This window comes from Nymphaea colorata, chromosome 7 (genome assembly GCF_008831285.2).
Source record: "Nymphaea colorata isolate Beijing-Zhang1983 chromosome 7, ASM883128v2, whole genome shotgun sequence".
Lineage (NCBI taxonomy): Eukaryota > Viridiplantae > Streptophyta > Magnoliopsida > Nymphaeales > Nymphaeaceae > Nymphaea > Nymphaea colorata.
The window spans coordinates 18,435,818-18,507,906 of record NC_045144.1 but is presented as its reverse complement, the minus strand read 5'-3'; the positions used below and the strand labels follow the sequence as shown (position 1 = coordinate 18,507,906).

The 72,089-nt window shown below is 38.0% G+C and overlaps 5 protein-coding genes across 5 annotated transcripts in view; all 5 read left to right on the top strand.

The window, feature by feature from the left end:
* The first annotated feature begins 21,897 nt into the window (after positions 1-21,897).
* On the top strand, positions 21,898-23,225 carry LOC126410206 (pentatricopeptide repeat-containing protein At1g22830-like). Its single transcript, XM_050078640.1, has 2 exons — positions 21,898-22,728; positions 22,831-23,225. Exons 1-2 carry the CDS (start codon positions 22,302-22,304, stop codon positions 22,947-22,949), a joined length of 546 nt encoding a protein of 181 aa, XP_049934597.1. The 5' UTR covers positions 21,898-22,301; the 3' UTR covers positions 22,950-23,225.
* On the top strand, positions 23,019-25,362 carry LOC116257855 (uncharacterized). The gene is made up of 3 exons (XM_031634856.2): positions 23,019-23,140; positions 23,455-23,616; positions 24,960-25,362. The coding sequence occupies exons 2-3, from the start codon at positions 23,530-23,532 to the stop codon at positions 25,332-25,334; spliced, it is 462 nt and encodes a 153-aa protein (XP_031490716.1). The 5' UTR covers positions 23,019-23,140; positions 23,455-23,529; the 3' UTR covers positions 25,335-25,362.
* Positions 25,363-26,920: 1,558 nt separating this feature from the next.
* LOC116257184 (uncharacterized) lies at positions 26,921-30,711 on the top strand. Its single transcript, XM_031633797.1, has 6 exons — positions 26,921-26,974; positions 28,002-28,349; positions 28,517-28,678; positions 28,806-28,859; positions 29,356-29,517; positions 30,331-30,711. Exons 1-6 carry the CDS (start codon positions 26,921-26,923, stop codon positions 30,709-30,711), a joined length of 1,161 nt encoding a protein of 386 aa, XP_031489657.1.
* Positions 30,712-56,896: 26,185 nt separating this feature from the next.
* Positions 56,897-58,764, top strand: LOC116258189 (uncharacterized). The gene is made up of 2 exons (XM_031635341.2): positions 56,897-56,960; positions 58,336-58,764. The coding sequence occupies exons 1-2, from the start codon at positions 56,919-56,921 to the stop codon at positions 58,708-58,710; spliced, it is 417 nt and encodes a 138-aa protein (XP_031491201.1). The 5' UTR covers positions 56,897-56,918; the 3' UTR covers positions 58,711-58,764.
* Positions 58,765-67,183: 8,419 nt separating this feature from the next.
* LOC116257183 (uncharacterized) overlaps positions 67,184-72,089 on the top strand; it is a 13,238-nt gene continuing 8,332 nt past the window's right edge. The window contains exon 1 of the mRNA XM_031633796.1: positions 67,184-67,332. Within this exon, the coding sequence (XP_031489656.1) occupies positions 67,184-67,332 (149 nt within the window). The remainder of the gene's footprint in view (positions 67,333-72,089) is intronic.

Below are 72,089 nucleotides of genomic sequence, written 5' to 3'. Positions count from 1 at the left end.
ATTTTTCGACCTTAGCTGCTCCACCCGCTCCTCTCACTGCAGCCATATAAGTAATGCCCAAGGGTTCTATTAGTGTCGAAACGTGAACCATGCCAAGGTGTCGTGTGGTCCAACTCACTCGCGTGCACTTGGCCCTACGCACATAGGTGCTAGTGCCCAACCCTGCAAGTCGCTTCTTGGGTTTGCGCCGATCCTCGGCCGTGCGCAATGCTGCGGCCTGCTGCTCTTGGCATTCCCCGCCGAGACTAACCTCACAAGGCAACGAAGACATAAGCCTGTCAGGTGGTAATCGGCGTGCCCAGCTGCTACTAACGCCGCTGGTCGACTCCGCTCTTGCACCCTCGTCTAGGCCTTCGACCGTCCTCGATGGTGTCAAAATAAGGCACGTATCAGATCCACCTTCCTTAGACCGAGCTTGACCCCAAGCTCGTATGAGGTTATCTTCTTGGATGATAGACTATACCCTTTCTGTGATCCCATGCTGTTATGTTTTGGCCCTCCCTTCCAAGGCGTTGGAACAAGTTTCTTCTTTGTGCATCCTGGAATCTCTTCGACATGCTCTCCTTGGTCACTTATCGAACTAGTGGCTATCTCCTGCATTGATGTCCTTTGTAGACTGTTCAACAAGCTCTCCGAAATATCATTACCACCCTCATTAGGCTTGACCATACACTGAAGATTGAAGGACCGTGGTAACAATGACTCTTTCATGGCTGTGGTGTCATACTCAACCGTCGAACTTGTGGTGATTTTATCTTGTTTCCATTTGGCTTGCAGTTCGTTGATGACCTCAATAATTTTCTCACAAAGCTGCTGCGTTGCTTGTGGCACCGAACTGTCAACATACGGCTCTTGGTACTTGCTGTCATAACTCGCTTCTTTTTGGCCAGAGACCGAAGGAATCATTTTTAGCTTAAAACTCCGGCTGGAGTCTCCTACCTTGAGGATCTCGCCTGGGTAGCACAGCTCGGTGCATTGGGGTCTTATCACAATCTCTGCTACACTTAATTTCCCCGTAAGCGTCATGTTTGTCACCCAAACTCGCCGGCTCACCTTGTCGACCTCGAGTTCAAAGTGGAACCCGTGGATGCTAGGGTGTTGGAACACCAAGTCGCAATTAAGGTTTCTTACTGTCGTCCAGATCTCCATCCTCGGTTCTTGGTTGATTTCTGAATCCGAAATCAACACTATATCTTGTAGGTGTTTGTCTCTCGCGTAGACGCCAAAAACTAAGTCCATTGCACTCATATTCTCTGTTAGCTGTTCCAGAAACCTTTGCTTTTTCAAAAATCGATATCTTCTCGCAGGGTGGTCCAAAATTCGTGAAAGTTGGACTGAAAAATTCTAGACATCTGAGGCTTTCCAATGCATCAAGCTCGTTATCAGATTCAGTACCTACTAGCAGGTCGTTGAGCCCAAAGTGACGCCTCAACGCTGGTCGCAGACAAGTTTCAGTCCACCGGAAACGCCTCAGACCAGTGTCTGTTCAAAAATCCATATCTCCCTGCACAGTTGTCCAAAATTGTTGAAACTTAGACTGACAAATAGTAGACATCTGGGGCTTTCCAAGGATCTAGACTCGTCAAATTCTGAGATCTGAGCAATCAGCATCGGTTTCCAAAAGTTGATGATGATTCTGGATTTCTGGCGGACTGAGAAGGCTTCTGAGTGTATTCGGGTGGTGTCCAGGCCCAGGCCCCTGACACGTGCAATAAATCTCTGGACACGGGGACACGTAGTCGCCTGCGTTGTAGAAGGGCCGACACGTGTTGTGCAGGACACGGTGACAGCTCAAAATGCGGTGGAGTAGGACTCGTGGCAGGATTCGACGAGAAAACAGGACACGGTGATGGTAGATTCTACGGGACACGCGAATCCTGGTGATCCGTTGCGCTTTGAGACACTGATACACAGGGCACTGCCGGGGACTGAAGAACACGGCGGCCGAAAACGTCGATTTCGTCGGGAAATGCCCGCCTCGCCAGAAAAACGGCAGAACTCACCTGGAAACTTCAAACCGCTATTCCAGACTCATTTCTGAGCCAAATTTAGCGTTCTTGGGCTCGTTTTGCTCGAAAATTTGTCGGGAATCTCCTGTATCGTCATCAAGACGTTTTGATTCCGCTGGTGGTCGGAATCATCGCCGGAGTGCTCGGTGGTCACCGAAATTGGGGAAAACACCGCCTGAGAAACCGTGCCTCTTCAAAAATCGATTTCTTGCCAACCACAGCCTCAAAAATTTGGAAAATTTGCTGGAAGAAGCTTGATAGGCGAATCCAATGGTCTACTACTCGACAGACGAATCTTTTCAGAGAATCAGCGCCAATGATTTTTATCTCTGGGTTTTCTGTCTCACTTGGGAAAGCCAATGTATGTCGTCTGCAACTTCGATTCACCGCCGTGAGCGTCGGCTCTGATACCAAATTGATAGAACCTCGCTGCCGAGGTGCTATCTCTACCCAAGATCACGCTCAGCAAGGCAAATCGATTTCAACTTTCTGATCTGCCGCTGAACAGGGAGGTAGATGTTCCTTCGGCCGATTGGGGAGAAGAAGAAAAGAGTATTGAGGACAGGAGGAGGATTAACGCCGTCGGATCAAAGAAAGACACCAGCCGTCGCTGGTCCAGGGGTGAGAAGAAATCAATCCGGCCACCGCCGGGAAGACGAGTCGACTTGGTTGAGGAGAAGATGGGAAGAGAGAGAGAGTGACGCCCAAAACGAAAATCAATTCATTCTTCATTCAAGCGTAATCCAAAAAGCCCTAATTTCAAAGCTTATATACATGAGAGGCGTCTCAGTTTACTTAGCTCCTAACCCGAGACGTCTCAAACCGAGACAGTACAAAAGAGTAAATAAACCTAAACAAAAGGGCGCCTGGATTGGATCTGGTTACGCCCACTCTCTCTACGGATCCGGACCCTGTCTCACTTTTTTCGACCTTAGCTGCTCCACCCGCTCCTCCCACTGCAGCCATATAAGTAATGCCCAAGGGTTCTATTAGTGTCGAACCGTGAACCATGCCAAGGTGTCGTGTGGTCCAACTCACTCGCATGCACTTGGCCCTACGTACATAGGTGCTAGTGCCCAACCCTGCAAGTCGCTTCTTGGGCTTGCGCCCATCCTCGGCCGTGCGCAATGCTGTGGCCTGCTGGTCTCGGCACTCCCCGCCGAGACTAACCTCACAAGGCAACGAAGACATAAGCCTGTCAGGTGGTAATCGGCGTGCCCAGCTGCTACTAGCGCCGCTGGTTGGCTCTGCTCTTGCACCCTCGTCCAGCCCTTCGACCGTCCTCGATGGTGTCAAAATAAGGCACGTATCAGCTTCCTTGGGATTTGTTGTTCATGTTGAGGGGAAGAGTTTATTAACTTTATTTCTCTAAATTTTTAAGTTGGCATAAATTTTTAAGTTGGCAAAATGTTTAAGAGGTGTACCTAAAATTATTTGTTGCTTATCTAGCCATTTTCCAATGTTTTTTTTATTTCTCATTTATTTTATTTTTATATAATTGTTAGGATTTATTTATTTATTTTTTAAAAATTTACCGTCTTTTTCCCGTTTTATTCCCGAGATTTTTTTCTTCGCCGTATTATACCCGTTTTTTTCCTCGCCGTATTATACTCGTAACAATGCTCTCTACCCACAAGGTAATGTAACCTGAAAATAAATTTTACAGGAATACAAAAATGAGAAGCAATAAAAGGAAAAAAAGAAATAGTATAACTCACAATAAGTAGTAGCATCTATAGCTGTTGTGACCTCTGACGTCATTTTTGCAGCATAAACTGAGAGGAAGAGGAAAATATAAAAGAACGTTCAAATGAAACACACAAAGAGAGAACAAATGAAAATGTGCATTCAAGTGCAGGTTGGTATGTACAATTGGTGCTTAGTCTACACTGTATTTCATCGAAAGCATCTTTTTAAAGTACTTCCTCACAAAAGACACATCAAACCAAATGCTTAAACAGTAACCATCAATGGAAAACTTGAAGAAGAAGAAGAACAAGAAGACTAAGAAGAAGAAGAACTGATTTTCTGATCATTCACAAGATACGTCTAAATTTTTTGACATTTCCCTTCACTTACCCGCCTTTTTCTTTCATACAAGCACGCAAGAGTTTTTTGGTTGACCAAAGTCCATATTAAAATATTTTTAAGAAAACAGTTTTTAAGTTTTAGCTTCTGATATGATTAAGAATCAATTATGACATTGAATTAATGGCACTTATATATGAAAGATTTACCAACCAAAAGTAAAAAAACATGATGTCCAAAATAACCAAAAATGAGGGAAGTTACACAATAAGGGGTTCACAAAAAGAGGCCATTTTCTTTATTTGAAGAAAGAAAGGATTTGTTTTTATGCTCTTTTGATTCTTATTTGTGGCCTTACCAAGTTTTCTTTCCCAAAAAATATCACTTTTTATTTACTATAAGATGGCAATTGCTTCACTTTGAGGACCACCCAACGCTAGATTTTGGATTTTACCGTGCAGTCTAGAATGCTCAAAGCCGTTGATATACATATGAGTTCCAAAACTTTGTGCTTTCCTCTCCTTGTGATCATCTTGTTTAATTATGCGCTGTTGAGCAAAGCCAGCAGGCACTTGCCCGAGGGAGGAAAATATTATCGAAAGGGGGTCCCGATTAAGACCATCACGGTACATGCCCCCTTTTTATTTCTCATTTTCTTATTGTCATCGCCCGTTGGCCGCACCGGCTACAAAATTGCCTTCTTTATAGATAGCTACCTTCTTCATTTTTGTTTATTTATATATGAACGCAAATTGAATTTTAAAATTTAAACTATTAGTGCCGCTTAGCAAGAAATTTCTAACAGGTCGGCCACCACACCTGCTTGTTTTTGTTTTCACTAATATCGTTTTCACATGGTTCAGAAACCTAAAAGGCTAAAACATGTTTATTTATTTTTAGTGTATATAACTTAAAATAACCTTTAATTGTTAAAAAGTGAACAACATGGCCTAATGAATATTGATCAATTAAATCTAATTCGTCTTATTAGTAGTAACAAAGCCACCATTTCCCTCCTATCATGGTCAACATGGTTGTCGTCGTCTTCAGCCTTGTTGTCAACAGCTAATTGCCTATGCCAACTTTATGATGAGTCTTATATTTCATAACATTTAAAAATCTCTTTTTTTTTTTGGTTTTTACATTTAGCAAGTATTGATGTTGCCATTACTATATTGCATGAACTAATATGCATCCATTTCACCAGTCATAAAGTGTTGCTGGTCCCACTATAAATTAAACAATATTATTTATCTATAATTTTTATAATGAGATTATAATTATTATTTCATACAAACAGCAAGAGGTTGATGTAATACTTACAGGAAAGATCCATATTAATTTGGTGGAACACTGTCTTGAAGATTATCAGAGACTAATATTGTCAACACTGATAAGTACACCATAAAAATCCACAGGGTAAACAGATCTGATGCAAGATTATACAAGGATGCACAAACTAATGTTAAGCCATAGATAGTAACTTTTCAATATATGATCATTCTTTCTAAGTAATATTGTCCAAACTTGGAACCAAGTTCCTTTGAGTTCTATTTGGATCCCATGGCCACAAAACCAAGGGCAGCAACTGAAAGACAATTGCTTAGAAATTACGAAATTTGCAAATTTAAGCAAGGCTAAAACACTCAAACTCCTTGCTTCCCTAACTTCAACTGTCCCTAATAGCTTCTGCTGATTTTCAGCTAGACAATGGAGACATCTATGATTGCATGGAACTTGATAGCCAGCCTACAAAGAGGAACCCTTCGATTATACGAAAGATACAGTCGAGGGAAAAGCCTTCACTACATGGAACAAGAACAACAGCTAACAATTCTGATCATGAATGGACAAGGAACAAGCTGAGAAAGGCCGGAGCATTCGAAAAAGGAAGCTGCCCACCTGGAAGTTTTCCGGTTCTCAAGGCTACCAAGGCAGGGCCGCTAAATTTCAGTGCCATCGAAGATTTTGCAAGTTTACGTGCCAAATCGTTTCTCAAATCAAGAACCACAAAACCGCTGGTTGATGACCATCCCTTATCATTACGTGAGGTCTGATATCTATTATATACCCTTTTCCGATTACTTCTTCTTTTGCTTCTTCTTCTTCTTCTTCTTAGCATTTACTGATCTTTCATGCACTCATTTTATCTTGTGTGTTGTGCTTGATCAACAAAGGCCTTACAATGTATTGCATTCGTTAACATATACATGGATTACGTATAGTATGCAACAGCTTCGGTAAGAGGAAGGTATGGAGGAGCAGAAGGAACTTTAAATGTTTGGCAACCTACGCTTGAGGACGATAGTGAGATGAGCTTATCACAAATATGGGTTTTAAATAGAACGCCGAATGACTTTTCTATGTCACTGGAAGCAGGTTGGATGGTATGTGTGATTCCTTTGTTCACATCAAGAAACGAGATGATCCCTTCTTTTTAATAATTCAAGTTAGCTTTATTTGTTTGCTTTCTTTCCACTTTTATTTAACCTTTTGTCTTTGTTGTTATGAAGGTCAATCCTAGCTTATATGGAGATACAAAAACGCGGTTTTTTATCTTCACCACGGTAATTGTCTGTGCTTACAAATTCCAATTCATAGTGCAACTAGTGCGAAAGGTATATGTGTAAATTGGAAAGAAGTATGTCGGGCAAGCAATTGGGAGAATTTGTGCTGGTAGAGTCGACTACTGAGCACTTAATTTCTCTCTCTCTCTCTCTCTTGTGGGACGTGACAAAAATGTGCTCCATTGGTGTTGATTTTATGGACACCCGTAACACATGATCTCCAACAGCAAATGCAAATACTTGTTTCACTCATTGACTTTAATGGTGAAATTATTCTTAAGACGGCTTTTAGCTTCAAAATCATATATTAACATTTAGTAGTTTATAACATAGACCAACTATACATATATAGGAAGATTCAAATTTACCAGATTTAACATAGTTGTTGGATTGTTAAAAATTAAAATCTGTCGCTTCCATAAAGTGAAAGTGATGCTAAGGGTACCATATACCTTTGCGGTACTACAGGCCATCACTGATGCCCCAGTGGCTACTGTTTCTTACCATATATTGTTCATTTTTAACCATCCTACAATATATATATATATATATATATATATATATATCTTTGTGTGTGTGTGTGCATTAGAATTTTCTTATTACTCTAAAGAATACCCTTGATGCTCTCCTTTCTCTTATCCTATTCACAATTCTTGTAAAACCCACTCTAGTACTTTGCTTCAGAGATCAGACCCTAGAAAGTTATAAAGATATCATGCTCAAAAGAGATTCAGCGATGTTTTCATGTCACTCCTCTAAAATCCCTCTCTGTAAACTATCTCCACTTATATGTGGAGCAACAAATAGTTTGTTTTTTCTCTGTTAAATAAATGGTCATCTTGACAAAGCAGAAACAGCATAAATTAGGAGAAATGTGTTGTGAATGCTGAGATTTGTTATCTTTCCTTGGTTTCAACAGAATGATGGCTACACCACATGGCTCTATAATGATGACAACAAATCACAACAAGAAAACAATGATCTGGAATTCACAATACAAGATGATTATATGCCATTCGGTATGGAACTTGAATGTTCAACTATCGATGTGGAAAACATTGAAATTGAAATCGCCATCCTACAGGTGCGTACCCAATTTCTTTTCAAAACCATCCAGTTCTAAGATAACAAGTCATTAATTTGTCCTTATATTTTTGTGTATATGTGGGAGTTTGTGTTTGTATGTGTGTTTATATAGGTTGAACAAAAGAAGTTCTCAGCTGAACTAAAATGAACCCAATTTTGGTTCCAAAGCCAAAATATTTTTCAAACAATACAACTTATAAACCAATATCGGTTGAACCATTAGCTCATATATATGTATATATAAATGTTTGTTTACATATAAGGGGCTGCTTGGTTGGCAACCCCAAATCCAAGCTTTTTGGATCGCAACGCAACAAGGGTTTTCAATCAAAACTCAGTTTTGGTCAGTGAACTAATAGTAAATGGTAAGAGTTACCCAATTAGGTCTGGGCATCAGGCTGTCTCAGCCGGATAAGGAGTCGGGCTTGGGCCAGCCCACAGCTTGTAAACGCACCCTGGTTAAAATTTAAAAATATATTTTTAATTTAAAATAATATAATCATAATAAATATTATAATTATATATAAAAATCAATAAAAATAATATTAAAAATACATGCTCGGGCTGAATCGAGCTAGGGGCTGGTCCGGTACCTTTTTTTTCAGGTCGGAGCGCGTGACCAAGACGGGCCAATGCCCATGCTTATACTTAATACGTTCATACATGGCCAAATGCTCTGTTGTTGTGGGGAGGAGAATCTGCCACGTTCTACAATCATGGCCGTAGGTCAAAAACTTTACCAGCAGGCCTGAAGGATTCAAATATGGATGGACAAATTAAGTTAAGGTGGACTAGTCGACTTTCTTTTTGAACAAATGAAGTCATAGTATAAATAGCTGTGTGATGCCCTTTGAGTGGATTATCTGCATGCTTATGTGTCAACAGCGGACTCATGTGTGGCCTTATGCTTGTAAAACACAACGTACAATATGTTTAACCAACAGGCGCTCATGAGAACTCACTAAATGATATTGCGGATGTGTACAAGTGAACTTTCAGCATGACATAGTGTAAAGGTGCCCAATTTGTTAAGACTGTACGTAAAGAAATTTATATAGCAATCTAACGAAGATCATTTATCTAAAACATATGGATGTTTCAAATTAAAATAATGAGAAAAATGTGTAAATTGCTATTAGATGACAAAAATGTGCATCACCATTTTCTACTTATTTTTCTCTTAACTGCCCATCATGTTAAATCTGTGCATATCAGATGGAAGGGTGACTTTAAAAAGCTAGAGTCACCATTTAATTATTATATATATATATCAATGGACGTGGTAATGACCTTGCATCAGCTACATCATAGCCCAAATTAACGTCTAAGCTGCCTTGCAAGTGAAAAAATTGAACGTGGAGTTAATAGTTCCCAAAGAAGTTTCAAATCCCCAGGGCGAAGGCTAGTAGGTGGCCTGTGCTCGTTTCAAATCCTCGGTCATCAACTATCTATGCTGCAAAAACAGGGGCCACTGACATGGAAGTTGAAGCACAACCAATCTCATAAGGGGATTAGGAGTTGGGTGGAGGTTTCAGCTCCCTTCTTAGATGGTAGGATGAAATATATCTCCTGCTCACCCAAAAACATGAAGTTAATACTTTGGTTTGTTAGTTGCACTAAAAGATAGTTCAAATTCGAAGTTCCAATTACATCACACTCAGAAATCTTGCAAACAAATAACAACTTAACTAGGCTGATCAGATCAGAGAAAAGGTACGTCTTATTGATTAATTGATTACTAAGGTATGTTCATGTTTAGCAGGATGAGGATCAAAACTGGGCACTTTGGGTGGATGAAACCAGGATCGGCTATTGGCCAAAATCAAATTACAGAGCACGCAATGCAAACAAAGTTGCCTGGGGAGGGGAGATAGTGAATAGGCGGACACAGGGAAGGCACACGTCCACCCAAATGGGCAACGGCCATTTCCCGAGCGAACCGATAGGGAAGGTTGCATACATCAGTAACATGGCCTTATACGACCTCCACATGAATCTTTATGATGTTCCCACACAGATCAGTGTATACGTCAACAATCCTAACTGCTATGATATCAGATATTGGCGATCTGACGGTCCGTATGGCCGGCATATAACATTTGGTGGGCCTGGTCATGATAGTGTACAGTGTCCGTGATCATCGTCTAAGACTGTTATCGTTGCTAGTCTGCACTATTAACTACTTCCATGTTTTTTTTTTATGACATTTTGTCTCGTGGTGTTGCTTGAATCTGGTTTCTTTTGAGACATGATAAAAATCATTGCACAACACCATCTTCATGTCATGCATGGGATTCTGGGTGAGCAGGAGGTTACAACTCAAGTGAAGGTTTGAAGTCTTCTCTTTTCTCCTCAAGGTCCAAGTCTGTTTTACGTGTCTTAAGGTGAGGCCTCTATTGTGCTTCAATTTGTATATTGGAACAGCAGTTCCAAAGAAAGACAGACCCAATTACCAGCCTTAGCTATGTTTATTTCACCAAACCCGTTGAGGATGTCATCATAAATATGATTTCATTTGCGACCAGGAGAGGCCTATCATGGCAGCCATGTTCATGGGGAGTCACTACAAGAAATTCACCGTTCAGTAACATTGAAAACACGTAACCGAGGCTATTCATTAACATGTCATCCACGTTACCAGGTGCAATACCAAATGTTACCAAGTGCAAGTACCAAACCTTACGTGGTTGATTCCTTCGGTGACGTCAAGCAGCAACCTTACTGTTGATCATTCCTTAACGTACCTTCCAATGTTACAGATTATTTTTCCAACTGATCCGTGATAAAGAATGTTACGCCATGTTCTCCAACAATTATATGGCCACACACAGTTTAATCTTTACTAACACGATCAACGTGTTACGAAGTGAGTTATTTTTTTTGAAAAAATTACACAATAGTTGTTACAATTTTGCCTAATACGTTAAAGTACCCAACATAATTGTCAGCAATTCACCTATGCCAACAAAATAAATTGTTTTATGAAGAAAAAGGAAGAAATGAGAAATCTAGTGATCGCACGAATGTGGGTTTTAGATATAACTTAGATCCAAACCCATATTTATGCAAAGAAAAACTGGCAGAGTCTCGGCGTCCAAAATAATTCTCAATAATAAACTTAACAAAATATACTTAATAGGAACTTAATAACAACACCAACAAAGTTCACAAAATGAACTTGACTAAGCAATGATATAACATGTGCATCAACACTTAAACCATGAATAACTATTTTTAACAAAAAACTATTACAAACATCAAGAGTCTAAGAAAGACTCACCTTACTAGCTCATGTAATGAGCTACCCCACTTACAAAAGAAGACACTCCTTGCTGTACTTGTATCACCCAAGCAGCTCACGAAGTGAGCACACCCACTCAACACACTTTTTTTTCACACACTCCTCAATGTGCCCATCATCCTTATTTATAGGGATGAAGAAGTTGGTGGATGATGCTTCCACCGATCTCTACACTTCATATTTTTATTTATTTTATTTTTCTTTAATGATTACATCCATCAACCTACAAAAAGGGAAGAGGATTGTAGCCTCTTGAGTTCTCTCAACTCTTCCCAAGAGTAGGTGATGACTCTTTACAATCTCCCTCTCATTACCGACTCTCTACTCATAACTCCTAGTATTCTTTTAAACTTAGCGAATGTTTGTACTGGCAATCCTTTAGTAAGGATGTTAGCAACTTGTTCTTCTGAAGCAATTGGTTGCAATTGAATCTCTCCTTTGAGTACCTTCTATCTGATAAAATGATTTCCACCTCTATGTGTTTTGTTCGAGCGTGAAAGATAGGATTCCCTGCAAGTCTAATTGTACTTTGATTATCGCAGTTGAGTCTCACTGCATAATCCACATTTTGTTTAATGTCTTTCAACAGTCGCATCAACCACAAACATGCTTGTGCTGCTTGAGATGCTGCTCTATACTCTGCTTCTGTTATAAATAGTGAAATTGTCGGCTATCTCTTCCTACACAATGAAATTACACCACTTCCAAGACTGAATGTATATCCAGTGGTCGATCTTCGAGTTGATAAGTCTCCAGCATAATCTGCATCACAATGACCAACAACTTGACAAGTTGTCCATTTTTTATAAAGTGTACCAAAGTCAAGAGTTTCTTTGATATACCTTAATATTTTTTTTACTGTTTCTAAATGTGGTTTCATTGCATGAACCTGCCCATGACACCAATTGCATAGACAATGTCTGGTCTTGACAGTGTTAAGTAGATTAGGCGTCCAACCAGTTGTCGATACATAGTGACATTTTCTAGCTTGTCTCCTTCATCAATTCTAAGCTTCACATTTATCTCAATTGGTGTTGATATAGGTTTGCAACCGAGCATACCATACTTACGTAGTAACGTAATGAATATACTTCTTTTGGCTTAAAAATAATCCTTTAGATTCGTAATCAATTTCCAATCCAAGGAAGTGTTGCAACTCTCCCAACTCTTTCATTTCAAATCTCACCGTGAGATGTTCACGGATGAGATTAATTTCTTCATTATCATCTTGTAATAATTAAATCATCAACATAAATTAACAAAATAGTAAGTTTTGTACCTCTTGTCTTGATGAAGGGACTTGAATCTGCTGAGGCGACTTGAAATCCAATAAACGCCCAAAATTCAGCTATTTTTCTGTACCATGTTCTGGGTGCTTGTTTCAATCTATAGAGTGCTTTTCTTAGCTTGCAGACGTAGTCTGACTTGTTTGGAGAATTGAATCATTCAGGTTGCTCCATATAGATTTCGTGATCAAGATCTTCATATAAAAAAGTATTTTTTACATCCATTTGCCAGAGGTCTCAGGATTTGCGTGCAGCAATGGTTATTAGAATATGTACAGATGTGATCTTCACAACAAGACTAAAAGTTTCTTTAAAGTCAATATTATACTATTGAGAAAATCCTCTCGCGACTAGTCGAGCCTTATATCTATCGACTGAGCTATCTGCCTTTCTTGATGTGATATTCACAACAGAACTAAAAGTTTCTTTAAAGTCAATATTATACCGCTGAGAAAATCTTCTCATGACTAGTGAAGCCATATATCTATCGACTGAGCCATCTGCCTTTCTTTTTATTTTGTAAACCCACTTACAAGTAATGGGGTTTACTTCTACATGCTTTGGTACGAGCTCCAAAGTCTCGTTATGCTCCAATGCCTTCATTTCATCTTTCATTGCTGCTTGCTATTTTTCAACATCTTTAGCTTCTTCAAAAGAAGCTGGCTCGATCTCCTCCATGATGGCACAATCTGTGTCTGCATACTTGGGATTTGGTTTTGGTATTGTCGTTGATCTTCTTAGTGTTATGGGTGCTTCTTCTAGCTCATCAAGTTGTGATGGTCTTTCTTCTTCTATATTTCGTTGTTGAAGAGGGCTGACTCATGTTCTCCATGGATCTGCTTGTTCTTCTTGTCTTGGGCTGTGAACTTGTTTATTTGGTCGTCTTGCTTCTATGACTTTTGGATCAGGCTCTCCTTGATTCATCTCAAATTGTATTTTGTTTCAAACATCTCTTTCAAAAACTGGAGAGTCTGGAAACGTCTTCTTTTTTTCTGACCACTAAGATGATGCTTCATTGAAGATGACATCGCGAGAAACATGAACTTGTCATGTGCTTGAATTATCACATCGCCATCCCTTTCGATATGGATCACATCGGACAAAGACACATGTCTGTGTCTTCTTGTCAAACTTAGTCCTGTGCTGCTCAAATAGAAAGACATAACATACACAACCAAATACTCTAAAATAAGTCACAAACGACTTCTTTTTATGGAGCATTTCATAGGGAGACTTAAAATTAAATCTTGACAACTGTAGTCGATTAATGATGTGTACAACAGTGCTGACAAACTCGACCCAAAATCTCGGTGGCATGTTCTTTGCATGCATCATGCTTCGACATGTTTCTGCTATATGACGATTCTTACATTCTGCCACTCCATTTTGTTGTGGCGTATAGGCACATGTAAATTGCATTCGAATACTATGTTGCCTCATGTATGCCATAAACATGACAAATGTATATTCACCACCATTATCAGTGCGTAGACACCGAATTCTATACCCAAGTTCTTTTCGCACCATCTGGTAAAACTCCTTAAAATTTTCAAGTGCTTCAGACTTTTCTTTCATAAAATAAACTCAAGTATATCTTGAAAAGTCATCAATAAATGTGATAAAATACCATTTACCTCCAACTAGGGCTGGGCATCGGGCCGGACCAACCCTGCCCGGCCCGATAAGAATGTCAAAATCGAAGCTCGGAAACCGTATCGGGTCAGCCCGAGGTCCGACCCATTTATAAACGGGACAAGCCGGGCCAATGTAATTTCCGGCCTCGGGGTTCGGTTAATGCCCGAAGCCCGGCCCGACCCGACCCGACTGATAATGGGCCGGGCGGGCTTAGTTGGGCCGGGCCTGTTTCTCACAATAGTTACCAACATTTCATAGAGCAAAGCAAGCTGCAGATGGAAGCTTCCAAGGTAGGGGGCTGTAGATGAGAACTTCAAAGGGTTCCAACGTAGACAAGAATTTCCTCGCTCGAATGAGATGGCAAAGGTTGATCCTGATTATTTCTTCTTTCTTTTCCTCATTCTCGATCGAGTGGTTGTGGTGGACAGTCAATTGGAATGCAAAATCTGGCGATGAAATGAAAAAATGATCAACTGGTTGCGATGAAAACGAGAAGCGAGGGAGAGTGTGATGAAGAGGCAGTAGTGAGGGAGAGGAGCGCGATGGAAGAAGCCCTAACTGGCAGACAAAAATCGTCGAAAAAAAGTCGGACCTTCACTGCGACGGCGAAGGGTAGGACCAAAGGCTGACGGAGAGGACCGACGGCTGTGCGGCGGCGGCAACGACGATGATGGGAAGGACCGAAGGAGGCAGCCGAGGGCCGATGAGGAGGATGAGAGGAGGCAGTCTCGATGATGGGGATGAAGCTTTTTACAAAAAAAAGTCCAAAATCCTAAGTTACCTAAGTTCAATTTTGTAAAAAAAATGAAATAATACTATAATAATAATGTCGGGCTTCTTGGGCCGCCACCGATCACAGCGGCAAGCCCAAGCCCGATCCTTTATTTACCGGGCCGGGCCAAGCCCGAGAAAAAAAGCCCGAAACTCAATTTTTCAAGGTCGGGCCTGGGCCCGTGGCGGGCCGGGTACCAGGTACCCCACGGAGGTCTGACCTGGTGCCCAGGCTTACCTCCAACTGATGGGTCTGGTACTTTGCCGAAGACATCTGAATGCACAAGCTCGAATGGTGCTTTAGCTCTGTACTTGGATTCTTTGAATGGCCTTCTGTGTGTCTTTTCATATTGACATCCAGGGCATACTTTGTCTATTCATACTTCAAGCTTTGGCAGACCAATCAACAGACCTTTATTAGACATCTCCTGAAGTTTGTTATATCCAATATGAACAAGTCTCTCATGCTAAATATCTGAAGTATCATGTTTCCTTATTTTGTCAATATATGCTGTTTCTGCTGATATGACATATATTGACTCAACTTTTCTTCCTTCAAATATGGGAGTTCCTTGAACATCTGCGTATTTATAAACTTTCACATTATTAAGACCGAACACAACATAGTGGCCTAAAGCTGTAAGTTGTCACACAAATAATATGCTCTTTGTCATTCCTAGAACATGATAAATGTTTCGTAAAATCCGGCCTTTGCCTAGGTTAGCTATAACCTTTGCTTCTCCATCGTGTGCCACTGGGAGCTTTGTGTAATTAGCAGTAACAACAACTTGATTTTCGTCATATTCTTTCATACTTAAAAACTTGCTCTCATCACCAGTTATATGATTTGAACATTCAGAATCAATTATCTAAGCAGTTGATAATTGAACTTCTCTTCTTTTTCTTTTACAGGTTTTATATGAACAGAATTGCATCTTTCTTGTGTAATATCCTCTTTAATCTCCATTGTGTATAAAAATGAACTTTTCTATACAGTCTCATTAGCTTCCCCACGTTGTTTACTTGTCGTGGCTGTATTTCCTTCATATATTTTACATCTAAAACACTTCTTCTTTGGTCTCCACTGCTCTGTAGTTTCTCTTGTTCTCTTTTCTATATTTTTCTTTTTCTTTTTATCAATATTTCTACTTGGAGACCTAATGACTGACTTAGCTGGCCAACGTGACCTTTGACCCTTACTAAACAAAGTTTCCTCATTATTTATTTTGAGTGAAAGCCCAGCCATTTGCTTCACTAATGTTTCTTGATTAATCAAAAGATTCTCTAACTCCAACAATGTTGGTTGAACTGGCCAGCCTTGAACATCAATTATAAAACTGCTAAATTCTGAACGAAGTCCACGAATAAGAATTCTCTGCATACGGGCCTCAATAATCTTAGACTCAAGGTCAATTTGAGAAATCTCCTTACAAATGTTTTTAACTTTCATAAAATATTCTGCTATCGACATGTTTCCTTAAGTTAATGTAGGTAACTCATTTTCTAGTAGTTGTAGGTGAACATCATTAGCACGAGAAAATAATGTTGCAAAAGTATCCCATGTTTCTTTAGGAGTCGGAGCATCACGTATATGCTCTAATAAATCCTTTTTAATTGATACTTTAATTGCGAATAGAGTTTTTTCTGCCTTGATCACCCATTTCTTCTTAGCTTCCTCGTCGATATGAATATTACAGTCTGATCACAAAACTATCTCTCATAATTTCTGTCTTAGAAAATGCGACTCCATGCAAGATTTCCAATAGCTATAATTGTTATTGTTAAACTTCTCAATATTATTTAATGCAACTGTTAATGCCGCCATAATTTTTGAATATAATTGGCCCAATTAATCTCACTAGTAAATCGGCCCTTAGACGTAACCTCACTCTGATACCACTTGTAGGAAAAACGAATGTGGGCCCTATATATAACTTAGATCCAAACCCATATTTATGCGAAGAAAAAAACTGACAGAGTCTCGACGTCCAAAATAATTCTCAATAATAAACTTAACAAAGTATACTTAGGAGGAACTTAATAACAACACCAATAAAGTTCACAAAATGAACTTGACCAAACAACAATATAACATGTGCATCAACACTTAAACCATGAATAACTATTTTTAACAATAAACTATTATATGAACACCAAGAGTCTAAGAAAGACTCACCTCACTAGGTCATGTAATGAGCTACCCCACTTACAAAAGAAGACACCCACACCCCTTGCTGTACTCATATCACCCAAGCAGCTCATGAAGTGAGCACACCCACTCAACACTCTTCTTTTTCACACGCTCCTCAATATGCCCATCATCCCTGTTTATAGGGATGAAGAAGTCGGTGGATGATGCTTCCACCAATTTCTACACTTTATATTTTTATTTATTTTATTTTTCTTTAATGATTACATCCACCCACCTACAAAAAAAGGAAGAGGCTTGTAGCCTCTTGACTTCTCTCGACTCTTCTCAAGAGTCGGTGATCACTCTTTACAATCGCAACACCTACTACCAAAAAGGGATAGATATTGTGTTGCCTCCAACCAAAATTTTCATAATCTCATAACTTGCAACATGCATCTACCAAGCTGCTGTGGGACTATTGAGGGATGATATCTGCACGTAAAATATAAAACTACATGCTTACTAAGGTGAAGTGAATACCTTCAGAAATATGGCTATCTTTCAATCATCATTTAAACTTTTTTCTGTTTTGATATATTGCTGGATCTCGAATAAAAATAATGCCACTGTCAGACCTTGGAACCTGCAAACCAAATGAAACAGACACTACTGATAAGCAAGGTCATACATAAGTAAGGTCATACCAAGCAGAATGACTCCTCACAGAAGATTATAATTGAGGCTAGAAAACAAAAAATGCTAGAAATAAAAAAACGTGATTATATGAGTTTTATTTGTTTTTCGTTTTTTTTATTTTTTTGTAATTTTTAGGATTTATTAAATGTTTTAAAATTTTAAAAAATTTACCGAGATTTTCTAAAGATATACCTGAGATATACAACTTTGCCATATTATACCCGAGAAATTCATCGTTCTATAATACCCCCATATCAGTGACTGAAAAGGTTAAAATGTAAAGCTCAAAAGGGGAAATGAAGGTTGGGCTAGAATTTAAAAATGAACCCTTACTCAAGAAAATGTCGGGTCACACAGCTAAGTTTCTGAAATCCAAAAAAAAGGGAGCGTAGGACATCAAACGTTGAACTTTTACTGACACTTCTCAGAAAAACATAGTTGAAGCCCACGACGTTAGACTAAAAAACGTCACTGAGGAACCCAAAGGACTTTTACTAATGATTTATGAGAAATGACAGTAAATGTCCAAAGACTGCAGAACCTTTAGTTAGTTTTTTTCAGAGAAATGTCATTGAAAATTAATACTTTGAGAACTTTTACAAAGAAAACCGAGAGTGGGATTTATACTAGTGAAAATGTCGACTACTTCAGTCCCTCGATAAAAGAAAGAAAGAAAAAAGAACTTCTCAATGACGTTTCGTTAGATATGTCAGTATATAATCGACCCCTTTACTGATGGTTTAATATATATATATATATATATATATCCAAAAAAGGGTGAATGTTTGCTAACATCTTTTGGCGAAGCGAAGAGGGGAGAACCTTTACTGTCGTTACTAAAGAAAAACAAGATTACGTCCCTACTCTTGTCCACATTGCTAGGTATTCCTCGATTTGGGCAGCCTAGTTCCCACCCTCCCTCTCTCTTGGGCTCCCTTCTCTTCTCTTTCATCCTCTCATTCATTCGCAATAGCATTTCGTCCAGGTTTATTGGTGTTGCGTTTCAATTAATTACGTTCACTGTCATTTGCATTTCATTTAATTTAGATTTCATTAGAGTGCATTTAATAGGCGCGCTATTTCATCTCGTTTAGTTCAAATTGCATTTACGTGATTGCATGGGTCCCTCTAGGAGGTGTATTTAGGCCCACTTTTTCATTGGTGCCTCTAGCCAATACTTGGAGTTTTCTTTCGTGTTTGATCTTGTGGATTTGGTTCATGTTTTAGGTTAGCTTAATTATTTTACGATTGCGCTCTGTTTTAAATATATATGGTTTTTATTCAATAATTTTTTGGCTGGGAATACTTCATAGAGTAAACGAAATAAGTCCTTATAGACGACTATTGAAGATTATATACTGAAAATTTCCAATCATCTTTAGCATACTCCATTTCATGTGGATTTTGGATGAATTTTTATTCCAAATTTTTACGTAATCCATGTGTCAACTAAGTGCAGACGAAATTTCATCTAATTTGTAGTTGATTTTGTTGGGTTTTTAAAGATATTCTCCAAACTGGTTTTCTGCACCGCTAATTTTTTTGACCTGTTCGGGTCAAGGACATTAAGTATTTGGAAAATTGATTTCTTGGATGTTCTGATATGAATAAGGGTCCTCGTGCATTCAAGTGCAGGTTGGTATATGCAATTCGTGCTTCGTCTACACTGTATTTCATGGAAGCATCTTTTTTGAAGTACTTCCTCTCAAAAAGACACATCAAACTCATTGCTTAAACAGTAATTACGGATGGAAAACTTAAAGAAGAAGTAGAAGACGAAGAAGAAGAAGAAGAAATGATTTTCTCATTCACAAGATGCATCTGAATTTAAGGCCTTTGCTTCACTTGCCCTCCTTTTTCTTTTACACAAGCACGCAAGATTTCTTTTTCTTTTTTAAATTTGGTGGACTAAAATCATTATTGAAATATTTTTAGGAAAACACTTTCTAAGTTTTACCTTCTGATATGATTAAGAATCAATTAAGATACTGAATCAATGCCACTTATATACGAAAGATTTGCCAACCATATGCAAAAAAAGGCATAGAATCCAACATAACCAAAAAGTGAGTGAAGTTACACAATAAGGGGTTCACAAAACGACGCCACTTTCTCTATTTGAAGAAAGAAAGGATTTGATTTTATGGTCTTTTGATTATTATTGGCGGCCTTACCAAGTGATTATCTTTCCAAAAAATTATCACTTTTTATTTACTATAAATTAGCAATTGCTTCACTTTGAGGACCAACCAATGCTAGATTCTGTGCAGTGTAGAATGCTCAATATGCATTTGAGTTGCAAAACTTTGTGCTTTCCTCTCCTTGTGATCTTCTTCATCAATCATGCCCTGTTGAGTAAAGGCAGCAGGCACATTCTCGAGGGAGGAAAATATTATCGAAATGAGGTCCCCATCAAGACCATAACGGTATATACCTTTTTAGCTGCAATGGCAAGTGTGTCCAGCTACGAAAATTGCCTTCTTCATATATATACCTACCTTCTGAATGCAATTTGAATTTTAAAATTTTTAAACTGCTGCCCCTTAGCCAGAAGGTCAACCACTACACCTGATTGTTTTTTGTTTCACCAATATCCGTTTCACATGGTCCAGAAACCTAAAACATGTTTGATTTTTCATTTAGTGTATATAACTTAAAATAGCTTTTAATTGTTATAAAGTGAAAGAACATGGCCTAATGAATATTGATCAATTAGAGCTGACTCGTCTTATATTTCATAAAGTGTTGTTGATCCCACTCTAAATTAAACATTATTATTTATTTATATTTTTATAATGAGCATACAATTATTTTTTAATAAAACAGCAAGGGGTTCATGTGGCACCTACTGGACAGATGCATATTAATTTGGTGGAACACTGTCTTGAAGGTCATTAGAGATTAATATTGACAACATTGATTGGTAAACCATAAAAGTCCACAAGGTAACCAAATCTGATGCAAGATTATACTTGGATGCACCAACTAAACTTAAGCCATAGATGATTACTTTTCAATCTACGATCATTCTTTCTAAGTAATACAGTCCAAACTTCGAAGCAATATCCTTTGATTCTATTTGGATCCGATGGCCGCTAAAGGAAGTGCAGTAACTGTTTTATCAAATTGTTCAAACAAGCTGAAAGATAATTGCTTAGAAAATATGACATTTGCAAATCTAAGCAAGGCTAAAACTCCTTGCTCTCCTAACTTCAATTGTCCCTAATTGTTTTTGCTGATTTTCAGGTAGATGATGGAGACATCTATGATTGCATGAAACTTGATAGTCAGCCTCGAAAGAAGAGCCATTCGATTGTAAGAAAGATACAGTCTAGGGCAAAGCCTTCGCTACATGGAACAAGAACAACAGCTAACAATTCTGATCATGAATGGACAAGGAACAAGCTGAGAAAGGCCGAAGCATTAGAAAAAGAAAGCTGCCCACCTGGAAGTTTTCCTGTTCTCAAGGCCACCAAGGCAGGACCGTTAAATTTCAGTGCCATAGAAAGTTTTGCAAGTTCACGTGCCAGATCGTATCTCAAATCAAAAACCACAAAACCGCTGGTTAATGACCATCCATCAGAACATGAGGTCTGATATCTATTATATACCCTTTTCCGATCACTCTTCTTCTTTTGCTTCTTCTTCTTCTTAGCATTTATTGATCTTTCATGTACTCATTTTATCTTGTGTGTAATGCTTGATCAACAAAGGCCTTAGAATGCATTGGTTTCGTTAACATATACATGGATTATGTATAGTATGCAACTGCTTCGGCAACCGGAAGTTATAGAGGCGGATATGGAACTTTGAGTATTTGGCGACCTAGGCTTGAGGACGATAGTGAGATGAGCTTATCACAAATATGGGTTTTAATTAGACCGTCGAATGATATTTTGATGACACTGGAAGCAGGTTGGATGGTATGTTTGATTCCTTTGTTCACATCAAGAAAAGAGATGATCCCTTCTTCTTAATAATTCAAGTTAGCTTTATTTGTTTGCCTTCTTTCCACTTTTATTTAACCTTGTGTCTTTGTTGTGGTGAAGGTCAATCCTAGCTTATATGGGGATCGAAGAACCCGGTTTTTTATCTTCACCACGGTAATTGACTGAGCCTAACTCCATTGGTGTTGATTTTAAGAGCATCTATGACACACTAGCAAATGCAAATGCTTGTTTCGTTCATTGACTTTAATGACGAAACTATTTTGAAGACGCTTCAAAATCACATAATAACATTTAGTACTTTATAACATGGACCAAGTATACATATATAGGAATATTCAAATATACCAGATTTAACATGGTTGCTGAATGGTTAAAAAAGTAATGTGTGCGCGCATTGGAATTTTCTTACGCTCTGAAGGATACCCATGGTGCTGCCCTTTCTCTTATCCTATTGACAATTATTGTAAAACCCACTCTCATACTTTAGTTGGTTCGTTGGGGCCGTTTGATTCTCGGGAGAGGTGAAAAGATTTTTCCGGGTCTTTTTTTTTGCCCGTCAGGGCTTCGTCCTCACGCTCACGCCTTCGTCCTCACAAAACAATCCAAACCATGTATCGATCCTTGTTTTCCGATTCTCAGCAGTAAACCTCTGCAGATGCCGGTTCCTCCGATTGATGATCACGGAGCGAGCCGTCGATGGGTTGAGGATGAGATTAGGTAAATTCCCCCAATTCTGCCATTGAAGACGATCGAGCCACCTGCGAGGAGCCGCTTCAATCCCCTGCCCTCCGATGTTCCACGTCCGTCATCTTTGTCTCCCCTCTGTGTTCGTTTGTTGAAGATGGAAAAAAAGGAACAGCAGATGAGTTCTACCATTCTGAGATCTTTAGTCTCACAACCACCCAACAGTAACGTCAGCAGATGCGTCTTTCTTCTCCAATCGTGTGCGTCCAACGGAGCTGTCAACCGTGGACAGCAGGCTCACTCATGGATTATCATCAGCGGCTTACAGCAGATCCCTTTCTTGGTCACCAGCCTTATCAATATGTATACTCGAAGTGCCACCAGCCATGGGAAGCTGTCAAGGTTTTCCGTCACACAATTGAACCGAATGTGCTCGTGGAACGCCCTCATTGCTGGCCTGGTTCACGATCATTACTTCTCAGTTGGGTTCTATCACGAGATCAATGCCAGCCATGTCCGTGGAGACAAGTTCACCTACCCATGCGTGCTCAAGGCTTGGACCAATCTGCAGGACCCTTGGGAAGGCAAGAAAGTCCATGCTCGCCTGTTTAAGGGGGTGGGGTTGCGTTTGGATGCTTTCATTTCTGCTTCCTTGATCAATTTCTACTTGAAATTTGATGCTCCAGATTACGCACGCCAACTGTTTGATAAAATGATTGAGCGAGACGTTGTATTGTGGAACTCGATGAATAGCGGGTATGCGCAAAGATGTAGATTGTTGAAGCTTTGGAGGTGTTTCGGCTGATGGCAGAAGGAATCGAACTCAGCAACTATACCACAACCGGGATTCTGTCAGTGTTAGCAGCAAAGGGGGACGTTGAAAGAGGCAGAAAGATTCGTAGTTATGTTAGGGACCATAGTTTACAGGACGATGTTGTGGTATGCAACTCCTTGGATAGATATATATGGGAAATGCAAGAGCTTCAAAGAGGCTAGGCAAGTATTTGATGAAATGACGCAGAGATAGGATTTTCGTGGAACTCCATTATTTTAAACAAATTTATGGAATTTTATTTCTCAATCATCATATACACATCAAAATGAGAATATTTTTCTCAATCCTAAAAATATTTTTTCAATTACATATTTCCATATTTTTCTCAATCCTAAAAATATTTTTTCAATTACATATTTCCAATTCATCAAACGACCCCTAAAAGATTCATCAAACGACCCCTAAAAGATCAGACTCTAGAAAGTTATATAGGGATTGTGCTATAATACTTATTATATTTCCATTGTTTCAACAGAATGACTGCTACAATACATGGCTCTATAATGATGACCGCAGAAAACCACTAATCAATAGTCTGCAGTTCATAAGAATGGATAATTATATGCCCTTCGGTAAGCAACTTGATTGTTCAACTATGGGTGGGGATAACACTGAACTTGAAATCATCATCAAACAGGTGAGTATCCAATTTCTTTGTGTGTATGTGTGCGTTTTTGTGTTTGTATGTGTGTTTATATGGGCTGAACAAAAGAAGTTCTCAATTGTACTAAAATGAACCCAATTTTAGGTCCAAACCCAAAATATTTTTCAAACAATACATACAACTTATACTCTAGTATCGGCTGGACCATTAGCATATATATATATGTTTACATAAATTTTTGGCTGACAATCCCAAAACCAGGTTTTTGATGTTGAGATGAATACCTAATGCGTCCAAGCAAGACTAAATGCTCTGTTGTCGGGAGTAGAATTTACCATAGTCTAGTAGGCGTGGAGGATTGAAATATGAACGACTTAAGTTATGGCAGACTAATCGACTTTCTTTCACAAAGTTCAAATAGCCACATTCTGCATCAATTCATGCCTTTTGAGTGGATTATGTGCATGCTTAAGGGTGTCCAATTTGTTAGGACTATACGTAAATGAAAATTTATATTTGAGAATAATATTTTTCTTATATATATATATATATATATATATATATATATATATATATATATATATATATATATTACAAGTATCCTGAAAAACTCAGTTTTTGTCATACAAACAAGAACCAGGTTTTCAAAGTGAAAACCTATTTTTGCCTTTTTCTTCAAACAGGCAAACCAAATTTTTAAAACTCATTAAAAAACCAGGTTTTAACTGAATCCGGTTTTGCGAAAATCAGTCTTTCAGACGATATTCCAAACACCCCTAATACAATATGATGCCAAATCAACTAATGTCTGTTATTTATCAACTGACTTGGTAAAGACCTTGCGTCGGCCTCATCATACACCAAATTAATATCTAAGCTTGCCTTGCAAGTAAAAGAATTAAACATGGAGTTAATAGTTCTCGAAGAAGTTAGTACAACAGTCGGGGGGACGAGTGCTAGTAGGCATCAACTCTCTATGCTGAAAAAACAACTCTCTGTGCTGAAAAAAATGATGGCCACTGACATGCAAGTTGAGGAGTGGCGGTCGTGGCTTTTTAAGGCACCAACGCATGCCTGCCCTATATTGTAAGAGGACAAGGGGTTAGGTGGTTAAGTGGATGCTTCGGCTCTCTTCTTGGTTAGTAGAGGGTTATATTCCTCTTGCTCAACAAAAAATATGGACTTAATACTTTGGTCTGTTATTTATCTGCCCTAAAATGTATCTTAAATTCGAAGTTCGAAAATCTTCCAAACCAAAAAACTAAAGAAACTCAAAGCAAAACTGCAAACAAATAACAACTTAGCTAGGCTGAGATCAGAGAAAAGGTATGTCTTATTGATTAGTGGATTGCTAATGTATTTTTCATGTTTGGCAGGACGAACATGAAGACTGGGAGCTTTGGGTGGATGAAACTATGATCGGCTTTTGGCCAAAATCAAATTACAGAAGACACTATGCAAACAAAATTTCATGGGGAGGTGAGGTAGTGAATAAGCGGACAAGGGGAAGGCACACATCAACCGAGATGGGGAACGGCCATTTCTCGAGCGAACCAATAGGGAGCGTTGCATACATCAGTAACATGGGCATATACGACCTCGACATGGATCGTTATCATGCTCCCGAAGCGATCAATGTATACCTTCCCCGGCCGGACTGCTATGATCTCAAATATTTCCCATCTGACGATGAATATGGCCGGCATATAACATTCGGTGGGCCTGGTTATGATAGAACAAAATGTCCTTGATCTTCTTATTAGACTGTTATCGATGCTAATCTGCACTGCTAAGTAATTCTTTTTTTTTTTTTTTTTTTTTACGTTTTGTTTTGTGGTGTTCCTTGAATGAATGAGGTTACTTTTGAGACACGAGAAAAATCATTGCATGAAATCCTTAATTACCAAGACGTACTAAAACCATATTCATTCAAAAAGGAGGGTAAGTGCTTTGTTTGCACTGTTAAGTAATTATCAAGAATTAAAGTCTTGATTAATTAGCTTAAATTATACATGAAAACCATATAGCGATTATAGGTTATTAGTCTTAATACCCCAAGGGATTTTTTACTGCCCTGTCTGGTTATCCTGCTCAGAACAGATTTTCTGATCATTCACAAGATACGTCTGATTTTTATTGCCTTTCCCTTCACTTACCCTCCTTTGGTATCGTCAAGCAGCAACGTTACTGTTGATCATTCCTTAACGTACTTTCCAACGTTACATTAGAGTGCATTTAATACGTGCAATATTTCATCTCGATTAGCTTAAATATATATGGTTTTTATTCAATAATCTTTTGGCGGGGAATACTTTATATAGTAAACGAAATAAGTCCTTATAAAAGACTATTGAAGATTACATACTGAAAATTTCCAATCATCTTTACCATACTCCATTTCATGTGGATTTTGGATGAATTTTAATTCTAAATTTTTACGTAATCCACGTGTCAAGTAAGTGCAGACCAAATTTCATATAATTTGTAGTTGATTTGGTTGGCTCTTCAAAGATATTCTCCAAACTGGTTTTCTGCACTGCAAATTTTTTTGACCTGTTCGGGTCAAGGACATTAAGTATTAGCAAAATTGATTTCCTGGATGTTCTGATATGAATCAGGGTACTCGTGCATTCAAGTGCAGGTTGGTATACGCAATTGGTGCTTCGTCTACACTGTATTTCATGGAAAGCATCTTTTTTGAAGTACTTCCTCTTAAAAAGACACATCAAACTCATTGCTTAAACAGTAATTACGAATGGAAAACTTAAAGAAGAAAAAAAAGAAGTTACGCAATAAGGCCTTTCCTTCACTTGCCCTCCTTTTTCTTCTACACAAGCACGCAAGATTTCTTTTTCTTTTTTAAATTTGGTGGACTAAAATCATTATTGAAATATTTTTAGGAAAACACTTTCTAAGTTTTACCTTCTGATATGATTAAGAATCAATTAAGATACTGAATCAATGCCACTTATATACGAAAGATTTGCCAACCATATGCAAAAAAAGGCATAGAATCCAACATAACCAAAAAGTGAGTGAAGTTACACAATAAGGGGTTCACAAAACGACGCCACTTTCTCTATTTGAAGAAAGAAAGGATTTGATTTTATGGTCTTTTGATTATTATTGGCGGCCTTACCAAGTGATTATCTTTCCAAAAAATTATCACTTTTTATTTACTATAAATTAGCAATTGCTTCACTTTGAGGACCAACCAATGCTAGATTCTGTGCAGCGTAGAATGCTCAATATGCATTTGAGTTCCAAAACTTTGTGCTTTCCTCTCCTTGTGATCTTCTTCATCAATCATGCCCTGTTGAGTAAAGGCAGCAGGCACATGCTCGAGGGAGGAAAATATTATCGTAATGAGGTCCCCATCAAGACCATCACGGTATGTGCACCCCTTTTATTTCCCATTTTCCTATTGTCATTATACCTTTTTAGAAGTGCGACAAGCTACAAAAATTGCCCTTCTTTATATATATAGCTGCCTTCTTCATTTTTCTTTATTTATATCTGAATGCAATTTGATTTTTAAAATTTAAAATATCGGTGCCCCTTAGCCAGAAATTTCTAACAGGTCGGCCACCACGACTGTTTGTTTTTGTTTCACTAATATCGGTTTCACATGGTCCAGAAACATAAAACATGTTTGATTTTGTTTTTTCTAGTGTACATAATTTAAAATAGCTTTTAATTGTTAAAAAGTCAAAGAACATGGCCTGATAAATATTGATCAATTAGAGCTGATTCGTCTTATTAGTACTAACAAGGTCGCCATTACCCTAAAATAGCTTTTATGATGAGTCTTATATTTTATAACATTTAAAATCTTTTATTTTTTTGTTTTCTACATTTAGCAAGTATTGGTGTAGCCATTACTATATTCCATTAACTAATATGCATCCATTTGACCTCTCATAAAGTGTTGTTGATCCCACTCTAAATTAAACATTATTATTTGTTTATAACTTTTATAATGAGCTCATAATTATTTTATACAAACAGCCAGAGGTTGATGTAGCCCTTACTGGACAGATGCATATTAATTTGGTGGAACACTGTCTTGAAGATCATTGGAGATTAATATTGACAACATTGATAGGTAAAAAGTCCACAAGGTAACCAGATCTGATGCAAGATTATACGTGGATGCACCAACTCAACTTAATCCATAGATAGTTACTTTTCTATCTATGATCATTCTTTTTGAGTAATACAGTCCAAACTTGGAAATCGTTTGACTTTTATTTGGATCCGATGGCCACTAAAGGAAGTGCAGTAACTGTTTTATCAAATTGTTCAAACAAACTGAAAGATAATTGCTCAGAAAATATGTCATCCGTAAATTTAAGCTAGGATAAAGCTCCTTGCTCTCCTAACTTCAATTGTCCCTAATAGTTTTTTCTAATTTTCAGGTAGATGATGGAGACATCTATGATTGCATGAAACTTGATAGTCATCCTCGAAAGCGGAACCCTTCGATTTTAAGAAAGATACAGTCGAGGGGAAAGCCTTCGCTACCTGGAACAGTAACAACAGCTAACGATTCTGTTAATGAATTGACGAGGATCAGGCGGAGAAAGGCGGGAGCATTCACAAAAGTAAGCTGCCCACCAGGAAGTTTTCCGGTTCTCAAGGCCACCAAAGCAGGGCCGCTAAATTTCAGTGCCATAGAAAGTTTTGCAAGTTTACGTGCCAGATCGTTTCTCAAATCAAAAACCACAAAGCCGCTCGTTGATGACGTTTCTCAGCCAAGACGTGAGGTCTGATATCTATTGTATGTCCTTTTCCGATCACTCTTCTTTTGCTTCTTCTTCTTCTTAGCATTTATTGGTCTTTCATGCACTCATTTTATCTTGTGTGTTGTGCTTGATCAACAAAGGCCTCAGAATTTATTGGTTTCTTTAACACATACATGGATTATGTATAGTATGCAACAGCTTCGGTAACCGGAAGTTATAGAGGCGGCGAAGGAACTTTGAGTATTTGGCGACCTAGGCTTGAGGACGATAGTGAGATGAGCATATCACAAATATGGGTTTTAAATAGTACGCCGAATGACTTTTCGATGTCACTGGAAGCAGGTTGGATGGTATGTTTGATTCCTTTGTTCACATCAAGAAAAGAGATGATCCCTTCTTTTTAATAATTCAAGCTAGCCTTTTTTGTTTTGCCTTCCTTCCACTTTTATTTAACCTTTTGTCTTTGTTGTGGTGAAGGTCAATCCTATGTTATATGGAGATAGAAGAACGCGGTTTTTTGCCTTCACCACGGTAAACGACTGTGCCTAACTCCATTGGTGTTGATTTTTAGAGCACCTATAACACACTAGCAAATGCAAATGCACGTTTCACTCATTGATTTTTCCTCCCTTCCATTCTGAAGACGGCTTTTAGCTTCAAATCACATGACCAAGTATACATATATAGGAATATTCAAACAAACCAGATTTAACATGGTTGCTGAGTAGTTAAAAATTAAAAATCTGCCGATTAAAGCACCATATAAAGTGAAAGTGATGCTAAGGGTACCATATACCTTTGCTGCACCTATATGCCATCACTAATGCCCTGTTACCTTTTTTTAACATATATTGTTTAAAATAAAATCCCTCTCTGCGAAACTATCTCCATTTATATGTGAAATAACAAATATGCTGCTTTTTCTGTGCTAATTAAATGGTCATCATGACAAAGTAAAAAACGCATAAATTAGGAGAAATGTAGTGTGAATGCTATAAGACTTATTATATTTCCTTTGTTTCAACAGAATGACGATTACAACACAGTTCTCTATAATGACGACTATAGAGCACCACCAAACAATCGTCTGGAGTTCACAAGAACGGATGATTATATGCCCTTCGGTAAGCAACTTGATTGTTCAACTATCGATGGGGATAACACTGAACTTGAAATCATCATCAAACAGGTGTGTATCCAATTTCTATGTGCGTATCTGTGCGTTTTTGTGTTTGTATGTGTGTTTATATGGGCTGAACAAAAGAAGTTCTCAAATGTACTAAAATGATCCCAATTTTGAGTCCAAAGCCTAAATATTTATCAAACAACACATACAACTTATAGTCCAGTATGGGCTGGACCATTAGCATGTATACATGTCTATATAAATTTTTGGCTGACAATCCCAAAACCAAGTTTTTGGTGGTGTTTGGATCGCACGAATAAACCATGTTTTCACGAAGCAGTGTTTTGATGTGGGGATGAATACCTAATACGTCCAAGCAAGGCCGAATGCTCGGTTGTCGGGAGTAGAACCTACCATAGTCTAGCAGGAGTGGAGGATTAAAAAATGAACGACTTAAGTTAAGGTGGACTAATCGACTTTCTTTCCAATAAGTGAATTAAAAGTTCAAATAGCCACATTCTGCATCAATTCATGCCTTTTGAGTGGATTGTGTGCATGCTTAGGCATATTATATGTTTAACCAACAGGAACAAGTACACTCACTAAATGATATTGGGGAAGTGTACAAATGAACTTTCATCATGGCATAGTGTAAGGAAGGCAAGAACATGGACTTAATACTTTGGTCTATTATTTGGATAAAAATGTAGCTCAGAATCGAAGTTCCAATTACATCGCACTCGAAAATCTTCCAAACCAAAACACTAAAGAAAATAAAAGAAAAAATTACAAACAAATAACTTAGCTAGGCAGAGATCAGAGAAAAGGTATGTCCTATTGATTAGTGGATTACTAATGTATTTTCAAGTTCGGCAGGACGAAGATCAAGACTGGGAGCTTTGGGTGGATGATACCATGATCGGCTTTTGGCCAAAATCAAATTACAGAAAACGCTATGCAAACAAAATTGTATGGGGAGGTGAGATAGTGAATGAGCGGACAAGGGGAAGGCACACGTCAACCCAGATGGGGAACGGCCATTTCTCGAGCGAACCGATAGGGAGGGTTGCATACACAAGTAACATGGCCATATACGACCTCGACCTGGATTGTTATGATGCTCCCGAAGAGATTGATGTATACGTCCCCCAGCCTGACTGCTATGATCTCGAATATTACCAATCTGACGATGATGATGACTATGGCCAGCATATAACATTCGGTGGGCCCGGTTATGATAGAATAAAATGTCCTTGACCTTCTCATTAGACTGTTATCGATGCTAATCTGCACTGTTAAGTAATTCCTTTTTTTTTTTTTTTTTGCATTTTGCTTTGTGGTGTTCTTTGAATGAATGAGGTTACTTTAAAGACATGAGAAAAATGATTGCACAACACCAATATTAATCTCCTATTGGTGTCATCCATGTGATTCCAAGTGACTGCTAAGCCACCTTCTCCTTATCATCTGTTCTTTGTGTTTCCGGAACCAACCACTTATATTGCAACTTGCACATCGATGTCCTTTTTTTGTTTGTTTTTTTTTTAAGTATATTGGCTGTTTCTATGAGAATTAGAAATAGAGATTGACTGTTTACCAATAACGACTCTATTTGTTGCACCACCCCCCTCAGAAATGTCATGCATGTGATTTCAATAGCCACTAAGGAACACTTATCATGGCAGATATGTTCATCATCAGCTGGGTCAAGTACCTCATAGAGAATAGATTATATGTCGATTTTATTTTCCATCAAGTCGATTATCATTTCTCCTGAGTAAATCAAAACAAATAATTTGCATGTTTAGCAATTTCTAAAAGATGTCGATGTTTCCACTCTACTACTCCATTGTGTTGTGGAGTAGCGATACAATTGTGTTGTTGTAAAGTACCTTGCATTTGAAAGAAAGATTTTATCTCATATAAAAAAAGTTCAGACCCATTATCTGAGCGCCCATTATTAATACAGACTCCAAACTGATTTTTAATCATGACAAAAATTTTTTCATACAATGAAATGTTTTATGTTTATGTCTCATTAGAAAAACTCATGTAGATCTTGTATAGTCATCAACTATACTTAAAAAATAATGTGCTCCAATAAGAGTGAACTGATTATACCACCCACAAATATGACAGTGTATCAATTCAAAAGGCTTTGATGTTTCAACACTACTTAAATCAAATTTCAAGCGAGTTTGCTTTGCGCGATGACAAACATCACAACAAATTTCTTTATTCAAATCACAATTCAAACCTATATAAGAATCAACAAGTTTAAGATGAGAAAGAAAAAGATGACCGAACCGCCTATGCCAGAGATATTGGGAAGAGGACACAGTAAAGCAGCTTGTAGATGAAGTCACTAGATTGAATTCATATATGCATTCTCTTTCTTTTCTTTGACCAATCGTCGTCCTCAACGCTAGGTTCTACAAGACACAATGGGTAAGAAAGAAAGTTACGGAACAATTTAATGCTTTGGTCAATGGACTTACAAAGAGTAGGTTCACTTTGAAAAAAGAAATATGCAAGAAATTTTCAAGAGTGAAAGGTGGTAGTTTAACATCACTAGATTGATTAACAGTTATTATATGTCAATTAGGTAAGATTATAGGTACTTGACAAATTGTTGGTTTTTGAAGTAGAGAGCTCTTGCTCCAGAATCGATAATCCAAAGAAGATGGGATGAACATAATTGCCTGCGAAATTGATAGAAGCAGATGGAGTTTTAACAAGTGATAAGAGTTTATGATGCCCATCCATAGTGAATGAAGGTACAACTTCCTTAGATGATTGTCTAATATTGTAAAAAAAAACTAGTACCATCGCTTGCTTGGAGATCCACCGGCCTTTGATTATGAATGGTCGCCGCAATTAGTAGTGACGAAAATTCATTTTTGAACCACCACCTTGTGTGCCTTCACTCGAGTTACAACGGTGCGTGACAACAGTCGGTTCTGGTTACGTCTCCGGTCGAGCAAGAGTTGCCGCCATGCGAAGAAAAAAAGGGGCAAAAAAAACTTGAAACGCAAAGAGGGGCGACTCCTTCTAGGCTGCACACGGCCTGCAGCAACTGAAACAGAATTATATATATATATATATATATATATATATATATATATATACGCCTGGCCTTCTCTCTTCTCTTTCTGCAGATATGAAACCTGTTCTCCAGAAATCAATTAAGCCCCAGTCTGTGACTGAGATAGGGATGCAGGAAGCAATTGCCGGTAAGCACCGGCGGACGCAAAAATCTCCTCTCGGCAGCTCCTGTTCTCAGCTTACAGATTCAGTTCGACAACAGGTTCTCAGTCGCAAACGTAGGCAGTCGTATTTGCTTGTGTCCTAAGCACCCATCTGGTCCCCTCTGTTAGCCCTGCTACTCTACTTCAGGAATCAGAAGGGAGGAGGCAGAATACAGAGGGAGGGCGATTTCTGCAGCGATGGCCCTCAGGTTTCTGAAACAAGAAGGAATGGCACACAGGCAGCCGGCGGACGCAGAGGCTTCCCACATTCGGTTCCTACCTGTTGTGCCTAACTTCTTCTTGCTCGCAGACTTCAGAGATAGGTCAAAACCCAATCTTTTGAATAGAATTGTGGAAACTGTCGAGGATTGTCCTCGCTGTAATTTTCAGGCTCTCCCTGGTTCACCAGCAGCAGAGGCTTGACTGTTCTTCCGCTCCATCAAGAGGGTTTGTAAAAATCCCAAATCTAAAAATAGAATTGAGGGGGCGGTGGTGATTCTCCGTTGGTAGCCGCAGGCAGCTTCCTGGCTGAGCTTTGGAAAATCGATTGCTCCACAGACGACTAAAAAATTCTGATATTGCGCAACAATTCCCAACCGACTGGAAATTGGGCAAGCAGGAGCAGCAATGACCAGGACTCTTCAATCGCAGGGAATAGAAGAGAAGACGCTAGTGTAAGTCATTACTGTCCAACAATGAAGACACCAGAGAAGATCTTGCTGGTGGAAGGTCCGCATCAGCCAGACTGAACCAGCGAACTGAAGCACGGTGAGGCCATCATGCCTTGCCTTACATCGACCATGAGTTGCTCTGACACATGAGACGAGCGCTGAACGAGATGAGGAGAGAAAGAAACGAGTTGGGCGCAGAGAGAGGGATATAGGGAGACTTATATACAAAAAATTTGTACAAGATTTCAACAACATGTGGCTAATTTTATCCCACAACTTTCGAGTTTCTCTATTTGGATAGTGTTGTGATACGGGTTCATATCCGTTTCGAACCCTTAAGTATAAATACTTTGTCTTGTGATGGTGTGAGACACATTCAGTTTTTTACCGTCTGGGTAATCGGCCCCCTTAGTTATACGTGAATTGTCTGTTCCCATCATTGAGCTGCTATGGCTTAGAAGAGAAACCCATTGCCGCCGCCGCCAATGTCGCTGGGGAACGACTCTATGGGGACTGTAGCCGTTCTTCCTACAGCTGTCGACATTCAGTCGGCAGTCGCCTCTACAGATTCTTCTTTCGCCTTATATGAAACACATGAATCATGAATGTCTCTTTCGATTTCTGCATTTTCGTTTATGCGCTATCTAGATTCTTCGCAAAGTTCCAACACTCTCTTCACGCGAGTTCATCCAAATGAAATGTTTATCATTAAGATAAGCAGCAAATAAGGAGGAGATGAGATAAAGAAAAATATTTTTAACAAGAGATGATTTCCTAACGCAAATATGCCAATGCGTTGCTAAAACACGCATTGTCAAGACTCTGAGCTGAGCAGAATAAATTTAGTAGCGCACTTGAAATGCTCGTTGAAGAAAACGAACACTAATAACAGCGTTTTCATTTATTGCGTTGCCGTATATTAGAATTCTTGTAGTAGTGAAAGTTAGGCAAGGGGAATCGATTGCCAGGTTTTGGGTAACAATACGAATACGTTGAAATCCAAGGTCAGCAGGACTTCTCCTCGGTCCTCTGCCTCCTCTTAGCTGGTCGTTGTTTGCTGCAGGGCCCTAATTGAAGACCCTCCCCGCATGTCACCATGCGCTGCACAGCCCCTGGAACACCCGTTTCGCTCGTCGCAGCCATCTTTGCTCAGCCGGTTGCGGTTGAAGACCAGCGCCACTCGTGAGGGTTTTGGTGGCTGTTCAAGAATTCCAGCCGCAGCAATCGACATCCCCTTCCACTCGTGAGGGTTTTGGTGGCTGTTCAAGGCTTCCCGCGAAAGCAATCGACATCCCATTCCACTCGTGAGGGTTTTGGTGGCTGTTCAAGGCTTCCAGCGAAAGCAATCGGCATCCCATTCATAGCTTGGTGTACATTTTGAAGCTATATGACATTCTGCACACGTTTATGCTTAATTTTGGATTTGATTCATTTAACCAGTTGTTTAGTATGTTGATCTTCTTAAATTAACATAGCAGGTCTGTGCTCAATCGCTAATAGCTTGTTTGGCATACTTTTTGAAGCTTACTGCAAATTCACTTCATCTTGATGATTGTGGGGATGGCATGTAGAGATCTAAAGTTGTTATTTAACATTACAACTTTTCCAACTTTCTAATTTTTTTTTCTTCCCCCCATGGACCAACGTTCTTCTTTAACCTAACTATTGACGTTTTCCCCTAGCGTCAGTAAAGAGAAGATTTACAGACGCAATGAATGTCCCAAGCAATTACTTATAAGTATATGATAAGTTCATATGTAGGAGATTGTATTATGTCGGATGTTATTGACATGATATGTGCGCGTGTGTGAGTGAGTGTGTGTCAGAGAGAGAGAGAGAGAGAGAGAGAGAGTAAAACTTTGGGACATTATGTTGCAATCGAAAGCACTCGCATAGAAATTAAATAAGGTGTTAGGAGCGGTCCATGGAGGCACATGGATGACGCTTTTCTTTAAACATCAGTAAAGGTGAATAACTGTTGACTTTTGTACCTAGCTTCAGTAAAGATAAGATTTACAGACACAATGAATGTCACTACTTATATGTATATGACTAGTTCATTATATGTAGGAGATTATATTGTGGCATGTTATTGAGATGATATATGTGTGTGTGTGTCATAGAGAGAGAGAGAGAGAGAGAGAGAGAGTACAACTTTGGCACATTATGTTCCACTACAAAGTACAACATAATTAGAACATAACCAAGGTGTTTAGAGTGGTCCCTTGAGGCATAACTACAAAGTATTTTTGTGCATTGATACAAAGGTGATCATTATTTTGTATTTTTTGGTATTTTGATGTAAGCGATCACCTTGATAATAATCACTTAGCGAAAATTAACGTAACACTTTCATTAATTATGATAACTACTAATATTAATCTTAAATCAATAGGATGGCATTTTGTTAGATTAGAGTCCCATGGATCCCACACATTTGATCAAATCCTTCTAGAGATCACTTTTAAAAAGTTAATTGGGGTGCAATTAGTTTGCACTTGCATATTTTGGATTAATTTTGTTTCATTTGCAGTTGAGCTTGTATGAATACGCTCACATGGATTACATCTTGGAGTTTAACTTCTCCCGGGTCCCAGTCTTAATTAGCCATCCAAACACACTTTACCTTTTTTTTTTTTTTCCATTATTTCCCTCCCTCTCCACACACGCTTTGTAACGAGAGATTTTGTAGGACCCACATTGCTCGAACCTGGTTATGCACGCCATACTAGTGTATGATTTTTTCCTGCGCGAATAGGGCTAATGACGAAAATACTACCAGATAACTAAAAAAGAAAACTTTTTGTGAGGACAAAAAAGGAAATCACAAAAGGTGAAAAGATTAAAAAGGAGACTCTTTTTTCAAATAATTACCAAAACCTTACCTCTTTTCTTTTTGGTGTAGATGGGTTGCGTGCACCCAACAACTTACTCACCACGTTGCCCACCCTCTCTCTCTCTTGGGCTCCCTTCTCTTCTCTCTCATCCAGGTTTATTGTTGTTGCATTTCAATTAATTGCATTCAATGTCATTTGCATTTCATTTAATTTAGATTTCATTAGAGTGCATTTAATACGTGCGCTATTTCATCTCATTTAGTTGAAATTGCATTTACGTGATTGCATGGGTCCCTCTAGGAGGTGTATTTAGGCTCACTTTTTCATAGGTGCCTCTAGTCAATTATTATAGGGTTTCCTTTCGTGTTTGAACTTGTGGATTCGGTTCATGTTTTAGGTTAGCTTAATTATTTTACGATTGCTCTCTGTTTTAAATATATATGGTTTTTATTCAATAATTTTTTGGCCGGGAATACTTTATATAGTAAACGAAATAAGTCCTTATAAAAGACTACTGAAGATTATATACTGAAAATTTCCAATCATCTTTAGCAAACTCTATTTCATGTGGATTTTGGATGAATTTTAATTCTAATTTTTTACGTAATCCATGTGTCAGCTAAGTGCAGACCAAATTTCATATAATTTGTAGTTGATTTGGTTGGGTTTTTAAAGATATTCTCCAAACTGGTTTTCGGCACTGCAATTTTTTTTGACCTGTTCGGGTCAAGGAAATTAAGTATTAGCAAAATTGATTTTTTGGATGTTCTGACATGAATAAGGGTACTCGTGCATTCAAGTGCAGGTTGGTATATGCATTTGGTGCTTCGTCTACACTGTATTTCACGGAAAACATCTTTTTTGAAGTACTTCCTCTCAAAAAGACACATCAAACTCATTGCTTAAACAGTAATTACGAATGGAAAACTTAAAGAAGAAGAAAAAGAAGTCACGCAATAAGGCCTTTCCTTCACTTGCCCTCCGTTTTCTTCTACGCAAGCACGCAAGATTTCTTTTTCTTTTTTAAATTTGGTGGACTAAAATCATTATTGAAATATTTTTAGGAAAACTCTTTGAGTTTTACCTTCAGATATGATTAAGAATCAACTATGATACTGAATTAATGCCACTTATATACGAAGGATTTGCCAACCATATGCAAAAAAAAAAGAGCATAGAATCCAACATAACCAGAAAGTGAGTGAAGTTACACAATAAAGGGTTCACAAAACGAGGCCACTTTCTCTATTTGAAGAAAGAAAGGATTTGATTTTATGGTCTTTTGATTCTTATTTGCAGCCTTACCAAGTGATTTTCTTTCCAAAAAATTATCACTTTTTATTGACTATAAGATGGCAATTGCTTCACTTTGAGGACAACGAATACTAGATTTTGGATTTTACCATGTAGAGTAGAACGCTCAATATGCATTTTAGTTCCAAAAGTTTGTGCCTTCCTCTCCTTGTGATCATCTTCTTCAATCATGCCCTGTTGAGCAAAGGCAGCAGGCACATGATCGAGGGAGGAAAATATTATCGTAATGAGGTCCCCATCAAGACCATCACGGTATATGCCCCCCTTCTATTTCCCATTTTCCTATTATCATCATACCTTTTTAGTTGCAATGGCAAGTGTGACCAGCTACAAAAAATTGCCTTGTTTATATATATGGCTACCTTCTTCTTTTTGTTTATTTATATATGAATGCAATTTGAATTTTAAAATTACTGCTATTAGTACCCCTTAATTGTTAAAAAGTGAAAGAACATGCCCTAATAAATATTGATCAATTATATTAATTTGGTGGAACACTGTCTTCAAGATCATTAGAGATTAATATTGACAACATTGATAGGTAAAATATAAAAGTCCACAAGGTAACAATCTATGATCTGATGCAAGATTATACATGGATGCACCAACTCAACTTAAGCCATAGATAGTTACTTTTCAATCTATGATCACTCTTTCTAAGTAATGCAGTCGAAACTTGGAAGCAAGATCCTTTGAGTTCTATTTGGATCCGATGGCCTCTAAAGGAAGCGCAGTAACCATTTTATCAAATTGTTCAAACAAAGTGAAAGATAATTGCTTAGAAAATATGAAATTTGCAAATTTAAACAAGGATAAAGCTCCTTGCTCTCCTAATTTCAATTGTCCCTAATAGTTTTTGCTGATTTTCAGGTAGATGATGGAGACATCTATGATTGCATGAAACTTGATAGTCATCCTCGAAAGCGGAACCCTTCGATTTTAAGAAAGTTACAGTCGAGGGAAAAGCCTTCGCTACATGGAACAATAACAACAGCTAACAATTCTAATCATGAATCGACGAGGAACAGGCGGAGAAAGGCTGGAGCATTAAAAAAAGTAAGCTGCCCACCGGGAAGTTATCCGGTTCTCAAGGCCACCAAAGCAGGGCCGCTAAATTTCAGTGCCATCGAAAGTTTTGCAAGTTTACGTGCCAGATCGTTTCTCGAATCAAAAACCACAAAACCGCTGTCTTCTGATGAAGATGAAGACGATCCTCCATCAGCACATGAGGTCTGATATTTATTGTATACCCTTTTCCGATCACTCTTCTTTTGCTTCTTCTTCTTCTTCTTAGCATTTTTTGATCTTTCATGCACTCATTTTATCTTGTGTGTTGTGCTTGACCAACAAAGGCCTTAGAATGTATTGGTTTGTAACATATACATGGATTATGTATAGTATGCAACAGCTTCGGTAATTGGAAGTTATGGAGGCGGAGAAGGAACTTTGAGTATTTGGCAACCTAGGCTTGAGGACGATAGTGAAATGAGCTTATCACAAGTATGGGTTTTAAATAGAACGCCGAATGACGTTTCTATGTCGCTGGAAGCTGGTTGGATGGTATGTTTGATTCCTTTGTTCACATCAAGAAAAGAGATGATCCCTTTTTTTTAATAATTCAAGTTAGCTTTATTTGTTTTGCCTTCCTTCCACTTTTATTTAACCTTTTGTCTTTGTTGTGGTGAAGGTCAATCCTATGTTATATGGAGATAGAAGAACGCGGTTTTTTGCCTTCACCACGGTAAACGACTGTGCCTAACTCCATTGGTGTTGATTTTTAGAAGTAATGTGTGTGCGCATTAGAATTTTCTTATGCTCTGAAGGACACCCATGATGCTGCCCTTTCTCTTATCCTATTCACAATTCTTGTCAAACCCACTCTCATACTTAAGAAATCAGACTCTAGAAAGTTATATAGGTATTGTGCTAAAAGGGGATCCAACTGGCGATGTTTTCGTGTCATTCCTATATGTGAAGCAACAAATAGGCGGCTTTTTCTCTGTTGTAAGACTTATTATATTTCCATTGTTTCAACAGAATGACAACTTTAACACATTTCTCTATAATGACAACTTCAAATTACCACGAACCAATCACCTGGAATTCTCAAGAGTGGATGATTATATGCCCTTCGGTATGCAACTTGATTGTTCAACTATCGATGGGGATAACACTGAACTTGTAATCGTCATCAAGAAGGTGCGTACCCAATTTCTTTGTGTGTACATGTGTGTTTTTGTGTTTGTATGTGTGTTTTTGTGTTTGTATGTGTGTTTAAACGAGATCAACAAAAGAATCAGTTGTACTAAAATGTGCCCAATTTTGGGTCCAAAGCCAAAATATTTTCAAACAATGGATACAACTTATACTCCAGTGTCGGCTGGACCATTAGCACATATATATGTTTATATAAATTTTTGGCTGACAACAGCAAAACCAAGTTTTTGGTGGTGTTTGGATCACACGATGTTTTCACAAAACAGTGTTTTGATTTGGGAATAAATACCTCCTAATACGTCCAAGCAAGGCTAAATGCTCTTTTCGTCGGGAGTAGAATCTACCATGTTCTGGCACGCGTGGAGGATTCAAATATGAACGACTTAAGGTGGACTAATCGACTTTCATTCCAATAAGTGAATTCAAAGTTCAAACAGCCACATTCTGCATCAATTCATGACTTTTGAGTGGATTATGTGCATGATTATACATATTATATGTTTTAACGAACAGGCACGTATAAACTCACTAAATGATATTGGGGATGTGTACAAGTGAACTTTCAGCATGACATAGTGTAAGGGTGTCCAATTTGTTAAGAATACATAAATGAAAATTTATATTTTAGAATAATATTTTTCTTATATATATATATATTACAAGTATCTTCAAAAGTTCAGGTTTTGAAAGTGAAAACCTGTTTTAGCCTTTTCATCCAAGCAGGCAAACCAAATTTTAAAAGCTCTTTAAAAAACCAGGTTTTAACCTAACCAGGTTCTGCGAAAATCAGGACTTTGAGACAATATTCCAAACACCCCCTAAGACAATATGATGCCAAATCAACTAATATCTGTCATTTATCAACCAGACTTGGTAAAGACCTTGCATGAGCCACATCATAGCCCAAATTAACATCTAAGCTGCTTTACAAGTAAAAGAATTGAACAGGGAGTTAATAGTCCTTGAAGAAGTTAGAACAACTGTCGGTGCGACGTGTGCTAGTAGGCATCAACTCTCTATGCTAAAAAGACAAGGCCCACTAACATGCAAGTTGAGGTGTGGTGGTGGCGGCTTTTTGAGACAACAATGCATGACAGCCCTATATCCTTAAGGGGACAAGGGGTTAGGTGGATGCTTCGGCTCTCTTCTTGAACCAAGAACATGGACTTAATACTCTGGTCTGTTATTTACACTAAAATTTAACTCAAATTCGAAGTTCCAATTACATCGCACTAGAAAATCTTCCAAACCAAAAAACTAAAGAAAATAAAAGAAGAATTGCAAACAAACAACAACTTAGCTAGGCAGAGATTAGAGAAAAGTTATGTCATATTTATTAGTGGATTACTAATGTATTTTCATGTAGGGCAGGATGAAGAAAAAGATTGGGGACTTTGGGTGGATGATACCATGATCGGCTTTTGGCCAAAATCAAATTACAGGGCACGCAATGCAAACAAAGTTTCATGGGGTGGTGAGATAGTGAATAAGCGGACAAGGGGAAGGCACACATCCACCCAGATGGGGAACGGCCATTTCTCGAGCGAACCGATTGGGAGGGTTGCATACACCCGTAACATGGCATTATACAACCTCGACCTGGATCGTTATGAAGCCCCTCAAGCGATCAGTATAAACATCAACAACCCTGACTGCTATGATGTTAGATATTTCCAATTTGAGATTGACGACGACGACGACGACGACGATGACGATGACGATGGCTTTCGCCAGCATATAACATTCGGTGGGCCTGGTTATGATAGAATAAAATGTCCTTGACCTTCTGATTAGACTGTGATCCATGCTAATCTGCACTGTTAAGTAATTCCTTTTTTTTTTTTGTGTGTTTTGTTTTGTGGTGTTCCTTGAATGAATGAGGTTACTTTTGAGACATGAGAAAAATGATTGCACAACACCATCTTCATCTCCTATTGGTGTCATCCATGTGATTCCAAGTGACTGCTAAGCCAGTCCCCACGCCCCATTGAAGGTAGAAACTTTTCACCTTCTCCTTATTTGGGAACTGACCACTTATATTTCAATTTGCATATGGATGTCCTTTTTTTGCTTTTTTTTTTTTTAAAGTATAGTGATTGTCTCCATGGCAATTCAAAATAGAGATTGACTATTTACCAACACTGACCCTATTTGTTGCACCACCCCCCCCTCAGAAATGTCATGCATGTGATTTCAATAGCCACTTAGGAACACTTATCGTGGCAGATATGTTGATCATCAGCTGGGTCAAGTACCTCATAGGGAATAGATCGTATTGCAATCTTATTTTCCATCAAGTCGATTATCATTTCTCCTGTGTAAATCAAAACAAATAATTTGCATGTTTAAATCTTTTAAAATATTTAATTATGGCATAGATTGGAAATTAATTAATTGTACCACTACAGTGAAGCAAATTATGAATCGAATCCAACCCGATAATTGATGGTTTAGACTAGAGCGCCTGACAAGATGAATGCGAAACGGGAAAGTCATTGTTACTGGCTTTTTTTCTACAACATAAAAAGGAAAAAAATTGATATTTAATTCAGGACTCTTCTCTCTCTCTCTCTCTCTCTCTCTCTCACTACACACAATTTAATGTGCATAACCTGAAAATATATAGTAATTACCAAGATTTAAAGTCTTAATTAATTCGATTAAATTATACATGAATGTCATATAGCAATTATAGGTTGTTAATCTTAATTTCCCAAGGCCTTTTTGACAGCCCTGTCTGGTTATCCTGCCCGGTGTGAACATCCATTCTGCTTGAAGCAGCCGAAGTTTTCCAGGAAGTTCATTCATTTTCATCAGCATCAGACTTTCAAGCCATCCCAGATTCATGGGAAGTTATGTGCACTGGGATGCAACATGCACAGCTCCTGGTGCATGACATGTGTCTTTTTGTGCCAATGTCAAGAGGTATATGTCATGCACATGAACTTGTGCAAGGTACATAGGTGCATACAGGCTTATGCGTATGACCACTTTGGGGTCATATGTGTTTGAAAAGGTCCACCGTGCAGTTCTTACAGCCATTTTGACCGTCCGCTGCATCAGTGTTGCATATGTAAAATTTCACTGATTTCAGAAAATGGGGTCGGAAGGACCAAAAAAATTGCTAACAACAACAACAACAATAAATAGGAAATGTGGTTTCGATCTCATTCACAACATATATCTGAATGTTATGGCCTTTCCCTTCACTTACCGTCGTTTTCCTTCGTGCAAGTTTGAAGATTTTATTAACTGGGTGAACTAAAACAATACTTGATTTTTTTTTTTAAGAAAAGACTTGCCAAGTTTTACCTTACCTAATATCACAAAGAATCAATCTTGACATTGAATTAATGTCACCTATGTACGAAAGATTTACAACTAGATGTACAAAGGACGGTATCGATAAGAAAGGGTTTTGGTTTTATTATCTTTTCTTGTAATTCCTATTTGCCACCTCACTAAATAAATTTCCTTCTCTAAAAAAAAATCATTTCTCTTTTGCTACAAAATGTAAACTGCTTCACTTTGGGGATTACCAAAAGCTAGAATTTGGATTTCACCATGCAGTCTAGATTGTGGGGATGGCATGTAGAGCTCTAAAGTTGTTATTTAACATTACAACTTTTCCAACTTTCTAATTTTTTTTTCTTCCCCCCATGGACCAACGTTCTTCTTTAACGTAACTATTGACGTTTTTTCCCTAGCGTCAGTAAAGAGAAGATTTACAGACGCAATGAATGTCACAAGTAATTATTTATAAGTAGAGATTTGGTAGGACCCCCATTACTCGAACCTGGTTATGTACGGTGTACTAGTGTACAAATTCTTCATGCGCAAATACGGATAATGACGAAGTACTATCCAGCAATTTTTCATGCGCCAATACGGCTATTGGAAAAAGAAAACTTTTTGTAAAGAGAAAAGGAAAATCGTAAAAAAGTGAAAAGATTAAAAAGGACATTCATTTTTTAAATAATTACCAAAACCTCTCTTTTTTCCTTTTGGCATATATGGGTTGTGTGCACCCAACGAAACACAGAACTCACTCTCCACATTGCTAGGTATTCATCGAATTGGGCAGCCTAGTTCCCACCCTCCATCTTTCTTGGGCTCCCTTCTCTTCTCTCTCATCCTCTCATTCATTCGGGTTAGCTTTTCATCCAGGTATACTGGTGTTGCATTTCAATTAATTGCATTCAATGTCATTTGCATTTCATTTAATTTAGATTTCATTAGAGTGCATTTAATACGTGCGCTATTTCATCTTGTTTAGTTGAGATTGCATTTACGTGATTTCATCTCATTTAATTTAGGCTCACTTTTTCATAGGTGCCTCTAGTCAATACTTAGAGTTTTCTTCTGTGTTTGAATCTTTGATCTTGTGGATTTGGTTCATGTTTTAGTCTAACGTAATGATTTTACGATTGCGCTCTGTTTTAAATATATGTGGTTTTTATCCAATATTTTTTTTTGGCCGGGAATACTTTACATAGTAAACAAAAAAAGTCCTTACAGAAGACTATTGAAGATTATAGACTGAAAATTTTACAATCATCTTTGGCATACTCCATTTCATGTGGAGTTTGGATGAATTTTAATTCTAAATTTTTAAGTAATCCACGTATCAACTAAGTGCAGACGAAATTTCATCTAATTTCTATTTGACTTTGTTGGGTTTTTAAAGGTATTCTCCAAACTTGGATGTTCTGATATAATTCACGTTCCTTGTGCATTCGAGTGCAGGTAGGTATATGCAATTGGTGCTTCGTGTACACTGTATTTCATGGAAAGCATCCTTTTTAAGTACCTCCTCTCAAAAAGACACATCAAACTCATTGCTTAAACCGTAACTACCAATGCAAAACTTAAAGAACAGCAAGAAGAGGAAGAAGAATAAAAGATTTTCTCATTCACAAGATACATCTGAATTTAAGGCCATTCCTTCACTTTTCCACCTTTTTTTTTAACACAAGCACGCAAGGTTTTCATCTTTTTTTTAAAAAAAAAAAAATTGGTGTGACTAAAATCATTATTGAAATAGTTTAAGAAAATGCTTTTTAAGTTTCATCTGATGTGATTAAGAATCAATTATGATACTGAATTAATGCCACTTATATATGAAAGATTTGACAACCACATGTAAAAAAAAAAGCATGGAATCCAACATAACCAAAAATTGAGTGAAGTTACACAACAAGTAGTTCACAAAACGAGGCCACTTTCTCTATTTGAAGAAAGAAAGGATTTGATTTTATGGTCTTTTGATTCTTATTTGCAGCCTTACCAAGTGATTTTCTTTCCAAAAAATTATCACTTTTTATTGACTATAAGATGGCAATTGCTTCACTTTGAGGACAACGAATACTAGATTTTGGATTTTACCATGTAGAGTAGAACGCTCAATATGCATTTTAGTTCCAAAAGTTTGTGCCTTCCTCTCCTTGTGATCATCTTCTTCAATCATGCCCTGTTGAGCAAAGGCAGCAGGCACATGATCGAGGGAGGAAAATATTATCGTAATGAGGTCCCCATCAAGACCATCACGGTATATGCCCCCCTTCTATTTCCCATTTTCCTATTATCATCATACCTTTTTAGTTGCAATGGCAAGTGTGACCAGCTACAAAAAATTGCCTTGTTTATATATATGGCTACCTTCTTCTTTTTGTTTATTTATATATGAATGCAATTTGAATTTTAAAATTACTGCTATTAGTACCCCTTAATTGTTAAAAAGTGAAAGAACATGCCCTAATAAATATTGATCAATTATATTAATTTGGTGGAACACTGTCTTCAAGATCATTAGAGATTAATATTGACAACATTGATAGGTAAAATATAAAAGTCCACAAGGTAACAATCTATGATCTGATGCAAGATTATACATGGATGCACCAACTCAACTTAAGCCATAGATAGTTACTTTTCAATCTATGATCACTCTTTCTAAGTAATGCAGTCGAAACTTGGAAGCAAGATCCTTTGAGTTCTATTTGGATCCGATGGCCTCTAAAGGAAGCGCAGTAACCATTTTATCAAATTGTTCAAACAAAGTGAAAGATAATTGCTTAGAAAATATGAAATTTGCAAATTTAAACAAGGATAAAGCTCCTTGCTCTCCTAATTTCAATTGTCCCTAATAGTTTTTTCTGATTTTCAGGTAGATGATGGAGACATCTATGATTGCATGAAACTTGGTAGTCATCCTCGAAAGCGGAACCCTTCGATTTTAAGAAAGAGACAGTCGAGGGAAAAGCCTTCGCTACATGGAACAATAACAACAGCTAACAATTCTGATCATGAATCGACGAGGAACAGGCGGAGAAAGGCCGGAGCATTCAAAAAAGTAAGCTGCCCACCGGGAAGTTTTCCGTTACTGAAGGCCACCAAAGCAGGGCCGCTAAATTTCAGCGCCATCGAAAGTTTTGCAAGTTTACGTGCCAGATCGTATCTCAAATCAAAAACCACAAAACCGCTGATTGATTTCGACCCTACAATACATGAGGTCTGATATCTATTATATACCCTTTTCCGATCACTCTTCTTCTTCTTCTTAGCATTTATTGATCTTTCATGCACTCATTTTATCTTGTGTGTTGTGCTTGATCAACAAAGGCCTTGCAATGTATTGGTTTGTAACATATACATGGATTATGTATAGCATGCAACAGCTTCGGTATTTGGAATTTATGGAGGCGGAGAAGGAACTTTGAGTATTTGGCAACCTAGGCTTGAGGACGATATTGAGATGAGCTTATCACAAATGTGGGTTGTAAACAGAATGCCGTTTGACTTTTCTATGTCACTGGAAGCTGGTTGGATGGTATGTTCGATTCATCAAGCAAAGAGATGATCCTTTCTTTTTAATTTTCCCTTTTTCCCACTTTTATTTAACCTTTTGTTTGTTGTGGTGAAGGTCTATCCTATGTTATTTGGAGATAGAAGAACGCGGTTTTTTGGGTTCACCACGGTAAATGACTGTGCTTAACTCCATTGGTGTTGATTTTTAGAGGGCCTATAATACACTAGCAAATGCAAATGCACGTTTCACTCATTGGCCAAGTATACATATGTAAGAATATTAAAATATACCAGCTTTAACATAGTTGTTGGATGGTTAAAATTAAAAATCTGTCGATTAAAGCACCATATAAAGTGAAAGTGATGCTAAGGTTATATACCTTTGCTGCACCTATAAGCCATCACTAGTGCCTCGGTATGGTTACTTCTTTTTTTTAACATGTATTGTTTATTTTTAACCATCCTTACAACAATATACATATATATATATATATATATACATATATATATATATATATATATATATATATATATATATTCAGGATGGTCAAAAGTAATGTGTGTGCGCATTAGAATTTTCTTAGGGTCAGAAGGATACGCATGATGCTGTCCTTTCTCCTATTCAATTAACAATTCTTATAAAACCCACTCTCATACTTTACTTAAGAAAACAGACTCTGGAAAGTTATATACATATTGTGCTAAATGGGGATTCTCTTTTAATTAAATGGTAGTCATGATCAAGTAAAAACTGCATAAATTAAGAGAATGTACTGTCAATGCTATAAGACTTATTATATTTCCATTGTTTCAACAGAATGACGGCTACAACACATGGCTCTCTAATGATAACGGCAGAAAACCACCAAACAATCGTCTGGAGTTCGAAAGAACGGATGATTTTATGCCCTTCGGTCAGCAACTTGATTGTTCAACTATCGATGGGGATAATACTGAACTTGAAATCGTCATCAAACAGGTGTGTATCCAATTTCTATGTGTGTATCTGTTCGTTTTTGTGTTTGTATGTGTGTTTATATGGGCTGAACAAAAGAAGTTCTCAAATGTACTAAAATGAGCCCAATTTTGAGTCCAAAGCCTAAATATTTATCAAACAATACATACAACTTATAGTCCAGTATGGGCTGGACCATTAGCATCTATACATGTTTATATAAATTTTTGGCTGACAATCCCAAAACCAAGTTTTTGGTGGTGTTTGGATCACACGAATAAACCATGTTTTCACAAAACAGTGTTTTGATGTGGGGATGAATACCTAATACGTCCAAGCAAGGCCGAATGCTCGGTTGTCGGGAGTAGAACCTACCATAGTCTAGCAGGAGTGGAGGATTAAAAAATGAACGACTTAAGTTAAGGTGGACTAATCGACTTTCTTTCCAATAAGTGAATTAAAAGTTCAAATTGCCACATTCTGCATCAATTCATGCCTTTCGAGTGGATTATGTGCATGCTTATACATATTATATGTTTAACCAACAGGCACAAGTAAACTCACTAAATGATATTGGGGATGTGTGCAAGTGAACTTTCAGCATGACATAGTGTAAGGGTGTCCAATTTGTTAAGACTATACGTAAATGAAAATTTATATTTGAGAATAATATTCTTATCTTATATATATATATATATATATATATATATATATATATATATATTACAAGTATCCTCAAAAACTCAGTTTTTATCATACAAACAAAAACCAGGTTTTGAAAGTGAAAACCAGTTATTGCCTTTTCATCCAAACAGGCAAACCACATTTTAAAAACACATTAAAAAACATGGTTTTAACGGAACCAGGTTCTGCAAAAATCAAGTGTTTGAGACGATATTCCAAACGCCCCCTACGACAACATGACGCGAGAGCAATTATTATCTGTCATTTATCAACCGACTTGGTAAAGACCTTGCATCAGCCACATCGTAGCCCAAATTAATATCTATGCTGCTTTGCAAGTAAAAGAATGAACATGGAGTTAATAGTTCTCCAGGAAGTTAGCACAACATTAGGGGCGAGGAGTGCCAGTAGAAATCAACTATTTATGCTAAAAGAAAGAACGAGCCACTAACATGCAAGTTGAAAAGTGGCGGTGGCGGCTTTTTAAAGCACATATGCATGCTTGCCCTATATCTTATGGGGACAAGAGGTTAGATGGGAGGCTTCAGCTCTATTCTTGGACAGTAGAAGGAAATATTCCTCTTGCACACCCAAGAACATAGACTTAATACTTTGGTCTGCTATTTGCATTAAAATGTAGCTCAGAATCCAAGTTCCAATTACATCATACTAAAAAATCTTCCAAACCAAAAAACTAAAGAAAATAAAAGAAAAACTGCGAACAAATAACTTAGCCAGGCAGAGACCAGAGAAAAGGTATGTCTTATTGATTAGTGGATTACTAATGTATTTTCATGTTTGGCAGGACGAAGATCAAGACTGGGGACTTTGGGTGGATGAAACCATGATCGGCTTTTGGCCAAAATCAAATTACAGAGCACGCTATGCAAACAATGTTGTATGGGGAGGTGAGGTAGTGAATCAGCGGACAAGGGGAAGGCACACGTCCACCCAGATGGGGAACGGTCATTTCTCAAGCGAACCAATAGGGAGGGTTGCATACATCAGTCACATGGCCTTATACGACCTCGGCCTGAATCGTTATGATGCTCCCCAAGCAGTCAATGTATTCCTCACCAATCCTGGCTGCTATGATCTCAAATATTCCCAATCTTCCGATGGCCATGACAATGTATACGTCACCAATCCTGGCCGCTATGATCTCAAACATTCCCAATCTGACGATGACGATGACGATGACGATGATGATGATGATGATGATGATGATGATGATGATGATGATGATGATGATGATGATGATGATGATGATGATGATGATGATGATGATGGCGATGATGATGACGATGATGATGATGATGACGACGATGACGGCGATGACGATGGTGATGACGATGGGGATGACGATGATGATGATGATGACGATGGCGATGGCGATGGCGATGACGATGGCGATGACGATGGCGATGATAATGACGATGACGATGACGATGATGATGACGATGATGAAGGCTATGGCCAGCATATAACATTCGGTGGGCCTGGTTATGATAGAATAAAATGTCCTTGAACTTCTGATTAGACTGTTATCTATGCTAATCTGCACTGTTAAGTGATTCCTTTTTTTTTTTTTGCATTTTGCTTTGTGTTCTTTCAATGAATGAGGTTACTTTAGAGACATGAGAAAAATGATTGCACAACACCAATATTAATCTCCTATTGGTGTCATCCATGTGATTCCAAGTGACTGCTAAGCCAGTCCTCATGCCCCATTGAAGGTTGAAACTTTTCACCTTCTCCTTATTTGGGAACTGACCACTTACATTTCAATTTGCATATGGATGTCCTTCTTTCGCTTTTTTTTTTTTTTTGAGTATATTGATTGTCTCCATGGCAATTCAAAATAGATATTGACTATTTACCAACACTGACCCTATTTGTTGCACCACCCCCCTCAGAAATGTCATGCATGTGATTTCAATAGCCACTTAGGAACACTTATCGTGGCAGATATGTTGATCATCAGCTGGGTCAAGTACCTCATAGGGAATAGATCGTATTTCAATCTTATTTTCCATCAAGTCGATTATCATTTCTCCTGTGTAAATCAAAACAAATAATTTGCATGTTTAAATCTTTTAAAATATTTAATTATGGCATACATTGGAAATTAATTAATTGTACCACTACAGTGAAGCAAATTATGAATCGAATCCAACCCGATAATTGATGGTTTAGACTAGAGCGCCTGACAAGATGAATGCGAAACGGGAAAGTCATTGTTACTGGCTTTTTTTCTACAACATAAAAAGGAAAAAAATTGATATTTAATTCAGGACTCTTCTCTCTCTCTCTCTCTCTCTCTCTCTCACTACACACAATTTAATGTGCATAACCTGAAAATATATAGCAATTACCAAGATTTAAAGTATTAATTAATTCGATTAAATTATACATGAATGTCATATAGCAATTATAGGTTATTAATCTTTGCATATCGATGTCCTTTTTTTGCTTTTTTTTTTTTAAGTATATTGGTCATCTTCATGGGAATTCAAAATAGAGATTGAGTATTTACCAACACTGACCCTATTTGTTGCACCAGCCCCCTCATAAATGTCATGCATGTGATTTCAATAGCCACTTAGGAACACTTATCGTGGCAGATATGTTGATCATCAGCTGGGTCAAGTACCTCATAGGGAATAGATCGTATTTCAATCTTATTTTCCATCAAGTCGATTATCATTTCTCCTGTGTAAATCAAAACAAATAATTTGCATGTTTAAATCTTTTAAAATATTTAATTATCGCATACATTGGAAATTAATTAATTGTACCACTACAGTGAAGCAAATTATGAATCGAATCCAACCCGATAATTGATGGTTTAGACTAGAGCGCCTGACAAGACGAATACGAAACGGGAAAGTCATTGTTACTGGCTTTTTTTCTACAAAATAAAAAGGAAAAAAGATTGATATTTAATTCAGGACTCTTCTCTCTCTCTCTCTCTCTCTCTCACTACACACAATTTAATGTGCATAACCTGGAAATATATAGTAATTACCAAGAATTAAAGTCTTAATTAATTCGATTAAATTATACATGAATGTCATATAGCAATTATAGGTTGTTAATCTTAATTTCCCAAGGCCTTTTTGACAGCCCTGTCTGGTTATCCTGCCCGGTGTGAACATCCGTTCTGCTTGGAGCAGCCGAAGTTTTCCAGTTCAACGAAGTTCGTTCATTTTCATCAGCATCAGACTTTCAAGCCATCCCGGATTCATGGGAAGTTATGTGCACTGGGATGCAACATGCACAGCTCCTGGGTCATGACATGTGTCTTTCTGTGCCAATGTCAAGAGGTATATGTCATGCACAATGTCAAGAGATATATGTCATGCACATGAACTTGTGCACGGTACATAAGTGCATACAGACCTATGCATATAACCACTTTGGGCTTATATGCGTTTGAAAGGGTCCACCGTTCAGTTCTTACAATCATTTTGACAGTCGTCCGCTGCAGCAGTGTTCCATATGTAAAATTCACTGGTTACAGAACGAGCGATCGTCCAGCTTATGAAGGCGACTGCACTGAGAAACGACCTCCGCACGAGAGGAATGAGGAAGGAGAAAAAGAAGAAAACCGCAGGAGATTATAATTTCGCAGGTCGGGCTTCCGTAACGCAGGAAAAAGCTGCGTTTGGAAATAGGGCGCAGTGTTAGGGTTTTTTTTGTTTACGCAGGATGATGGTGCTTTTGCAATGAAGGTTATTCTCTAACACATAAGCTAATGCGTTGGTAAAGCCCCAAACACCCTTTTGCTTCGCTAACGCAATTCGCCACTCATTTTGGACAAAGTGGTGCACCCAGATGATTTCCTAATGCAAATATGCCAATGCGTTGCTAAAACACGCACTGTCAAGACTCTCAGATGAGCAAAATAAATTTAGTAGCGCACTTGAAATGTTGGTTGAAGAAAACGAACAGTAATAACAGTGTAACAATTAACTAAGGTGTTTAGAGCGGTCCATGGATGGCCTGCTGAGAATGCGTAGGCTTGTGATATTTTTGTGCTTTGATACAAAAATAATCATTATTTTGTATTTTTGGAACTTTGACGTAAGCGATCACTTTGATAATGAACACTTACCGAAAATTAACGTAACACTTTCATTAATTTTGATAACTACTAATGCTAATCTAAAATCAATAGGATTGCATTTCGTTGGATTAGAGTCCTACGCACACCACACATTTGATGAAATCCTTCTAGAGATCTCTTTTAAAAAGTTATAGGGGTGCAATTAGTTTGCACTTGCATATTTTGGATTAATTTTGTTTTCGTTTGGATTTGAGATTGTATGAATACGCTCACATGGATTACATCTTGGAGTATAACTTCTCCCAGGTCCTAGTCTTAGTTCGCCATCCAAACACACTTCACCTCTTTTCTTTATTTTTTTCCCATTTTTTTCCCATCCAAACACACTTCCCTTCTATCCAAGCAGGCTGTAAGATTAGAGATTCCATAGGATCCACATTGCTTGAACATAGTTATGTATGCCATACTAGTGTACGAATTTTTCCTTGGCCAAATAGGTTTAATGACGAAAATACTACCGGATAATGAAAACAGAAAACTTTTTGTGTTGACAAAAAAAGAAATCATAAAAACTGAAAAGATTAAAAAGGGCATTTCTTTTTCAAATAATTACAAAAATCTCCCCTTTTTTCTTTTGGTGTATATGGGTTGCGTGCACCTAACACACACACAACTCACTCTCCATATTGCTAGGTATTCCTCGAATTGGGCAGCCTAGTTCCCACCCTCCCTCTCTCTAGGGCTTAAGGGCGGAGGGAGGGGAGGGCCCGCCTAGGCCGTGGCCCGCCCCGAGGTAGCTGAAGAAAAAAAATTTACATTAGAAAAATAAAAAAAATTTAGTTGTTGAATGTATTTTTTTTTATTTAAATTCATTTTGGCCCTACTCAAATTTGAGGTTGGATTTTTTGGCTCGTCCCTAAACAAAATCTTGGCTCCGCCCCTGCTCGGGCTCCCTTCTCTTCTCTCTCATCCTCTTATTCATTTGGATTAGCTTTTCATCCAGGTTAATTGGTGTTGCATTTCAATTAATTGCATTCAATCTAATTTGCATTTCATTTAATTTAGATTTCATTAGAGTGCATTTTATACGTGCGCTATTTCATCTAGTTTAGTTAAAATTGCATTTACGTGATTGCATGGGTCCCTCTAGGAGGTGTATTTAGGCTCACTTTTTCATCGGTGCCTCTAGTCAATACTTATAGGGTTTCCTTTCGTGTTTGATCGTGTGGATTTGGTTCATGTTTTAGGTTAGCCTAACTATTTTACGTTTGCGCACTGTTTTAAATATATATGGTTTTTACCCAATAATTTTTCGGCCGGGAATACTATACATAGTAAACGAAATAAGTTCTTATAGAAGACTATTGAAGATTATATACTGAAAATTTCCAATCATCTTTAGCATACTCCATTTCATGTGGATTTTGGATGAATTTTAATTCTAAATTTTTACGTAATCCATGTGACAACTAAGTGCAGACCAAATTTCAAATAATTTGTAGTTGGTTTGTTGGGTTTTTTAAAGATATTCTACAAACTGGTTTTTAGGTAATTAGCAAAATTGATTTCTTGGATGTTCTGCTGTGTATGACGGTCCTCGTGCATTCAAGTGCAGGTTGGTATATGCAATTGGTGCTTCGCCTACACCGTGTTTCATGGAAAACATCTTTTTCAAGTACTTCCTCTCAAAACGGCACATCAAACTCATTGCTTGAACAGTAACTACCAATGGAAAACTTAAAGAAGAAGAAGAAGAAGAAGAAGAAGAAGAAAAAGAAATGATTTTCTCATTCACAAGATACATCTGAATTTAAGGCCTTTCCTTCACTTAGCCACCTTTTTCTTTTACACAAGCACACAAGATTTTTTTTTCTTTCTTAAATTTGGTGGACTAAAATCATTATTGAAGTATTTTTGGGAAAACAATTTTTAAATTTTACCTTCTGATATGATTAAGAATCAGCTACGATGCTGAATTAATGCCACTTATATATGAAAGATTTGCCAACCACATGCAAAAAAAAAAAAAAAAGCATGGAATCCAACATAACCAAAAAATGAGTGAACTTACAGAACAAGGGGTTCACAAAACGAGGCCACTTTCTCTATTTGAAGAAAGAAAGGATTTGATTTTATGGTCTTTTGACTCTTATTTGCGGCCTTACCAAGTAAGTTTCTTTCCCAAAAATTATCGCTTTTTGTTTACTATAAGATAGCAATTGCTTCACTTTGAGGACCAAACAATGCCAGATTTTGGATTTTTCCGTGCAGTCTAGAATGCTCAATATGCATTTGAGTTCCAAAACTATGTGCTTTCCTCTCGTTGTGATCATCTTGTTCAATCATGCCCTGTTGAGCAAAGGCAGCAGGCACATGCTCGAGGGAGGAAAATATTATCGAAAGGAGATCCCGATCAAGACCATCACGGTATATGTCCCCCTTTTATTTCCCATTTTCCTATTCTCATTATACCTTTTTGGATGCAATGGCAAGTGTGACCAGCTACAAAAATTGCCTTCTTTATATATATGGCTACCTTCTTCATTATAATTTTTATAATGAGCTTCAAATTATTTTTCAATACGAACACCAAAAGGTTGATGTAGGCCTTACTGGACAGATGCATATTAATTTAGTGGAACACTGTCTTGAAGATCACTAGAGATTAATATTGACAACATTGATATGTAAACCATAAAAGTCCACAAGGTAACCAGATCTGATGCAAGATTGTACATGATGCACCAACTAAAGTTAAACCATAGATTGTAACTTTTCAATCTATGATCATTCTTTCTAAGTAATATGGTCCAAACATGGAAGCAAGATCCTCTGAGTTCTATTTGGATCCCATGGCCACTAAAGGAAGCGCAGTAACTGTTTTATCAAATTGTTCAAACAAACTGAAAGATATTTGCTTAGAAAATATGACAATTGCAAATTTAAGCAAGGATAAAACTCCTAGCTCTCCAAACTTTAATTTTTCGTAATAGTTTTTTCTGATTTTCAGGTAGACGATGGAGACATCTATGATTGCATGAAACTTGATAGTCATAATCGAAAGAGGAGCCCTTCGATTATAAGAAAGATACAGTCGAGGGAAAAGCCTTCGCTACATGGAACAAGAACAACAGCTAACAATTCCGATCATGAATCGACAAGGAACAAGCTGAGAAAGGCCGGAGCATTAGAAAAAGGAAGCTGCCCACCGGGAAGCTTTCCGGTTCTCAAGGCCACCAAAGCAGGGCCGCTAAATTTCAGTGCCATCGAAAGTTTTGCAAGTTCACGTGCCAGATCGTTTCTCAAATCAAAAACCACAAAACCGCTTGATGATGAGGATCGTTCATCAGTACATGAGGTCTGATCTATTATACAACCTTTTCCGATCAGTCTTCTCCTTCTGCTTCTTCTTCTTCTTAGCATTTATTGATCTTTCATGCACTCATTTTATCTTGTGTGTTGTGCTTGATCAACAAAGGCCTTAGAATGCATTGGTTTGTAACATATACATGGATTATGTACAGTATGCAACAGGTTCGGTAACCGGAAGTTATGGAGGCGGAGAAGGAACTTTGAGTATTTGGCGACCTAGGCTTGAGGACAATAGTGAGATGAGCTTATCACAAATATGGATTTTAAATAGAACGCCGAATGACTTTTCTATGTCACTGGAAGCCGGTTGGATGGTATGTTTGATTCCTTTGTCCACATCAAGAAAAGTGATGATGCCTTCTTTTTTATAATTCAAGTTAGCCTTATTTGTTTTGCCTTCCTTCCACTTTTATTTAACCTTTTGTCTTTGTTGTGGTGAAGGTCAATCCTATGTTATATGGAGATAAAAGAACGCGGTTTTTTGCCTTCACCACGGTAAATGACTGTGCCTAACTCCATTGGTGTTGATTTTTAGAGCACCTATAACACACTAGCAAATGCAAATGCACGTTTCACTCATTGACTTGAATGGCGAAACTGTTCTGAAGACGGCTTTTAGCTTCAAAATCACATAATAACATTTAGTACTTTATAACATGGACCAAGTATAGATAAATAGGAATATTTAAATATACCAGATTTAACATAGTTGCTGGATGGTTGAAATTAAAAATCTGTCGATTAAAGCACCATATAAAGTTAAAGTTGCTGCACCTACAAGCCATCACTAATGCCATATATATATATATATATATACAGGATGGTTAAAAGTAATGTGTGTGTGCATTAGAAATTTCTTACGCTCTGAAGGATACGCATGATGCTGTCCTTTCTCTTATTCAATTAACAATTCTTATAAAACCCACTCTCATACTTTACTTATGAAATCAGACTCTGGAAAGTAATATAGATATTGTGCTAAAAAGGGATTCAGCTGTCGATGTTTTCCTGTCATTCCTATAAAATCCCTCTCTGCGAAACTATCTCCATTTATATGTGAAGCAACAAACAGGCTGCTTTTTCTCTTTTAATTAAATGGTCATCATGACAAATTAGGAGAAATGTAGTGTGAATGCTATAAGACTTATTATATTTCCATTGTTTCAACAGAATGACGGCTACAACACATGGCTCTATAATGATGACCGCAGAAAACCACCAGAGAATCGTCTGCAGTTCACAAGAATGGATTATTATATGCCCTTCGGCAAGCAACTTGATTGTTCAACTATGGGTGGGTCTAACACTGAACTTGAAATCATCATCAAACAGGTGAGTATCCAATTTCTTTGTGTGTATCTGTGTGTTTTTGTGTTTGTATGTGTGTTTATATGGGCTGAACAAAAGAAGTTCTCAATTGTACTTAAATGAGCCCAATTTTGGGTCCAAAGCCAAAATATTTTTCAAGCAATACATACAACTTATACTCCAGTATCGGCTGGACTATTAGCACATATATATGTTTATTTAAATTTATGGCTGACAACCCCAAAACCAAGTTTTTGATTGTGTTTGGATCACACGAATAAACCATGTTTTCACAAAACAGTGTTTTGATGTGGGGATGAATACCTAATACGTCCAAGCATGGCTAAATGCTCTGTTGTCGGGAGTAGAATTTACCATAGTTAGCAGGCGTGGAGGATTCAAATATGAACGACTTAAGTTATGGTAGACTAATCGACTTTCCTTCCAGTAAGTGAATTCAAAGTTCAAATAGCCACATTCTGCTTCAATTCATGCCTTTTGAGTGGACTATGCGCATCTTATACTTATTATATGTTTAACCAACAGGCACAAGTAAGCTCACTAAATGATATTGGGGATGTGTACAAGTGAACTTTCAGCATGACATAGTGTAAGGGTGTCCAATTTGTTAAGACTATACGTAAATGAAAATTTATATTTGAGAGTGAAAGTGAAACAGGCAAACCAAATTTTAAAACCAGGTTTTGAAAGTGAAAACCTGTTATTCCCTTTTCATCCAAACAGGCAATTAAAAAACAAGGTTTTAACCGAACCAGGTTCTTTGAAAATCAAGTCTTTGAGACAATATTCCAAACACCCCCTAAGACAATATGACGCCAAATCAACTAATATCTGTCATTTACCAACCGACTTGGTAAAGACCTTGCATGAGCCACATCATAGCCCAAATTAATATCTAAGCTGCTTTGCAAGTAAAAGAATTAAACATGGAGTTAATAGTCCTCGAAGAAGTTAGAACAACTGTCGGTGCGACGTGTGCTAGTAGGAGTCAACTCTCCATGCTGACAAAACGATGCGCACTGACATGCAAGTTGACGAGTGACGGTGGCGGCTTTTTAAGGCACCAATGCATGCCTGCCCTATATCCTATGGATCCAAGAGGTTAAGTGGAGGCTTCTGCTCTCTTCATGGAAAGTAGAAGGTAATATTCTTCTTGCACACACCCAAGAACATGCACTTAATACTTTGGTCTGTTATTTGCATTAAAATATAGCTCAGAATCGAAGTTCCAATTACATCACACTCGAAAATCTTCCAAACCAAAAAACTAAAGAAAATAAAAGAAAAACTGAAAACAAATAACTTAGCTAGGCAGAGAACAGAGAAAAGGTATGTCTTATTGATTAGTGGATTGCTAATGTATTTTCATGTTTGGTAGGACGACGATCAAGACTGGGAACTTTGGGTGGATGAAACCATGATCGGCTTTTGGCCAAGATCAAATTACAGGGCACGCAATGCAAACAAAATTGTATGGGGAGGTGAGATAGTGAATGAGCGGACAAGGGGAAGGCACACGTCAACCCAGATGGGGAATGGCCATTTCTCGAGCGCACCAATAGGGAGGGTTGCATACATCAGTCACATGGCCATATACGACCTCAACATGGATCGTTATCATGCTCCCGAAGCGATCAATGTACACGTTCCCCAGCCCGACTGCTATGATCTCAAATATTCCCCATCTGACGATGAATATGGCCAGCATATAACATTCGGTGGGCCTGGTTATGATAGAAGAAAATGTCCTTGATCTTCTTATTAGACTGTTATCGATGCTAATCTGCACTGTTAAGTAATTCCTTTTCTTTTTGTACGTTTTGTTTTGTGGTGTTCCTTGAATAAATGAGGTCAATTTTGAGGCATGAGAAAAGTCATTGCACTACACCATCTTCTTCTCCAAGTGGTGTCATGCATGTGATTCCGAGTGACCGCTAAGCTAGTCCCCACGCCGCAGTGAAGGTTGAAACTTTTCCCCTTCAACTTATCATCTGCTTTTAGTGTTTCGGGAACTGACCACTCATATTTCAATAAGGGCTGTTTCCATGGGAATTGGAAATAGAGATTGACTGTTTACCAATACTGACCCTATTTGTTGCACCACCGCCCTCTGAAATGTCATGCAAGTGATTTCAATAGCCACTAAGGAACACTTATCATGGCATATGTGTTCATCATCAGCTGGGTCAAGTACCTCATAGGTAATAGATCATATGTCAATCTTATTTTCCATCAAGTCGATTATCATTTCTCCTGTGTAAATCAAAGCAAATAATTTGCATGTTTAAATCTTTTAAAATATTTAACTATGCCGGGATACATTGCAAATTAATTAATTGTACCACTACAGTGAAGCAAATTATGAATGGAATCCAACCCGATAATTGATGGTTTAGACTAGAGCACTTGACTGGACGAATAAGAAAGGTGAAAGTCATTGTTACTGGCAATTTTGTACAAAAATGAAAAGGAAAAAAATTCATATTTAGTTAGGAACTCTCTCTCTCTCTCTCTCTCTCTCTCTCTCACACACACACACACACAATTTAATGTGCGTAACCTGAAAATATATGTGGTAATTACCAAGAATTAAAGTCTTAATGAATTCGCTTAAATTATACATGAAAACCATATAGCAATTATAGGTTATTAATCTTAAATTTCCAGGACCTTTTTTACTGCCCTGTCTTGTTATCCTTCTCGGAGTGAACATCCCGTTCTTCTTGGAACAGCCCAAGTTTTCCAGTTCAACAATCAGTCATCTTCATCAGCATCATATTTTCAAGTCATCCCTAATTCATGGGAAGTTATGTGCACCGAGATGCAACATGCACAGCCCCTGGTGCATGACATGTGTTTTTCTGTGCCAAAATCAAGAGGTATATGTCATGCACATGAGCTTGTGGTACACAGGGCCTATGCATATAACCACCTTAGAGTAGAGTTGTGTGCGTTTGAAAAGGCCAACCGTTCAGTTCTTACGGCCATTTTGAGAATCCTCTGCATCAGTGGCCCATATCTAAAATTAACTGGTTACAGAAACTCTGCTTCATGGGGTCGGAAAGACCAAACAAATCGCTAACAACCACAACAACAACAACAAATAGGAAATGTGGTTTTGTTCTCATTCACAAGATATATCTGAATGTTAAAGAAACGAGCGATCGTCCAGCTTCTGAAGGCGATTACACTCAGAAACGACCTTCGCACGAGAGGAATGAGGAAGGAGAAAAAGAAGAAAACCGCAGGAGATTATAATTTAGCTGGTCGGGTTTCCGTAACGCAGGAAAAAGCTGCGTTTGGAAATAGGGCGCAGTGTTAGGGTTTTTTCTTAATGCAGGACGATGGTGCGTCTGCAATGAAGGTTATTCTCTAGCACATAAGATAATGCATTGGTAAATCCCCAAACACCATTTGCTTCGCTAACGCAAATCGCCACTCATTTTGGAGAAAGTGGTACACCCAGATGATTTCCTAACGCCAATATGCAAATGCGTTGCTAAAAGATGCATTGTCAAGACTCCAAGCTGAGCAAAATAAATTTAGTAACGCACTTGAAATGTTCGTTGAAGAAAACGAACAGTAATAACAGCGTAGAAATTAAGTAAGGTGTTTACAGCGGTCCATGGAGGCACGTGGATGGCGTGCTCAGAATGCATAGGCTTGCGATATTTTTGTGCTTTGATACAAAAGCGATCATTATTTTGTATTTTTGGAACTTTGACGTAAGAAAATTCTAATGCCCACACACATTACTTTTAACCATCCAATATATATATATTGTCTGAGAAAATTCTATTTTGCATCTCCTCCAAAATTAGTATTTGGAAAATGCCCAGTGGGTTAGTGTCTGAGAAAGGAGAGTTCGATCATGAATTGGTTTCTAATGATCGATGATTGATTTTTTGTTCATTAAGTACTTGACCGAGTCATCAATATTTTATCTTCAACTTGAGTTTTTAATTTCTTACAAAGTACTACACACTTAGGTTTAGAGAAAAAAACCAAGTGTATGTCAGTACATCCTTGATTTATTTAAACTCAATCCTTGTTTGAGATGCAATCTTTAAATTTCATCGGGCTATACATCACAAAGGCTTGCCAATGTACACCTTAACCCAAAGTCAATTCGATGTCATGTTTTAATTTAGTTTAAATTGGAAATAGGGTTTGGGTTAGTTGCGTTACTGCCCGCCAGTTGGTGGTTGCACTGGTAGAAGCATAACTGCTGTTACCTTCGATTTGCCTTTCCATTCAGTGGCTTTAGGATCACTAGCCTTGTTTTGTTTCCTCCCTGGTTGAAAGATTGGTTGCTAGCTGTTTTATATTCAGCCTTATCATGTAGCTGGGAAGGTCGAGCGTGTAGGAAAAACGAACGTGATATTTGACCCTTACTAAACAAAGCTTCCACATTATTTACTTTGAGTGAAAGTCCAGCCATTTGCTTCGCTAAAGTCCAGCCATTTGCTTCGCTATTGTTTTTTTATTGATCAATAGATTCTCTAACTCCAACAATGTTGGTTGAACTTGCCAACCTTGAACACTAATTATAAAACTGCTAAATTCTGAACGAAGTCCACGAACAAGAATTCTCCATATAACGGCTTTACTAATCTTAGACTCAGGGTCAATTTGAGAAATCTTTTTATAAATATTTTTAACTTTCATAAAATATTCTGCTATGGACATATTTCTCTGAGTTAATGTAGTTAACTCATTTTCTAGCAGTTGTAGGTGGGCGTCATTAGCTCGACAAAATAGTGTTGCAAAAGCATTCCATGCTTCTTCAGGAGTCGTAGCATTATGTATATGCTCTAATAAATCTTTTTTAATTGATTCACTTACAAATAGAATTTTTCTTGCTTTAATCATCCATTTCTTTTTAGCTTCCCCATCAACATGAATATTTATGTCTAATCCCAATACTATCTCTCATAATTTCTGTCCAAGAAAATACGACCCCACACATGATTTCCAATAGCCATAATTGTTATTGTTAAGCTTCTCAATATTATTTAATGCAACCGCTAATGCTGCTATAATTTCAAAATATAATTGGCCCAATTAATCTAACTAGTAAATCGGTCCTTAAACTGAACCTCTCTCTGATGCCACTTGTAGGAAAAACGAATGTGGGCCCTAGATATAATTTAGATCCAAACTCAAATTTATGCAAACAAAAACCGACAGAGTCTCAACTTCCAAAATAATTCTCAATAATAAACTTGATAAAGTATGTCTGGTAAAAACTTAATAACCAAACGAAAATAGCTCATAAAAAAGTGCTAAAGCCCAACCGGTTGATAATCTCAAAATGTAAACTACTTTATTCATCAAAATGAATATTACAGAAAGAGACTCAAGAAAACTCACCTAAGCTGACATAGTGATCTTCCACACCCAAGCACTTCCAAGCCTGACGCTCTTGCACTTGAGCACACACTAAAAATTCTTACACATCAGCTCACAAAATGAGCACACCAACTTTAGCTCAAAGGAGACTCAACCCAACTCACAATGCTATTATAGGGATGAATAAGTGGATGGATGATGTTTCCACCTATTTCTACACTTTTAATTTTTTAATTATTTTATTTTCTTTAATCATTACATCCACCGACCTTACAAAAGAAAGAAGAAAAGAAAGAGGCTTGTTGCTTTGGGCTGGCCAGGCCCGGTAAGGGCTGGCCCGATCCGACCCGTCTGGGCGAGGGGCCCAGGCCCGGCCCGATAGCCTGGGTCTCTTCCCGGCCCGTCGGGCCGCTCATTCTGGCCCGAACCCGGCTCGGCCCAACCCGGCCGCCCTATTCACCCCTTTCCTCCCGCCCTCCTGAGCCTCCCGACCCCCTTTCCCCCTCCCTCCTATCGCCCTCCGACTGCAGCAATGGAGACGGCGACGGAGCCGACCCCCTTTCCCCCCGCCCTCCGGCAAAAGCAACGGCGACGGAGGAGGAGGTTGAGGGAGATGGAGAGGGGGGGAGGGAGACGGGAGCAGAGAGGGAGACGGGAAGGGAGAGGAGAGGGGGAGTGGAGAGGGAGAGGGGGGGGGAAGCAGAGGGGGAGCAGAGAGGGAGAGGGAGACAGGAAGGGAGGGCAGAGGGAGAGGGAGATTGGGGAGCAGAGAGGGAGAGGGAGACGGGGAGCAGAGCTGAAGCCGCAAGGGAGAGGGGGAGCAGAGAGGGAGAGGAGGGGCGCAGCGGAGAGGGAGACGGGGAGCACAACGGAGATGGAGAGCGAGAGCAGAGAGGAGGAGGGAGAGAGAGTCGGGTCGGGCCCGACGCCCAGGCTTACTACTTATCCTTCTCAGCCTCTCCTCTCCAGTGAGGATTGAGAACCGATTGGCACCTGGCAGCACTCGATCTGCGTGGTATCAATTGTTGTTGCACCGATTCTCGCCAGATCCTTTAACATCTTGAGTTAAAATTTTTAATTTCAGATGCCAAATTAAGAAACGTTAACGTTGTACTTTAGTTCTTTTGGTGTTGCACAATATTGTCATCCATGTTATCAGAAGTCGGACCTCATCCGGGCAGTGTGGGCAATTCGATGTTTTCTTTATTTTTAGATATAAAAATTTATGAATGGTAACCCTACAAAATTTTTCTGGCGCCACTACTGACTACTTTATAATAATTGCTTTAGAGTGATGAAAAGGGATTGATGTCATCCATTAAACTCGGCCTGAATCGGCCAATTCAAATTAAACTATTCAATGTGAAATAGTTGACCGCTAAATGGAGGGTAGGGGAGGGGGGGAGACAATATTACAACAAATATTGAAGTAGAGAAAGCGTCCACCCTAGATTATGATTTCTTGAAGGATCAAATCACAGTGTAAAAGTTGGCCTCCTGAAGGCGCACGGGGAGAAGATGGTTTAAGAAGTTGACCAATGCGAAGTTGGCTTGCCATGAGTTTCAATCGATGGCTCCGCTTGCTACAGATGACACCAAGATTGGAGTTATTAGGTGGGCAGCCTTCTCACCACGGAGCCTGCGTGTTCAGCCTGTTCCTTTCTCTCAACATCAGAGCGTGATAATTTCGATAGCCATAGTTAGAGACAGAGCTATAAATTTTTTATGATATACATGTAAATTTTTTTATAGGGCAAGTGAAATTTTTTACAGTTCACATATAATTTGTTTTTTTTAATTAAGGTAGAACGGGCCCATGCAGGCCGCTCAATTCGATTCTTGTAAATGCTATTTTTTCATATTACAGATATATGATTCATCGGTGCATTGCACCCAACTCAGACGCAGACTCTGAAAAACTGGAATTTGTTCTCCAATTACTTGAATTCCTCCACTATCCTAACGACCCATCGTTCAATGGTGACCTCTAGATTGTCCTCAGTGCTGCGAAAATAAAGGAAATGGTTGGCGCCAAGGCTGTTCCTCATATTTAAAAATAAATAAATTTTACAAGCTTAAAATTTTAAAAATTAAATTTTGGCATCGGTAAGAATCTTCATAAGTATTTTTGGCCTTGTCCCCCACTCCTCTGCCTTTCATTAAGCCAATCGAGTTGCGTGCACACCAAAAAGAGATGGGGTTTTTATTAAATTTTTAAAAATAATGGACGTTTTAGACATTTCAACTTTTTCAAAATATTTTTCTGTCCTAAAACTTTTTTTTTATTTTAATAAGGGCATTTTGGTTATAGTAGACCCTAAAGTGTATAATTTTTTATGCGCAGCAGTGTGTACACAGCCAGCTTCATTCATTAAACTCGCTTATTATAAATACTCTGCTTCATGGTGTGGGAGAGACAAAGCAAATTGCTTGAAAGGGTGGCTAACAATGGAAAACCAAAAAAAAAAAAAAAAGGTTTCCTTATTGACAACATATATCTGGATTTTATGGTCTTCCTCTTGACTTACCCTCTTTTCGCAAGATTTATTTGGTGGACTAAAAAAATAATTGAACTTGTTCTAATAAAATAGTTTCCAAGTTTAACCTTCTCATATCACTAAGAATCAATTTTGCCATTGAATTAATATCACCCATATATGAAAGATTTGTGAATCAAATGCAAAAAGGATGGTATCCATTAATACCAAAAATGATTGAAGAATGCTCAATGCGATTTTCTCTACTTGAAGAAAGAAAGGATTTGGATTTAATGTCTTTTCTCGTGATTCCTATTTGCTATCTCACCAAATAAAATTTTTTCTCTAAAAAAAATCATTTGTTTTTGCTATAAAATACCAATCGTCTGACGTGCAGTCTAGAATGCGCAAAGCCCTCCGTCTCTCCTTCTTCTCATTTTCTGTTCAATCCTGCCTTGTTGAGCGAAGGCAGCAGGCAAATCCTCGGGCAAGGATGGAGTTTGAAATTCTTGGCATTCTCGAGTTCATGCCATGAGAAGAACCAATGCGCTCTCTGCTGCATGCGATTGAAAGAAACAGAAACGACAATGTTGTGAAGAAGACGAAGAGACATCACCATCGTTGCTTCATGCATTTTTTTCCACATGAGGACGCCATTGTTTACTTAAAGGTTTTCTTTCTTTTTCTCCATCTCCATGCACTCCTTTTAGTTTGTTCTTACAACTAAATCCATCACTCCATGTAAGTACTTTGCACTTTGCAGGGTGCAGGCCTTTCCTGAAAAGCGATATCAGGAAAAATAGTTGCATGACTTTGATCGTATCAACATAGAACTCTCTCTCTCTCTCTCTCTCTCTCTCTCTCTCTCTCTCTCTCTCTCTCTCTCACACACACACACACACACACACGCACACACGCACATACATATATTGAGCATTAGTTGCAAAAAAAGTTGAAGAAGGCTAAAAGCTTTCCTCTTTGGTGTCTCTTTCTTTTTTTCATGCAAACAAAATGACCCATGTTTTGTCATTGATTTCCTATTTCGATGGCAAAGTGTCTCATGGAAAATGTCAAAACCTCCAAGTGCCTCATTGTTGCATCCTCAGAAATCCATCATTTTCTTGCATGAACAGGTTGCCGCAATGTCGACACTCCAAGCGCCGCCCGAAAAGTAACCAGCTGCATTGAATTCCACCTAAGAAATGTCCATGGAGTCGGTTTTCTTTTAGTATGAAAGCAACAAACAACACCAGCCAGCATGCACCTAGTTCAACCCACCGTCTAACTAAAAGATAGAGATTAGGGAGTGCAGCACTGGTGCTTTTACCAAGTTCAGTAACAAAACTAGAATTGATTAAAAAGGTTTAAGTGCTGATCTTCTCATATACCGAACTTGGTAAAAGCATGAGTGCTGCAATTCGTAATCTCTATCGTGCATGCTGACTGGCCGGCTGGTGTTGCTTGTTGCTTTCATATTAAAAGAAAACCAACTCCATGGACATCTCAGGAGAAATTCAATGCAGTCTTTTATATGTTCGGCCGCGTTTGCAGTGTTCAAAACTCCACGCAAGAAAATGAAGGATATTTTAAGATGTAACAATGTGGTACTTGGAGCTTAATTTTCATATTTTTTTTGGGACTAACTTTGCCATCAAGATATGAAATCAATGAGAAAACATTGATTTTTTTGTTTTTTTTTTAAAGATGATGGAGAGACCAAGGAAGCAAAGTTTTTCCCCCGTTTCTGCTTTTTTGGCAACAATAATCAATTAGAACTACCTGAATGCCCAATATACTTGTGTGTGTGTGTAAGAGAGTGAGCTAGAGAGAGAGAGAGAGAGAGAGATTGATCTTCAACGTGATCCGAAGCCGTTTTTTTTTCTTTTTTCTTTTTTTTTTGAGAAAAGGCCACCTTACGGAGAGCAGAATACTTTTTCATGGAGTGATGATCTAGCTGTAAGCAAGAACACATTAAAACGAGTATGTGGAGATGCAGAATAAGAAAGAAGAGTTTACGTAAACAATGGCGTCCTTATCTGAAAGGAAATGCATGAAGCAACGATGACGATGTCTCTTCGTCTACTTGACAGCATTTTCGTTTTTGTCTTCTGTTTTCTTGTTTTTAATCGCATGCAGTATAGAGCACATTTGCGTTGACTATCGTTCTTCTCATGGCATGAACTCGAGAATCGCCCTGAAACAGAGAAAATTTCTTGCATTTTTTGTTTTTTACCTGTGGAGAAAACAACAAAGTACTCCATAAAAATCCTTCGTTTCTGTTACCAAATTACCTGCAAGAACCCTATCCTCGCCGGAGCGGGACCAAGATGCAACTCCGAGTGGGTTTTCCCTGCACCTTAATTTGCTCCTCGCCGGCAGTCACTTCACTGCCAACAAATGTTGAAGGACGGAGTCATTCTCGATTCTGGCAAGTTGCGGGATGAGATCGTGAGCTTGTGCATAGAGACGGCCATGCAGGATTTCTACTCCAAGCGGCTCGCTCTCCAACTACGCCATTACATCAGGGATGGGAGCTACCTCTGCAGGTAACACCATCCACCCCAACTCTCTTCGGCTTTTAGTCTTCCTTCAGGATTAACTGCAATATCCTTTATATATATAAATTTGTGTGTGTGTGATAGTGATTATGAAATCATGTTTGTTTCATGTTGAAATTCATAGTTTTTAACATGAATTTAAAATCCATGCTATTGAATTCTCAAAACTAACTTTTGTTATGAAGCATCTGATCTTAGATCGGACGCTATCAAATGCAACCTCATTGTCCATAATGGAATCACAAGGTTAATTAGTAAAAAAAAAAAAAAGCTATAAGGTAAAATGGCATGAGATAAGAAGATCGTGAGTTGGTTATTGAGGAGGGAAGACTGCAATTTAACTCCATTATTTTTGGTTGAGCTGGTTATATTCCGGATATTTTTGAAGTGCAAACACCGTTTGGTATATGGATTTGACGTCGGCGGACTCGGCCCATTTTGGCATTATTAAATGTACCCCACCAAATAACAATATTCAATTAATTATTTGTTAAATAACCAATTTTAGATGACTTGAAAATATAAAAAAAATATTGAATTGCCAGCTATAAAAGGGGCACATTGGGTGCCCATGCTAACCTTCTTTCCCCTTCCTAAAGAATCAAAGAGGGAACTCAGAGGGTTCTCTTCCTCTTTCTTAGTGGTTTTTTTCTTTTTTTTCTTTTTGAAGAAAATAAAGAAAAAAACCCCTAAGAAAGAGGAAGAGAACCCTTGGAGCTTCCTTTTGATTCCTTTAGGAAGGGGAAAGAAGGTTAGCAAGGCTGTCTGGTGCCCCTTTTGTAGTCGGAAATTCAATATTTTTAGATATTTTCAAATCATCTAAAATCGCTTATTTAACAAATATCTTAATTGTTAGTTGTTTGGGTACATTTAAAATCGGCTGACTCCATGACAGACTTCCAGAGACCAATCGAATTGGATATGATCTTAGATCAATCTCAGATCCACGGTTTTGAGATCCAACACCCACACAATTGGATCTCAAATCCATGCACACTAAAAATATGATGTTAATTAAAAATAAACAAAAAAATTTCTACAAGAGTAAAGCCCGTCGGAACCAAACAAAGAATGGAGATTGTGAAATCTGAGAAAATTCATTGCACATTAACATCATCTTGATCTCCTACTGTTCGCATGTTATGCATTTATTTTATTTCGTTCACGGACGGACAGGAGAATAGAGATGTCAATGCAATTTTTCTTCTACAAGTCAATTAAATTTTATCCCATGTAATTGAGCCAAGCAAATTATTTTCATGCTTGAATCTTTTAAAATATTTAATTAGGAGATACACAGCAAATTGATAAAGCGCGGGTCATGATGAATAAAAAAGAAAGCCATTCGTAAACACATGATATTATATGAGAAACACATATTAACTTAGTTTCGTTTTCTTAGAGGTATTTTATTTTTATTTTTTCTTTATTTTCTTTCTTGTGTTGGGTTCTTTTTAAAGAAAGAAAAAGAAAAAAGAAAAAGGGTTTCTTTAAAAGAAAAGAAAGGAAAAAAAGAAAATTAAAATACCTTTAAAAAGAAAGGGGAAAAGAACTCTCGGAGATCCTTCTTAGAAAGAGGAAAAGAAAAAGGGTTTCCTTAAGTGATTGTTGGTTACATTTAATAATGCCAAAATTATCAGAGTCCGTGGACGTGAAATCCAGACACAAATCGGATTTAATAGGATTAACCATGTTTGCATTCTAAAATATCGGTAATATATAACCTGCCCAAACAAAATAACGGAGCCAAATTGCGGTCTTCCCTCGTCTTCATGGAAATTGAGTTGTTTGTGTACGCAACAAATATGCACCAAGGAGAAGGAAAGAAGAAGAAAACTATGGCATTTTAGAATTTTTTTTTTTAAGTTATGTACGCTTTAGTCTTTTAACATTTTCATAATTTTCATTTTATCCTTCAAAAGTTTTTATTTTTCACTTTTTTGAAAACATTTTAGTCATTACACTCCTGTGCATGTATACACAAGCTTCGATCTCCAGGACCGTCTGCCCTCTTGCTTATTATAGAAGATCATGAACATAGCGGCTCATCGCCAAATCAACCTATATGGAAAATAAAAGATGTTCCATCACTTGAAATATTTGGGGATCATTTAGCAATAACCCATTATTACTGTCCTAAGAATTTACCGTAAATTTGTCTCATTATTTTATAAATCTACTATATTTACAAGTCGAATAAGTTTTCTACTATGTAGTTAATCCAAGCGAATTGTTTGCATGTCTAAATCTTTTAAAATGTTTAATTATGATAAACATTACAAATTAATTAATTTGTACCACTAAGATGAGACAAATTGTGGATTGAATCCAACCCGGTTAGATGGTTTAGCCTAAAGCGCGGGTCATGATGAACAAAAGTGAACTGATTTTTTCTGACTTTTTTTAAAAAAGTGAAAAAGAATAAAAAACTTGGATACTTGATTAGGATCTCTCCACCTCTACCGACAAGGTAATTATGTGACCTCGAAGTATATAGTAAACCAAGAAATTAAAGGCTTTGCTCAAAACATGAAAACCATATGGCATTTTAGGTTATTAATCCTGAATGCATAAAACCTTGTATTAATAGCTTTTGATGTATAGCAACTCTTATGGACCATTTATATACATATGGTGTATTGTAACTTTATTATGACAAATACATGTGGCATGTACAATAAGCTAGTTTCTGGAAACTTAACCTTATAAGGATCAATACTTGGATTGCTCGCTCAAGGTGTAAAATATAATTAGATGTTTTCTGAAAACCAGAATTACGGGTTCATTTACTTTCATTCAGAACATATGTACGTACTTAGCGAATTAATCATCACAAGCTAGTCGCGAATTTAGGGGTGAGCGGTTCATTGCCACCGCCCCTAAGAGAGGCCTTCGGCCCCCCTTCTGTGCCCACCCTTCAGGGTTTTCACAGAGCTGCGTCGGGCCCTTTTACGGGCTAGGAAGTGGCGCGCGCTGGGACGTGATAGTGGTCGCTCTAAGGACTCGAACCAAGCCGTTAGAGGAGCAGGACCACCTAGACGCCCAGTGCGCTACCATCCAACTTAGTAGCTACAAACTTCCAAAATTTTGAAGAGTGTGGGCAAGATATAAGGATGTGGTGGGCTGACTCCTCGTCCTTGAGACAACACAAACACATATGTTAGCTAAAGAAATATCACTTTTTTTTGTCTATCGAATGTAGGGAAGCAATGGCTGCATTGCCAATCATACATACCATTGCGTTCTAGGGTGAACTTCACATTCCTATCAACTATAGTGTCGCATCTCATTGTTTGTAAGTTTACATGAGCAGTACTCACGAGAACTGAACCAATGTTACGCTCTCTATAAGACGACTCCCAAAGGAGACCCTCAGATTTTAACAACTGAAATTTTACTGCTTAAATTTTCAAAAATTACAATTTGGCCCTACTATGGCTTAACCCGTGAAAACCGCATCGGTGGCCAAATGTAAACTCACTGGTTATAGATGCTATGCTTCATGGTGTGCGATAGACCAAGCGTGCAAGATTTATTTGTTACACTAAAACCATCATTTAAATCTTTTTGAGAAAAGACTTTCTAAGTTTAACCTTCTCATATAATCAAGATTCAGTTTTGACATTGAATTAGTGTCACCCTTACATGAAAGATTTGTGAACCAAATATAAAGAGGAATGTATCCATTATTATAAAAAATGAATGAAGTAAAACAATCAAGGGTTCACAAAACGAGGCCATTTTCTCTACATCAAGAAAGAAAGGATTTGGATTTATTGTCTTTATTTGTAATTCCTATTTGTGCCCTCACTAAATAAATTTATTTCTCTAAAAAAATCATGGGTCTTTTGCTATAAAATGTCAATTGCTTCACGTTGAGGTTCACCAAAAGGTAGATCTCGGGTTTCATGGTGCAGTCGAGTGCAGTCGAGAATGATTAAAGCCCATGACGTGAGTTCCAAAACTCTGTGTATGCCTCTCCTTCACATTTTATGTTCAGTCGTGCTTCGATGTTGTGTGAAGGCAGCAAACACGTACCCAAGAGCAAATATTATCTAAAAGAGCTTAACGGGCATATAGCTGGTCGAGCTAGGATCTTATATAAAGGTAAGTCTCTAATTCGATTTCTGTGGGCACAATGTTCATGTGTCTTAAGGTAGTAGAGTACAACATCCAAGTTAAAGGGTGCACCATTGCTATCGCTACGCAGCTCAGAACCCTAGAAGCAGGGGGAATAGAGGGGGGCATTCGGGTCTCTTTTCGGGGGGTAGGATGAACCTCTCCCACACCTGAAAATATTATCCCAAAGAACTTCAAATCAAAACCATCATGTTATGTGCCCCCCTTTTTATCTCATTCACTTTTTGTCGAACATATCCGAGAGTGAGTTGCATGCATCAAGGTGGTGCACATAATATACATGCAAGATGTAGTGTGTGTGTCTTTGTTTGTTGGATAATGATTACAAAGTTGTGCTTGTTTCATCTTGGATATGAGATCCATGGATTTGAAGTCAGACCTCTTTTCAATCCGACATTAAATACATAGTTTTTAACATATAGCATGGATTTAACATGTTAAGCTATTGAAATCATCGACCCTCGAAAACAAACTTTTTTATGCTACATTTGATCTTAGATCTGAGGCTATCAAATGCAACCTCATTGTCCATTGTCCATAATGGAATCACACGGTTAGTTATTAAAAAAAAAATAGAAACATTACAGTGGCATAAGCATAGAAGG

Bases quoted from the DNA above. Each gene is read 5' to 3' on its own strand.
- LOC116258189 (XM_031635341.2), top strand. From the start codon at position 56,919: ATGGGTGGGTCTAACACTGAACTTGAAATCATCATCAAACAG. The intron at 56,961-58,335 runs GTGAGTATCCAA...CATGTTTGGTAG, and splicing joins TTGAAATCATCATCAAACAG to GACGACGATCAAGACTGGGA.
- LOC116257855 (XM_031634856.2), top strand. From the start codon at position 23,530: ATGGATAATTATATGCCCTTCGGTAAGCAACTTGATTGTTCAACTATG. The intron at 23,617-24,959 runs GTGAGTATCCAA...CATGTTTGGCAG, and splicing joins TTGAAATCATCATCAAACAG to GACGAACATGAAGACTGGGA.
- LOC116257184 (XM_031633797.1), top strand. From the start codon at position 26,921: ATGCTCGAGGGAGGAAAATATTATCGTAATGAGGTCCCCATCAAGACC. The intron at 28,350-28,516 runs GTCTGATATCTA...GATTATGTATAG, and splicing joins TTTCTCAGCCAAGACGTGAG to TATGCAACAGCTTCGGTAAC. The intron at 28,860-29,355 runs GTAAACGACTGT...TTGTTTCAACAG, and splicing joins GGTTTTTTGCCTTCACCACG to AATGACGATTACAACACAGT.
- LOC126410206 (XM_050078640.1), top strand. From the start codon at position 22,302: ATGGAAAAAAAGGAACAGCAGATGAGTTCTACCATTCTGAGATCTTTA. The intron at 22,729-22,830 runs GCAAGAAAGTCC...TTGATGCTCCAG, and splicing joins TCTGCAGGACCCTTGGGAAG to ATTACGCACGCCAACTGTTT.